The 72,089-nt window shown below is 44.4% G+C and overlaps 1 protein-coding gene across 2 annotated transcripts; it reads left to right on the top strand.

Moving 5' to 3' along the window:
• Positions 1-1,581: 1,581 nt before the first annotated feature.
• Positions 1,582-59,454, top strand: LOC124281396 (speract receptor-like). 2 transcript variants are annotated; one of them, XM_046717428.1, is made up of 13 exons: positions 1,582-1,656; positions 4,201-4,309; positions 8,377-8,550; positions 9,037-9,141; positions 9,953-10,024; positions 17,265-17,427; positions 21,919-22,068; positions 30,501-30,681; positions 33,761-33,901; positions 41,408-41,549; positions 51,772-52,108; positions 55,237-55,328; positions 58,976-59,454. In XM_046717428.1, exons 2-13 carry the CDS (start codon positions 4,277-4,279, stop codon positions 59,450-59,452), a joined length of 2,067 nt encoding a protein of 688 aa, XP_046573384.1. In that variant the 5' UTR covers positions 1,582-1,656; positions 4,201-4,276; the 3' UTR covers positions 59,453-59,454. The 2 variants fall into 2 exon arrangements, with proteins under 2 accessions (XP_046573384.1, XP_046573386.1); XM_046717430.1 differs by having other exon boundaries at positions 41,408-41,526; positions 51,767-52,108.
• The last annotated feature ends 12,635 nt before the right edge of the window (positions 59,455-72,089 follow it).

Genomic DNA, 72,089 nt, shown 5'->3' on the forward strand with positions numbered 1-72,089 from the left:
ACGATGTTGTGGTTCAATCAGTACAGTATGCCACTACAGACTTAACGATGTTGTGGTTCAATCAGTAGAGTCTGTCACAACAGACTTCACGATGTTCTGGATCAGTCAGTACAGTATGTAAACCTCTAGGGCCTGCCTCGGGCTTCCATCCCCGTCTTGTGTAGATGTGTTGCTCAAATACTGTTTATAGCGGCCATGACTAAACTCACTCACTAGACCCTGCTTCCCTGTCCTCCGCACCACGTGATTCCCCTGCATGTACCAGCGCACGAGGCTCCACGTAGGTTGGCACACGGTGTCAATATGGACTGTGGGGATATGTTATTTGTTTTTATGCATGATGCAGATTTTAAGCTATACTATTTTAGTGGAAGTGTTTTTTTGTACTCAAAGCATCAATGAATTTGAAAGTTAACGGAAAAGTCTTACTTGCCTGTGCATGTGTTTGTGACTCCTACCGCCGCTGGGGCAGGAGACGCTCAATAGTTGGTGTCATCCCTATTTGATTGTCATAAGAAATCGTGATCAGGTGATTAGGCTCGCTGACTCGGGTGATGATTAAAATATATATGTAGGTTCTCGAAACATATAATGTTCATCCCCATTAAATGGTAATTACTACCTCAAAACACACAAACTGTTTACGTGGGAAATACGTAAAATACATGTTCGTTATGACCACACTCAAGTGCACACACCATCTCGAAGCTCATCGTTAGCATTAGAGGGATATACACAGTGACGAGGTACATGCGCCTGTACACCGGACGTATGAACGCTCATGTTGACGTGTGACGAGTGCCCGGTCTGTGGTTGGCGTCAGTTCCGAGCTGTCGTGTAAGGCCTGAACACCTGACAAGTCAGCACTCAGTAGAACATCAAATAGGTTCTCAACCTGACCTCGAGATCAAGGTCAATCTGTTTACCTGTTAGTGTTTCCGTCGGTACATGGACATTTCTGGAGTTCACTGGGCTCCGACTACAAACTCAGCGAAGTACAGTGAAGGGTTGGTAGACTGAAGAATACGCCCCCACCCAACTCCATCCACTTCCACCCGACTTCACCGACATCCACCCTCCTCCACCCGACTTCACAAACATCCCTCACCTCCACCCATCCACTGCACTCCACCCACTTCCACCCATCCCCATCAGGCTCCATCGACTTCACCAACATCCACCTACCGCCACCCGTCTCCGCTCACCTAAACCCATCCACTGGACTCCACCCGCCTCAACCCTACTTCACCAACATCCACCCTACAACACCCTCATACACCCTACTTCACACATCTCCACCCGACTCCACCAACCTCCATCTATCCACCCGACTCTACCTGACTGTACCGAGGTCCTCCCATCCTTGATAAAGCCAAGGATGATCGCCACATGTTAGCGGCGTGGTATATTCCAGTTGAACTCTCGCCTTGTTTGTTTCATCAGATGGGTCAAAATCAGTAATCAGCTGGGTTTGTCATTGCAGGTGCCTATTTATAGTCATGTATTACATAGCCTTTCTGCATGCTAGTGTTTAACACAAATATTTGGACTTTTTTGAGTTTTTCTTTCTATCCTAGCTTACACACGGGAGATTCTGAGCGGAGTGGCCGGGGGCATCCTGCTGGTGGGGTCCTTGGTAGGCTACCTCATATACCGGTAAGTTACAGCCTCGTATACCAGTAGGTTACAGCCCCATATACGGTACCTTACAGCCTCGTATACCATTAGGTTACAGCCCCATATACGGTATGCTGCAGCCTCGTATACCAGTAGGTTACAGCCCCATATACGGTATGCTGCAGCCTCGTATACCAGTAGGTTACAGCCCCATATACGGTATGCTGCAGCCTCGTATACCAGTAGGTTACAGCCCCATATACGGTATGCTGCAGCCTCGTATACCAGTAGGTTACAGCCCCATATACGGTATGCTGCAGCCTCGTATAGGGGTAGGGTGTAGCCTCACACATGCGGTGGTTATCGCCTAACATACAATAAATATATAGCACCATGGCCCATAAAGAATAGCCCTCACACATGCATTTACAATTTCATCATAAAGGACAGCCTCATTTACAATTTCTCCACAAAAAACGGATCAGTCGGATATTTGAGAGCCACAATTCAAGACATCTATCGAGTCGGATCTGGCAGAGCAGGTTATAACGAATTGAATATGGACACCGAAGAACCGTGATCTGCGCTATTGTCCATTCTTATCACGACCATGGGCTATAGAATAACTTGTATGCGAGGCTATATTCATCGTATATCTCTGGCTCCAAAACACCTAATGCTTCTCAACTGAATAGAGCCCTGATGTCGTTCCCCTTCATGTACATTTTTTCTAATCTTTTAATGTGAAATGGTTATAGTGTTTTAAATATCGCCTTTCTCGTTTAATCGCATCATTACAGGCCTAAAGATCTTTTGTGGCATAGTATTGCAAGTTCTTCGCAATAATACAGTCCTAATTATCTCCAACTCATGTGGATCTAAGGCTGTTTCGATTATAAAGGTCTCTTAGTTTCGGCAGACTTGACGGCATGTGTGGAAATTGATTGTACCGTAACCCACCTCCTGCATGAACACTGAACACACGCTCTTCACCGTCAAGCAGTCATGTAGTGCAGCTTAAACTCTTATCAGAAACCCTATCAGGAGGATGTTATTCCCCGTGTAGCATGCTGAAGAAAATGAAAATGATGTAGAGGTGATCCCATGGGGCCTTCACTTTCTTCTGAAGACGGAGTCCATCAGTAGTGAGACCATTAGGGATGTAAGCGGGGCCATTGATGAGGTTAATGGGATTCATTGGCAGCACTTGTCTAAAATTCTCCGGAGTAAATAGTTCACCTTGTTCACTTATTGGACATGAAGGAGTACACGCAGGTTTACCTCAGTCACATGTTGTCTATGCCAAACCCCAAACACTTAGAAAGACAAACATGTGTCCTTATCTCATAACAAAACATTACCTGGGGCAACAAGCATGTCTACCATGTGTCTATGTTGTCATAACCAAACATTACCTGAGGCAACAAGCATGCCTATCATGTGTCTATGTTGTCATAACCAAACATTACCTGAGGCAACAAGCATGCCTATCATGTGTCTATGTTGTCATAACCAAACATTACCTGCGGCAACAAGCATGCCTATCATGTGTCTATGTTGTCATAACAAAACATTACCTGAGACGACAAGTATATCTATCATGTGTCCATATTGTCATAACAAAACATTACCTGAGGCAACAAGCATGTCTATCATGTGTCCATATTGTCATAACAAAACATTACCTGAGGCAACAAGCATGTCTATCATGTGTCCATCTTTTAATAACAAAATATTACCTGCGGCAACAAGCATGTCTATCATGTGTCCATATTGTCATAACAAAACATTACCTGAGGCAACAAGCATGCCTATTATGTGTCTATGTTGTCATAACAAAACATTACCTGAGACAACAAGTATATCTATCATGTGTCTATATTGTCAAACAAAACATTACCTGAGGCAACAAGCATGCCTACCATGTGTCTATGTTGTCATAACAAAACATTACCTGAGACAACAAGTATATCTATCATGTGTCCATATTGTCATAACAAAATATTACCTGCGGCAACAAGCATGTCTATCATGTGTCCATATTGTCATAACAAAACATTACCTGAGGCAACAAGCATGTCTATCATGTGTCTATGTTGTCATAACAAAACATTACCTGAGGCAACAAGTATGTCTATCATGTGTCCATATTGTCATAACAAAACATTGCCTGAGGCAACAAGCATGTCTATCATGTGTCTATGTTGTCATAACGAAACACTACCCGAGGCAATTAGCCAGTCAATCGTGTGTCTATGTTGCCATACCAGAATATAAACACGCGTCTGTAATTATATCTACAAACTACCTACTTGCTTTCTGTTAAGCAAATTTAAAGATATGCCCCTCTCTCATTGAAGCAACGGTATTGCGTAGCAATTAGGCTTTTTACAGGTTAATAGTGTAATGAAGTGATACTTTAATTAAAGTGTAACTTTAGACAGCTTATTAAAGTTGGTCTCTTGATGCTTCGTGGCATCATAGAAAACTTCAACACCCTCTTTGTTTCTAAATTCAGTATCATTTGATATTTGTATATTATTGAGATGACAATGCATTTGACAACTATCCCTGTGTCTACAGTAACTGGTCCTATGAACAAGAACTTGCCAGTCTGCTGTGGAAGATTGACTTCAAGGATCTACAGTTTAGCGACAACATGTACCCGTCTCATGGAGGCCAGCGGGGCAAGGTAGGTGGTCTGTACAGTACAGTGGGGCAAGGTAGGTGGTCTCTACAGTACTGCGGACAGGGTAGGTGGTCTGTACAGTACTGCGGGGAAAAGTAGGTGGTCTGTACAGTACTGCGGGGCAAGGTAGGTGGTCTGTACAGTACTGCGGGGCAAGGTAGGTGGTCTGTACAGTACTGCGGGGCAAGGTAGGTGGTCTGTACAGTACTGCGGGGCAAGGTAGGTGGTCTGTACAGTACTGCGGGGCAAAGTAGGTGTAGGTGGTCTGTACAGTACTGCGGGGCAGGGTAGGTGGTCTGTACAGTACTGCGGGGCAGGGTAGGTGGTCTGTACAGTACTGCGGGGTAAAGTAGGTGGTCTGTACAGTACTGCGGGGCACAGTTGGCGGTCTGTACAGTACTGCGGGGCAGGGTAAGTGGTCTGTACAGTACTGCGGGGCAGGGTGGGTGGTCTGTACAGGGGGGTAAGGGTGGTCTGTACAGTACTGCGGGCAAAAGTAGGTGGTCTCTGTACAGTACTACGGGGCAAGGTAGGTGGTCTGTACAGTACTGCGGGGCAAGGTTGGTGGTCTGTACAGTACTGCGGGGCAGGGTAGGTGGTCTGTACAGTACTGCGGGGCAAGGTAGGTGGTCTGTACAGTACTGCGGGGCAGGGTAGGTGGTCTGTACAGTACTGCGGGGCAGGGTAGGTGGTCTGTACAGTACTGCGGGGCAGGGTAGGTGGTCTGTACAGTACTGCGGGGCAAGGTAGGTGGTCTGTACAGTACTGCGGGGCAGGGTTGGTGGTCTGTACAGTACACACAGTGCGGGTATAGCAAGGTAGGTGGTCTGTACAGTACAGTACTGAGGGGCAGGGTAGATGGTCTGTACAGTACTGCGGGCAGGGTAGATGGGCTGCTGTACAGTACTGCGGGGCAAGGTAGGTGGTCTGTACAGTACTGCGGGGCAGGGTTGGTGGTCTCTGTACAATACTGCGGGGCAAGGGCAAGGTAGGTGGTCTGTGGTCTGTACAGTACTGAGGGTACTGCAGGGTAGATGGTCTGTACAGTGCAGGGCAAGGTAGGTGGTCTGCAGGACAGGGCAGGGTAGGTGGTCTGTACAGTACTGCGGGACAGGGTAGGTGGTCTGTATAGTACTGCAGGGCAGGGCTTGTGGTCTGTACAGTACTGCGGGGCAAGGTAGGTGGTCTGTATAGTACTGTTGGGCAGGGCTTGTGGTCTGTACAGTACTGCGGGGCAGGGTAGGTGGTCTGTATAGTACTGTTCTGCTGGGCAGGGCTTGTGGTCTGTACAGTACTGCGGGGCAGGGTAGGTGGTCTGTACAGTACTGCGGGGCAAAGTAGCAATCTCCTACCCAGAGTTCCATGCGGTCAGCCAGCATAGTACCTCTGCCACAGGCCAGAAAGATGTGACGATTGGTCACATCTTGCACCGTCCATTCAATATAATGTACATATTTCTTAACTCTTTTATTTTTGACGAGCCTAAACATCTAATTAAACAGCTTTGATAGAATGGTTTAGTTTCACTGAGAAAATATCCTAAAACATGTAACACTATTTCGATTTGCGTAGCGATCCTTTGTTTACATAGGTTGTACGGCTCCACGGGCTGTAATCGAAGCCGACAGAGAGCAAACGATGCAACCAGTTTGATGTCTAAATATGTACTTCATAAATGTTACTGTCGCAGTTGTGGAAGAATATATATGTAACAATGTAAAACATTGTAAAGAGCGCGCCGAAAAGCTTTCGTAAGGCTAGTCTCTTCTAATTATGAATATGCGCGTTTGTTTACAAACAAGAGAAAAGTCCGATCACGTGATATGCAAATTAGCCTGTGGCAGTGATGTTATGCTAAGTCATCACTGCGCCGGAGTGTGGCAAGGTAGGTGCCGGGCAGATATCGTCATTTTTCATTGTGAAAACATATCACGTGAGGGTTTTGTTGTTCTTGTCCTGGGCATTTTAACTTCGTTTTAACCAGTGGATAAAACTCTTACATTTTCTACTGAGACACATACTTCTCCCTCAGCGATGACACATACCTCTCTCTAAGCACTGACACATACTTCTCTCTAAGCACTGACACATACTACTCCCTCCACAATGACACATACTTCTCCCTATGTAACGACACATACTTCTCCCTATGTAACGACACATACTTCTCCCTATGTAACGACACATACTTCTCCCTGAGACACATTCTCCCATGTAACGACACATACTTCTCCTATCTAACGACACATACTTCTCCCTATGTAACGACACATACTTCTCCATATGTAACGACACATACTTCTCCCTATGTAATGACACATACTTCTCCATATGTAATGACACATACTTCTCCCTATGTAACGACACATACTTCTCCCTATGTAACGACACATACTTCTCCTTATGTAATGACACATACTTCTCCCTATGTAATGACACATACTTATCCATATGTAATGACACATACTTCTCCATATGTAATGACACATACTTCTCCTTCAGCAATGACACATACTTCTCCCTATGTAATGACACATACTTCTCTTTAAGCAATGACACATACTTCTCCCTATCCAATGACACATACTTCTCCCTATGTAACGACACATACTTCTCCCTATGTAATGAACACATACTTCTCCCTATGTAATGACACATACTTCTCTTTCAGCAATGACACATACTTCTCCCTGAGCAATGACACATACTTCTCCCTGAGCAATGACACATACTTCTCCCTATGTAACGACACATACTTCTCCCTATGTAACGACACATACTTCTCCCTATGTAACGACACATACTTCTCCCTATGTAACGACACATACTTCTCTATGTAACGACACATACTTCTCCCTATGTAACGACACATACTTCTCCTATGTAACGACACATACTTCTCCCTATGTAACGACACATACTTCTCCCTATGTAACGACACATACTTCTCCATATGTAATTACACATACTTCTCCCTATGTAACGACACATACTTCTCCATATGTATCGACACATACTTCTCCTTATGTAATGACACATACTTCTCCCTGAGCAATGACACATACTTCTCCCTATGTAACGACACATACTTCTCCCTATGAAACTACACATACTTCTCCCTATGTAACGACACATACTTCTCCATATGTAATGACACATACTTCTCCCTATGTAACGACACATACTTCTCCCTATGTAATGACACATACTTCTCCCTCAGCAATGACACATACTTCTCCCTATGTAACGACACATACTTCTCCATATGTAATGACACATACTTCTCCCTATGTTATGACACATACTTCTCCCTATGTAATGACACATACTTCTCATTCAGCAATGACACATACTTCTCTCTGAGCAATGACACATACTTCTCCCTATGTAACGACACATACTTCTCCCTATGTAACGACACATACTTCTCCCTATGTTACGACACATACTTCTCCCTATGTAATGACACATACTTCTCCCTATGTAATGACACATACTTCTCCCTATGTAATGACACATACTTCTCCTTCAGCAATGACACATACTTCTCCCTATCCAATGACACATACTTCTCCCTATGTAATGACACATACTTCTCTTTCAGCAATGACACATACTTCTCCCTCAGCAATGACACATACTTCTCCCTCAGCAATGACACATACTTCTCTCTTAGTAAAGCGGATACATACGTCTCTCTCAGCAATGAGACGTACTTCTCCCTCGTCAATGACACATACTTCTCCCTCGTCAATGACACATACTTCTCCCTATGTAATGACACATACTTCTTCCTCCACAATGACACATACTTCTCCCTATGTAATGACAGATACTTCTCCCTCAGCAATTACACATACTTCTCTCTCAGCAATTACACATACTTCTCCCTATGTAATGACACATACTTCTCCCTCAGCAATAACACATACCTCTTCCTCCACAATGACACATACTTCTTCGTCCACAATGACACATACTTCTTCTTCTGCAATGACATATGCCTCTCCCTCTGCAATGACACATACTTCTCCCTTCTCTCTGTGTAGACCTGTACGTCTCTGTTTCAGTGCAACCCCTTATGTAAGAGCGGCAGTCAGATATCGCTGACGTCCCAGGCCGACTTCGACACCCGGCAGCTGTTTACACACGTGGGCACATATCGAGGCACCATCGTCGCCATCAGGAAGATCAACAAAAAACACGTGGAGTTAACAAGGAATATACGGAAGGAATTAAAGATTGTGAGTAAAATGACGTGTGGGACAAGAGTGCTAGAGGAAAGAGCGAAGTGATGTGTTTGAACATTCACTTTAAACTATCTCTGCCAGTCCCAGTGACAGGTTGATGTGGTGACCATGACCGTGTATGGAGCACCCTCCTCCCTCAGTGTTGCTGTAGTGGCCGCGGCCACTGACGTCGAGACACACTATCGCACAATAGGTCATGTGTCGCCATTGTGCCCCTCAAGCCAAGATACATATTTAACACACAGACATCATTTGGCAGCCTACATATGCCAACTTATCACTGCCCTCTAGAGTGTGCTAGCAACAGATCTGTATGCAGATTCATCTGCGAAATCCTGACACTCATGATTATGACGTTATGATGGCTGGAAAGAAACTGGCCACTGGAAGACCCACCTCAAACCATACTAGTTGTCAGTTGACTGACCAGGACAAGAACACTGAAGACGTTTTCATGTGATGTTTTGATCTCGTTTATAGATTCGGGAGCTGCGACACGACAACCTGAACCCCTTCATCGGGGCCTGCATCGACTCCCCCCACATCCTCGTCATCACGGCGTATTGCGCCAGGGGGAGTTTACAAGTGAGTCCCACATGCCAGAAGTGTCTCTCACCCTCAGTTTGTGTTCTCCCAGCCTGTTGTAGTCCAAGGTTTTCATGTTATCAGATACATTGATTCACATTTCCTTCAATATTGAACCGGTACGAACATCGCCATCGGGTGAATGCTGAAAAACCCTGCTCATATCAGCTGAAACTCATCCTGAGAGCAAGCAGTTGCTGCTGCGTACATTGTTTGTTTTTTATTTCGCAAAACTCCACGTTATACAGTTATATTTAACAGAAATGTGTTTCAGTAGTTTTTGTAACGCCAATAGGGCTACTACCAAGTTCAACCTTTACTGCTAGTGCGCTGACCACCCGGTAGGTGAGAGAACACCTGGTGTCTTGCAATCTCTTCTCAGGAGTCTCTCTCACGAATCTGATTATTCTTCATGACAGATAGGAAACACTCATTATGGGAAAAGCAAAGGAGCTAGCTTGTCAAGAGCCGATATGAAGATTAGAGGAAACTGAATGCTTGATAACTGGAAGATATGCGTACATGCACATTAAACCAAACAGTTGCTAACTTCATGAAGAATAGCGCGTGGACCTTTTTGAGGGCAGTAAAGAGTTGCCCCCCGTAGCGGTACCAGAGTCCGTTGACCTTCAGTGTGAATTTCGGATTCGACCTGAAAATAGCGATTTGTTCCATGTTAGTTTAGACAAGCGTCCCCTTCAACCCTCATAATCTCTGTTATACAGCTCATGGATTTTCTTCAAAACCTAACGATCTGCCGTCGATCGCACCCAACCAAATATCGTAATAAAGTTCACTGTTACTACTTCAGGACATCCTGGAGAATGACGATATGCAGCTGGACTCTATGTTTATCGCCTCCCTCGTATTTGATGTCGTCAGGGTGAGTATCCCCCGTCTGTGTTACCTGGGTATCCCCTCTATTATCCCCTCCATTATCCCCTCCATTATCCCCTCCATTATCGTCTGGGTGATAATCTCCTCACACCACGCCTTCAAAACTCCACACACCAGAACTCAACACTGCAGATTCCACACCGTCAAACTCCACACAAAACACCTCAACACACCTGCAGATTCCACACCTTCAAAACTCCAACACACAGACACCCTCAACACAGCAGATTCCACACCTTACCCCAAAACTCCCTCAAAACTCTGCAGCATTCCACACCTTCAAAACTCCACACCACACCCCAACACTGCAGATTCCACCCACTCGCCACACCTCAACACAGGCAGATTCCACACCTCACACACCACACCTCAACACACTGCAGATTCCACACCTTCAAACTCCACACACCACACCTCAACACTACAGATTCCACACCTTCAAACTCCACACACACACCTCAACACAGCAGATTCCACACCTTCAAAACTCCACACCACACCTCAACACAGCAGGATTCCACACCTTCAAACTCCACCACAAACACCTTCAAACTCCACACACCACACCTCAACACAGCAGATACCACACCTTCAAACTCACAACTCCACACACCACACCTCAACACAGCAGATTCCATCACCTTCAAACTCCACACCCACACCTCAACACAGCAGATTCCACACCGATCCACACCTTCACTCCACACTCAACACAGCAGATACCACACCGTCAAACTCCACACACCACATATTAACACAGCAGATTCCACACCTTGAAAACTCCACACAGAACACCTCCACACTACAGATTCCACACCGTCAAACTCCACACGCCACACCTCAACACAGCAGATTCCACACCGTCAAACTCCACACACCACATATTAACACAGAAGTCATATGACCAGGTCGTTGAGGGGATTCATCGTTCGGAAAGTGGCCTGACATCTGTGCACGGCTGAAGTCTCTATACATACACTGGCACGTCTGTTCCTTCCTCTGACATCTGAAGGGTCAGAATACTGATGACATCCCCATTCGTTGATGGCAAGGGTCGATCGGCTATCACAAGGCTGAGGCGCTGATGCATCCAGGGGAGAGTTGGTAAAACTCGGATGTCAGTTATCAATGTTGGCCTTGTCAAATGATCTTCTTGTGCTCCACGATGCCAGTCAACGCGACAGTGGCAATGTCAAGATAATGTAGACACTTAGATGTACAATGTAAACCATATTTGTGTAGCACGTGTAAGCGACCGCCCTGATACTGAGGAATTACATCATGATATAATAAGTGTGTTCCACAGACCAGTATATGGGCCAACTAATCATCTGTGAATTAGACACACAGTGTGTAATGTATACAGTATATAGACTTGCATTGTACACTGCAGTGTGTTTGGTATATCGACGGAAATACAGCTCATGTGCATACAAACATTGTCATATAGCTTGGTATGATCTACCTGCACGGCAGTGTTTTATATGTTGCAGGGTATGATCTACCTGCACGGCAGTGTTTTATATGTTGCAGGGTATGATCTACCTGCACGGCAGTGTTTTATATGTTGCAGGGTATGATCTACCTGCACGGCAGTGTTTTATATGTTGCAGGGTATGATCTACCTGCACGGCAGTGTTTTATATGTTGCAGGGTATGATCTACCTGCACGGCAGTGTTTTATATGTTGCAGGGTATGATCTACCTGCACGGTAGTGTTTTATGTATTGCAGGGTATGATCTACCTGCACGGCAGTGTTTTATATGTTGCAGGGTTACGATCTACCTGCACGGCAGTGTTTTATATATTGCAGGGTATGATCTACCTGCACGGCAGTGTTTTATATCTTGCAGGGTATGATCTACCTGCACGGCAGTGTTTTATATCTTGCAGGGTATGATCTACCTGCACGGCAGTGTTTTATATGTTGCAGGGTATGATCTACCTGCACGGCAGTGTTTTATATGTTTGCAGGGTATGATCTACCTGCACGGCAGTGTTTTATATCTTGCAGGGTATGATCTACCTGCACGGCAGTGTTTTATATCTTGCAGGGTATGATCTACCTGCACGGTTTTATATCTTGCAGGGTATGATCTACCTGCACGGCAGTGTTTTTATATTGCAGGGTATGATCTACCTGCACGGTGAGTGTTTTATATATTGCAGGGTATGATCTACCTGCACGGTAGTGTTTTATGTATTGCAGGGTATGATCTACCTGCACGGCAGTGTTTTATATGTTGCAGGGTATGATCTACCTGCACGGCAGTGTTTTATATCTTGCAGGGTATGATCTACCTGCACGGCAGTGTTTTATATATTGCAGGGTATGATCTACCTGCACGGCAGTGTTTTATATATTGCAGGGTATGATCTACCTGCACGGCAGTGTTTTAGTTGTTTGCACGGCAGTGTTTATATGTTGCAGGGTATGATCTACCTGCACGGCAGTGTTTTATGTATTGCAGGGTATGATCTACCTGCACGGCAGGTGTTTATATGTTGCCTGCACGGGGTATGATCTACCTGCCTGCGACAGAATTTTATGTATTGCAGGGTATGATCTACCTGCACGGCAGTGTTTTATATCTTGCAGGGTATGATCTACCTGCACGGCAGTGTTTTATATCTTGCAGGGTATGATCTACCTGCACGGCAGTGTTTTATATGTTGCAGGGTATGATCTACCTGCACGGTAGTGTTTTATATATTGCAGGGTATGATCTACCTGCACGGTAGTGTTTTATATATTGCAGGGTATGATCTACCTGCACGGCAGTGTTTTATATCTTGCAGGGTATGATCTACCTGCACGGCAGTGTTTTATATGTTGCAGGGTATGATCTACCTGCACGGCAGTGTTTTATATATTGCAGGGTAAGATCTACCTGCACGGCAGTGTTTTATATGTTGCAGGTTATGATCTACCTGCACGACAGAATTTTATATATTGCAGGGTATGATCTACCTGCACGGCAGTGTTTTATATGTTGCAGGGTATGATCTACCTGCACGACAGAATTTTATGTATTGCAGGGTATGATCTACCTGCACGGCAGTGTTTTATATCTTGCAGGGTATGATCTACCTGCACGGCAGTGTTTTATATGTTGCAGGGTATGATCTACCTGCACGGCAGTGTTTTATATGTTGCAGGGTATGATCTACCTGCACGGCGGTGTTTTATATGTTGCAGGGGTATGATCTACCTGCGACAAGTTTTTATATATTGCAGGGTATGATCTACCTGCACGGCAGTGTTTTATATCTTGCAGGTTATGATCTACCTGCACGGCAGTGTTTTATATCTTGCAGGGTATGATCTACCTGCACGGCAGTGTTTTATATGTTGCAGGGCAGTATGATCTACCTGCACGGCAGTGTTTTATGTATTGCAGGGTATGATCTACCTGCACGGCAGTGTTTTATATCTTGCAGGGTATGATCTACCTGCACGGCAGTGTTTTATATGTTGCAGGGTATGATCTACCTGCACGGCAGTGTTTTTATATGATCTTGCAGGGTATGATCTTGCAGGGTACCTGCACGACAGTGTTTTATGTATTGCAGGGTATGATCTACCTGCACGGTAGTGTTTTATATGTTGCAGGGTATGATCTACCTGCACGACAGAATTTTATGTATTGCAGGGTATGATCTACCTGCACGACAGAATTTTATGTATTGCAGGGTATGATCTACCTGCACGGCAGTGTTTTATATGTTGCAGGGTTACGATCTACCTGCACGGCAGTGTTTTATATGTTGCAGGTTATGATCTACCTGCACGGCAGTGTTTTATATCTTGCAGGGTATGATCTACCTGCACGGCAGTGTTTTATATCTTGCAGGGTATGATCTACCTGCACGGCAGTGTTTTATATGTTGCAGGGTATGATCTACCTGCACGACAGAATTTTATGTATTGCAGGGTATGATCTACCTGCACGGCAGTGTTTTATATCTTGCAGGGTATGATCTACCTGCACGGCAGTGTTTTATATCTTGCAGGGTATGATCTACCTGCACGGCAGTGTTTTATATATTGCAGGGTATGATCTACCTGCACGGTAGTGTTTTATATATTGCAGGGTATGATCTACCTGCACGGTAGTGTTTTATGTATTGCAGGGTATGATCTACCTGCACGGCAGTGTTTTATATGTTGCAGGGTATGATCTACCTGCACGGCAGTGTTTTATATCTTGCAGGGTATGATCTACCTGCACGGCAGTGTTTTATATATTGCAGGGTATGATCTACCTGCACGGCAGTGTTTTATATATTGCAGGGTATGATCTACCTGCACGGCAGTGTTTTATATCTTGCAGGGTATGATCTACCTGCACGGAAGTGTTTTATATATTGCAGGGTATGATCTACCTGCACGGCAGTGTTTTATATATTGCAGGGTATGATCTACCTGCACGGCAGTGTTTTATATATTGCAGGGTATGATCTACCTGCACGGTAGTGTTTTATGTATTGCAGGGTATGATCTACCTGCACGGCAGTGTTTTATATGTTGCAGGGTATGATCTACCTGCACGGCAGTGTTTTATATCTTGCAGGGTATGATCTACCTGCACGGCAGTGTTTTATATATTGCAGGGTATGATCTACCTGCACGGCAGTGTTTTATATATTGCAGGGTATGATCTACCTGCACGGCAGTGTTTATATGTTGCAGGGTATGATCTACCTGCACGGCAGTGTTTTATATATTGCAGGGTATGATCTACCTGCACGGCAGTGTTTTATATCTTGCAGGGTATGATCTACCTGCACGGCAGTGTTTTATATGTTGCAGGGTATGATCTACCTGCACGGCAGAATTTTATATATATTGCAGGGTATGATCTACCTGCACGGCAGTGTTTTATATCTTGCAGGGTATGATCTACCTGCACGGCAGTGTTTTATATCTTGCAGGGTATGATCTACCTGCACGGCAGTGTTTTATATGTTGCAGGGTATGATCTACCTGCACGGCAGTGTTTTATATATTGCAGGGTATGATCTACCTGCACGGTAGTGTTTTATATCTTGCAGGGTATGATCTACCTGCACGGCAGTGTTTTATAGGTTGCAGGGTATGATCTACCTGCACGGCAGTGTTTTATATGTTGCAGGGTATGATCTACCTGCACGGCAGTGTTTTATATATTGCAGGGTATGATCTACCTGCACGACAGAATTTTATGTATTGCAGGGTATGATCTACCTGCACGGCAGTGTTTTATATCTTGCAGGGTATGATCTACCTGCACGGCAGTGTTTTATATCTTGCAGGGTATGATCTACCTGCACGGAAGTGTTTTATATGTTGCAGGGTATGATCTACCTGCACGACAGAATTTTATGTATTGCAGGGTATGATCTACCTGCACGGTAGTGTTTTATATCTTGCAGGGGTATGATCTACCTGCACGGCAGTGTTTTATATGGTTGCAGGGTATGATCTACCTGCACGGCAGTGTTTTATATGTTGCAGGGTATGATCTACCTGCACGGCAGTGTTTTATATATTGCAGGGTATGATCTACCTGCACGACAGAATTTTATATATTGCAGGGTATGATCTACCTGCACGGCAGTGTTTTATATCTTGCAGGGTATGATCTACCTGCACGGCAGTGTTTTATATGTTGCAGGGTATGATCTACCTGCACGGCAGTGTTTTATATATTGCAGGGTATGATCTACCTGCACGGCAGTGTTTTATATCTTGCAGGGTATGATCTACCTGCACGGCAGTGTTTTATATGTTGCAGGGTATGATCTACCTGCACGGCAGTGTTTTATATATTGCAGGGTATGATCTACCTGCACGGCAGTGTTTTATATGTTGCAGGGTTATGATCTACCTGCACGACAGAATTTTATGTATTGCAGGGTATGATCTATGATCTGCACGGCAGTGTTTTATATGTTGCAGGGTATGATCTACCTGCACGACAGAATTTTTTATATGTATTGCAGGGTATGATCTACCTGCACGGCAGTGTTTTATATATTGCAGGGTATGATCTACCTGCACGGCAGTGTTTTATATCTTGCAGGGTATGATCTACCTGCACGGCAGTGTTTTATATGTTGCAGGGTATGATCTACCTGCACGACAGAATTTTATGTATTGCAGGATATGATCTACCTGCACGGCAGTGTTTTATATCTTGCAGGTTATGATCTACCTGCACGGCAGTGTTTTATATCTTGCAGGGTATGATCTACCTGCACGGCAGTGTTTTATATGTTGCAGGGTATGATCTACCTGCACGACAGAATTTTATGTATTGCAGGGTATGATCTACCTGCACGGCAGTGTTTTATATCTTGCAGGGTATGATCTACCTGCACGGCAGTGTTTTATATCTTGCAGGGTATGATCTACCTGCACGGCAGTGTTTTATATGTTGCAGGGTATGATCTACCTGCACGACAGAATTTTATATATTGCAGGGTATGATCTACCTGCACGGCAGTGTTTTATATCTTGCAGGGTATGATCTACCTGCACGGCAGTGTTTTATATCTTGCAGGGTATGATCTACCTGCACGGAAGTGTTTTATATGTTGCAGGGTATGATCTACCTGCACGACAGAATTTTATGTATTGCAGGGTATGATCTACCTGCACGGTAGTGTTTTATATCTTGCAGGTTATGATCTACCTGCACGGCAGTGTTTTATATGTTGCAGGGTATGATCTACCTGCACGGCAGTGTTTTATATGTTGCAGGGTATGATCTACCTGCACGGCAGTGTTTTATATATTGCAGGGTATGATCTACCTGCACGACAGAATTTTATGTATTGCAGGGTATGATCTACCTGCACGGCAGTGTTTTATATCTTGCAGGGTATGATCTACCTGCACGGCAGTGTTTTATATGTTGCAGGGTATAATCTACCTGCACGGCAGTGTTTTATATATTACAGGGTATGATCTACCTGCACGGCAGTGTTTTATATCTTGCAGGGTATGATCTACCTGCACGGCAGTGTTTTATATGTTGCAGGGTATGATTTACCTGCACGGCAGTGTTTTATATGTTGCAGGTTATGATCTACCTGCACGACAGAGTTTTATATATTGCAGGGTATGATCTATCTGTACAACAGTGTTTTATGTATTGCAGGGTATGATCTACCTGCACGACAGTGTTTTATATGTTGCAGGGTATGATTTACCTGTACAACAGTGTTTTATATATTGCAGGGTATGATCTATCTGCACGACAGTGAGATGAAGAGCCATGGCAAGCTCAAGTCGTCCAACTGTGTAGTGGACAGCCGATGGGTCCTGAAGATCACAGACTTTGGTCTGCATGAGTTTGTGTCGGGGGCTGAGGACGACATTGGGGACTACGCCATCTACCGAAGTAAGTACATATTAAGAATGGTGTGTATTATTTTAAGGGGTTTCTTGATGTGTAAGGTGTGATGTAACCGATTGTAACAGATCTGGCGGTCACTTGGTGCATTGTTACACAAGACGTTGACAAAGTTGTTCTCTGTACCATGTTTATGATGCGGCGAAACGAAAGAACAACAGATGTCTTGCAAATTTATTATTGAAGATGTTCCTCTTGGTATTATCGTGCAGTGTGGAAACACGCGGAGAAAGATGCACAGCCCAGATTGCTATTAAACCCAGCATGGCGGTTAACCGGCAGTGTGAGGAGTACGTCACACGGGTGATTATCAGTCGAGTTATTGACAGTTAATTCCACGGCCATTATATTTTCACTATTTCAAGGCCAGTGACACGTGCACTCCAGGCTCCGGTAACAAGGAATGTGAGGTAAACACACACGGTATAAATGTTTATTGATTTCTCTGCAAATGCGAAATTCAATAGCAACCACTAGTAAAAGGGCTATACAATATTTGTTGAAATGATCTGCAGTTAATGTTTGCATGGTATTCTAATTCTGAACTGTGATCACAGTAAATGTTGAGATTCCCCGATCGGTGCACCCCATGACTCCAAAACAGGGACTGCACCAGAATACATCGCATAGCTAAAATGACTGTGGAATACAGACACCGCCGACGCATATCACATACCCAACATATATGACTGTGGAATACAGACATCGCCGACGCATATCACATACTAGACATATATGACAGTGGAATATAGACACCGCCGACGCATATCACATACACAACATATATGACAGTGGAATATAGACACCGCCGACGCATATCACATACCCAACATATATGACTGTGGAATATAGACACCGCCGACGCATATCACATACACAACATATATGACTGTGGAATACAGACATCGCCGACGCATATCACATACTAGACATATATGACTGTGGAATATAGACACCGCCGACGCATATCACATACACAACATATATGACAGTGGAATATAGACACCACCGACGCATATCACATACACAACATATATGACTGTGGAATATAGACATCGCCGACGCATATGCTGACGCATCACACATATATGACGGTGGAATATAGACACCACCGACGCATATCACATACCCAACATATATGACAGTGGAATATAGACACCGCCGACGCATATCACATACATAACATATATGACAGTGGAATATAGACACCACCGACGCATATCACATACCCAACATATATGACGGTGGAATATAGACACCGCCGACGCATATCACATACCCAACATATATGACAGTGGAATATAGACACCACCGACGCATATCACATACCCAACATATATGACAGTGGAATATAGACACCGCCGACGCATATCACATACCCAACATATATGACTGTGGAATACAGACATCGCCGACGCATATCACATACTAGACATATATATATGACAGTGGAATATAGACACCGCCGACGCATATCACATACACAACATATATGACAGTGGAATGGAATATAGACACCGCCGACGCATATCACATACCCAACATATATGACTGTGGAATATAGACACCGCCGACGCATATCACATACACAACATATATGACTGTGGAATACAGACATCGCCGACGCATATCACATACTAGACATATATGACTGTGGAATATAGACACCGCCGACGCATATCACATACACAACATATATGACAGTGGAATATAGACACCACCGACGCATATCACATACACAACACATATGACTGTGGAATATAGACATCGCCGACGCATATCACATACACAACATATATGACAGTGGAATATAGACACCACCGACGCATATCACATACCCAACATATATGACAGTGGAATATAGACACCGCCGACGCATATCACATACCCAACATACATGACAGTGGAATATAGACACCACCGACGCATATCACATACCCAACATATATGACAGTGGAATATAGACACCGCCGACGCATATCACATACCCAACATACATGACAGTGGAATATAGACACCACCGACGCATATCACATACCCAACATACATGACAGTGGAATATAGACACCACCGACGCATATCACATACCCAACATATGACAGTGGAATATAGACACCGCCGACGCATATCACATACCCAACATACATGACAGTGGAATATAGACACCACCGACGCATATCACATACCCAACATACATGACAGTGGAATATAGACACCGCCGACGCATATCACATACCCAACATACATGACAGTGGAATGTAGACACCACCGACGCATATCACATACACAACATATATGACTGTGGAATATAGACACCGCCGACGCATATCACATACCCAACATATATGACTGTGGAATACAGACACCGCCGACGCATATCACATACCCAACATATATGACTGTGGAATACAGACATCGCCGACGCATATCACATACCCAACATATATGACTGTGGAATATAGACACCGCCGACGCATGTCACATACCCAACATATGACTGTGGAATACAGACACCGCCGACGCATATCACATACCCAACATATATGACTGTGGAATACAGTGCCAACATATCTTATTACAAAACAAGATGTGTCTTACCGACGGCGGTATGTATCCAACTGCCAGCGGATGTCACACATCTTACCTAAACCCTTGTCAAAGGAAGACAGCGCCTATGGATATCACACATCGTATTACAAATGTCAAATAAAGACACCAGAAGATGATATTACAGATCTAAGCACAATTGTCACAAAAAGATAACGTAAGTGGAAATCTCACATTCTACAACTGTAGAAGAAAGATATCACACATCTTACCATAACTGTCAAAGAAAGATATCACACATCTTACCATTACTGTCAAAGAAAGATATCACACATCTTACCATAACTGTCAAAGGAAGATATCACACATCTTACCATTACTGTCCAAGAAAGATATCACACATCTTTCCATAACTGTCCAAGAAAGATATCACACATCTTACCATAACTGTCCAAGAAAGATATCACACATCTTACCATAACTGTCCAAGAAAGATATTACGCATCTTACCATAACTGTGAAAGAAAGATATCACACATCTTACCATTACTGTCAAAGAATGACGCCGCGAGATCACATCACCCATCCTACTACAAGTGTCAAAGAAAGACATCGCTAGTAAATTATACTATGAAACATGCATGTGATGGGCGATTAACAGCTGCAGACAAATGATCCAATAACAAGATTTTAGTTTGCCATCCCGTGAGATATGTATTAGGACGACCGTCCCTCGCAAGTGATTTGCACGGCTGGTAATTCAAAGATTGCAGAGGTGAGGCACGAGAAGAGGTTCTATAGTATTCAGATCAGCAGCTGATGCATAGATTGTGCAGTTCCAGGGTTATATAATTCGCTGTCTGGAGACTCGAGTCCATTATAATACGCCGCGACAAGCATACACTGACTCATAGTATACTGACGTATGTTCAATCTATTGAGGAGGCTGTACAATTAATGCATATTGCCACGTGCCAACGGGGGAATTAGATTTTCTTCCTTCATATACGATCCACTTTGAAAGTGTTACAGTACATAGTATAATGTCGTGGAGAATAAACTACATTATATTCTGTGAGAGCGTGGCGTGGCTTGGCGTTGCGTGGCGTGGCGTTGCGTTGCGTTGCGTTGCGTGGCGTGGCGTGTATACGTGTATTCCTGCTGTAGATGTGCCCAAAGTGCATGTACAGTACATATATAGAACGTCATACTAGTGCATTTGGGTGTTTTGTATTGAACTCGAAGATGTCATGGAGACGAGAAACAACGAGTCAAAGAACGAGTTGTTTCTCTGCTCCCGTGACATCTTCGAGTTCAATCAGACCATCCGAATGCACTAGTATGACGTTCTATATTTATTATATATCCTCTTATCTTGCATTAATCTGTCACTTAATGAAACAAATCATTAGCGTAGCGATGCATATTTTCACGCCGCTCGATACTTCCGCATTACGGAATCTAGGGTGCAATACGGAATTGGACCACGTCATCCGTATGGCACCCCTGTATGACTATCCTAAGTTTACATGGGTGTATAATAAACAACCTCTTCTATACGCCCAGTTGTATATCTGTCACCTGTCAGTGGACCCACACTGTACATGCCTACTGAGCATGCCTACTGTGTGTGACATCCATGTCACACCCGTGGCCTACACTACGTTGACCAGTCCGCGAGTTTCATGTAACACCGGGTTGTATGAAGTGAGTCGGCGGGCCATCATTCCGTTAAAAACCCAGGGTGCAGGAGCTGTATCAATGTGGCTTTGCTCTGCTCCCTTTAGATGCGAAAAGTCGGTATTTAATATTAACTTAAAGAGGTAAGCCAATGGCGTTCTGAACATACATTTCGTTTACACAACATTTGCATTAATCCTGAGATAAAGATGGCATTCACCTTTCCTGACATTGATCTTTGTTCTCCTGTAGATCAGCTGTGGCGAGCCCCGGAACTCCTGCGGAACAAGCGCGCCCCCTGTCGGGGGTCCCAAGAGGGGGACGTGTACTCCTTTGCCATCATAATGTTTGAGATTTTCGGCCGGAAGGGCCCCTTCGGGAACACAGACCTCTCCCCCCAAGGTACAGTCTTGTGTTCTGTTGTCTAGCTATCCCCTCAAGGTACAGCCTTGTGTTCTGTTGTCTAGCTATCCCCTCAAGGTACAGTCTTCCGTTCTGTTGTCTAGCTCTCCCCTCAAGGTACAGTCTTGTGTTCTGTTGTCTAGCTCTCCCCCCAAGGTACAGTCTTGTGTTCTGTTGTCTAGCTCTCCCCCCAAGGTACAGTCTTGTGTTCTGTTGTCTAGCTCTCCCCCCAAGGTACAGTCTTGTGTTCTGTTGTCTAGCTTTCCCCTCAAGGTACAGTCTTGTGTTCTGTTGTCTAGCTTTCCCCTCAAGGTACAGTCTTGTGTTCTGTTGTCTAGCTCTCCCCCCAAGGTACAGTCTTGTGTTCTGTTGTCTAGCTTTCCCCTCAAGGTACAGTCTTGTGTTCTGTTGTCTAGCTCTCCCCTCAAGGTACAGTCTTGTGTTCTGTTGTCTAGCTTTCCCCTCAAGGTACAGTCTTGTGTTCTGTTGTCTAGCTATCCCCTCAAGGTACAGTCTTGTGTTCTGTTGTCTAGCTCTCCCCAAGGTACAGGTAGCCCCTAGCAAGGTACAGTCTTGTGTTCTGTTGTCTAGCTTTCCCCTCAAGGTACAGTCTTGTGTTCTGTTGTCTAGCTATCCCCTCAAGGTACAGTCTTGTGTTCTGTTGTCTAGCTATCCCCCTCAAGGTACAATCTTCCGTTCTGTTGTCTTCTGTTCTTGGAGTTCTGTTGTCTAGCTCTCCCCTCAAGGTACAGTCTTGTGTTCTGTTGTCTAGCTTTCCCCTCAAGGTACAGTCTTGTGTTCTGTTGTCTAGCTTTCCCCTCAAGGTACAGTCTTGTGTTCTGTTGTCTAGCTCTCCCCTCAAGGTACAGTCTTGTGTTCTGTTGTCTAGCTCTCCCCTCAAGGTACAGTCTTCCGTTCTGTTGTCTAGCTCTCCCCTCAAGGTACAGTCTTGCGTTCTGTTGTCTAGCTTTCCCCTCAAGGTACAGTCTTGCGTTCTGTTGTCTAGCTTTCCCCTCAAGGTACAGTCTTGTGTTCTGTTGTCTAGCTATCCCCTCAAGGTACAGTCTTGCATCCTGTTATCTAGCTATCCCCTCAAGGTACAGTCTTGCATCCTGTTGTCTAGTTTTCCCCTCAAGGTACAGTCTTGCATTCTGTTATCTAGCTTTCCCCTCAAGGTACAGTCTTGGGTTCTGTTGTCTAGCTCTCCCCTCAAGGTACAGTCTTGGGTTCTGTTGTCTAGCTCTCCCCTCAAGGTACAGTCTTGTGTTCTGTTGTCTAGCTATCCCCTCAAGGTACAGTCTTGCATCCTGTTATCTAGCTATCCCCTCAAGGTACAGTCTTGCATCCTGTTGTCTAGCTTTCCCCTCAAGGTACAGTCTTGCATTCTGTTGTCTAGCTTTCCCCTCAAGGTACAGTCTTGCATTCTGTTGTCTAGCTTTCCCCTCAAGGTACAGTCTTGTGTTCTGTTGTCTAGCTTTCCCCTCAAGGTACAGTCTTGTGTTCTGTTGTCTAGCTATCCCCTCAAGGTACAGTCTTGTGTTCTGTTGTCTAGCTATCCCCTCAAGGTACAGTCTTGCGTTCTGTTGTCTAGCTATCCCCTCAAGGTACAGTCTTGAGTTCTGTTGTCTAGCTATCCCCTCAAGGTACAGTCTTGAGTTCTGTTGTCTAGCTATCCCCTCAAGGTACAGTCTTGTGTTCTGTTGTCTAGCTTTCCCCTCAAGGTACAGTCTTGTGTTCTGTTGTCTAGCTTTCCCCTCAAGGTACAGTCTTGTGTTCTGTTGTCTAGCTTTCCCCTCAAGGTACAGTCTTGCATTCTGTTGTCTAGTTTTCCCTCAAGGTACAGTCTTGTGTTCTGTTGTCTAGCTTTCCCCTCAAGGTACAGTCTTGCGTTCTGTTGTCTAGCTTTCCCCTCAAGGTACAGTCTTGTGTTCTGTTGTCTAGCTATCCCCTCAAGGTACAGTCTTGTGTTCTGTTGTCTAGCTATCCCCTCAAGGTACAGTCTTGTGTTCTGTTGTCTAGCTTTCCCCTCAAGGTACAGTCTTGAGTTCTGTTGTCTAGCTATCCCCTCAAGGTACAGTCTTGAGTTCTGTTGTCTAGCTATCCCCTCAAGGTACAGTCTTGTGTTCTGTTGTCTAGCTTTCCCCTCAAGGTACAGTCTTGTGTTCTGTTGTCTAGCTTTCCCCTCAAGGTACAGTCTTGTGTTCTGTTGTCTAGCTTTCCCCTCAAGGTACAGTCTTGCATTCTGTTGTCTAGTTTTCCCCTCAAGGTACAGTCTTGCATTCTGTTGTCTAGCTTTCCCCTCAAGGTACAGTCTTCCGTTCTGTTGTCTAGCTTTCCCTTCAAGGTACAGTCTTGCGTTCTGTTGTCTAGCTTTCCCCTCAAGGTACAGTCTTGTGTTCTGTTGTCTAGCTATCCCCTCAAGGTACAGTCTTCCGTTCTGTTGTCTAGCTATCCCCTCAAGGTACAGTCTTGCGTTCTGTTGTCTAGCTTTCCCCTCAAGGTACAGTCTTGCATTCTGTTGTCTAGTTTTCCCCTCAAGGTACACTCTTGCATTCTGTTGTCTAGCTTTCCCCTCAAGGTACAGTCTTGAGTTCTGTTGTCTAGCTTTCCCCTCAAGGTACAGTCTTGCATTCTGTTGTCTAGTTTTCCCCTCAAGGTACAGTCTTGCGTTCTGTTGTCTAGCTATCTCCTCAAGGTACAGTCTTGAGTTCTGTTGTCTATCTATCCCCTCAAGGTACAGTCTTGAGTTCTGTTGTCTAGCTATCCCCTCAAGGTACAGTCTTGCGTTCTGTTGTCTAGCTTTCCCCTCAAGGTACAGTCTTGCATTCTGTTGTCTAGCTTTCCCCTCAAGGTACAGTCTTGAGTTCTGTTGTCTAGCTTTCCCCTCAAGGTACAGTCTTGCATTCTGTTGTCTAGTTTTCCCCTCAAGGTACAGTCTTGCGTTCTGTTGTCTAGCTATCCCCTCAAGGTACAGTCTTGAGTTCTGTTGTCTAGCTATCCCCTCAAGGTACAGTCTTGCGTTCTGTTGTCTAGCTTACAGTCTTGTTTCTGTTGTCTAGTTGTCTAGCTTTCCCCTCAAGGTACAGTCTTGCGTTCTGTTGTCTAGCTTTCCCCTCAAGGTACAGTCTTGTGTTCTGTTGTCTAGCTTTCCCCTCAAGGTACAGTCTTGCGTTCTGTTGTCTAGCTTTCCCCTCAAGGTACAGTCTTGTGTTCTGTTGTCTAGCTTTCCCCTCAAGGGACAGTCTTGCATTCTGTTGTCTAGCTTTCCCCTCAAGGTACAGTCTTCCGTTCTGTTGTCTAGCTTTCCCCTCAAGGTACAGTCTTGCATCCTGTTGTCTAGCTTTCCCCTCAAGGTACAGTCTTGAGTTCTGTTGTCTAGCTATCCCCTCAAGGTACAGTCTTGTGTTCGTTCTGTTGTCTAGCTTTCCCCTCAAGGTACAGTCTTGCATTCTGTTGTCTAGCTTTCCCCTCAAGGTACAGTCTTGTTCTGTTGTCTAGCTTTCCCCTCAAGGTACAGTCTTGTGTTCTGTTGTCTAGCTTTCCCTCAAGGTACAGTCTTGAGTTCTAGCTGTTGTCTAGCTTTCCCCTCAAGGTACAGTCTTGAGTTCTGTTGTCTAGTTTTCCCCTCAAGGTACAGTCTTGCGTTCTGTTGTCTAGCTATCCCCTCAAGGTACAGTCTTGAGTTCTGTTGTCTAGCTATCCCCTCAAGGTACAGTCTTGCGTTCTGTTGTCTAGCTTTCCCCTCAAGGTACAGTCTTGTGTTCTGTTGTCTAGCTTTCCCCTCAAGGTACAGTCTTGTGTTCTGTTGTCTAGCTTTCCCTCAAGGTACAGTCTTGCTTCTGTTGTCTAGCTTTCCCCTCAAGGTACAGTCTTGTGTTCTGTTGTCTAGCTTTCCCCTCAAGGGACAGTCTTGCATTCTGTTGTCTAGCTTTCCCCTCAAGGTACAGTCTTGTGTTCTGTTCTGTTCTGTTGTCTAGCTTTCCCCTCAAGGTACAGTCTTGCATCCTGTTATCTAGCTTTCCCCTCAAGGTACAGTCTTGAGTTCTGTTGTCTAGCTATCCCCTCAAGGTACAGTCTTCCGTTTTGTTGTCTAGCTATCCTCTCAAGGTACAGTCTTGCGTTCTGTTGTCTAGCTTTCCCCTCAAGGTACAGTCTTGCATTCTGTTGTCTAGCTTTCCCCTCAAGGTACAGTCTTGCATTCTGTTGTCTAGCTTTCCCCTCAAGGTACAGTCTTGCATTCTGTTGTCTAGCTTTCCCCTCAAGGTACAGTCTTGCGTTCTGTTGTCTAGCTTTCCCCTCAAGGTACAGTCTTGCGTTCTGTTGTCTAGCTTTCCCCTCAAGGTACAGTCTTGCATCCTGTTATCTAGCTTTCCCCTCAAGGTACAGTCTTGAGTTCTGTTGTCTAGCTATCCCCTCAAGGTACAGTCTTCCGTTCTGTTGTCTAGCTTTCCCCACAAGGTACAGTCTTGAGTTCTGTTGTCTGGCTATCCCCCAAGGTAAGTCTTGCATCCTCAAGGTACAGTCTTCCGTTCTGTTGTCTAGCTTTCCCCTCAAGGTACAGTCTTCCATTCTGTTGTCTAGCTATCCCCTCAAGGTACAGTCTTGAGTTCTGTTGTCTAGCTATCCCCTCAAGGTACAGTCTTGAGTTCTGTTGTCTGGCTATCCCCTCAAGGTACAGTCTTGCATCCTGTTATCTAGCTTTCCCCTCAAGGTACAGTCTTGAGTTCTGTTGTCTAGCTATCCCCTCAAGGTACAGTCTTCCGTTCTGTTGTCTAGTTTTCCCCTCAAGGTACAGTCTTGCATTCTGTTGTCTAGCTATCCCCTCAAGGTACAGTCTTCCGTTCTGTTGTCTAGCTATCCCCTCAAGGTACAGTCTTGCATCCTGTTATCTAGCTTTCCCCTCAAGGTACAGTCTTGCATCCTGTTATCTAGCTTTCCCCTCAAGGTACAGTCTTGAGTTCTGTTGTCTAGCTATCCCCTCAAGGTACAGTCTTCCGTTCTGTTGTCTAGCTTTCCCCTCAAGGTACAGTCTTGCATCCTGTTATCTAGCTTTCCCCTCAAGGTACAGTCTTGAGTTCTGTTGTCTAGCTATCCCCTCAAGGTACAGTCTTGCGTTCTGTTGTCTAGCTTTCCCCTCAAGGTACAGTCTTGCATTCTGTTGTCTAGTTTTCCCCTCAAGGTACAGTCTTGCATTCTGTTGTCTAGCTTTCCCCTCAAGGTACAGTCTTGAGTTCTGTTGTCTAGCTTTCCCCTCGAGGTACAGTCTTGCATTCTGTTGTCTAGTTTTCCCCTCAAGGTACAGTCTTGCGTTCTGTTGTCTAGCTATCCCCTCAAGGTACAGTCTTGAGTTCTGTTGTCTAGCTATCCCCTCAAGGTACAGTCTTGAGTTCTGTTGTCTAGCTATCCCCTCAAGGTACAGTCTTGCGTTCTGTTGTCTAGCTTTCCCCTCAAGGTACAGTCTTGCATTCTGTTGTCTAGCTTTCCCCTCAAGGTACAGTCTTGTGTTCTGTTGTCTAGCTTTCCCCTCAAGGTACAGTCTTGCATTCTGTTGTCTAGTTTTCCCCTCAAGGTACAGTCTTGCGTTCTGTTGTCTAGCTATCCCCTCAAGGTACAGTCTTGAGTTCTGTTGTCTAGCTATCCCCTCAAGGTACAGTCTTGCGTTCTGTTGTCTAGCTTTCCCCTCAAGGTACAGGCTTGCGTTCTGTTGTCTAGTTTTCCCCTCAAGGTACAGTCTTGTGTTCTGTTGTCTAGCTTTCCCCTCAAGGTACAGTCTTGCGTTCTGTTGTCTAGCTTTCCCCTCAAGGTACAGTCTTGTGTTCTGTTGTCTAGCTTTCCCCTCAAGGGACAGTCTTGCATTCTGTTGTCTAGCTTTCCCCTCAAGGTACAGTCTTCCGTTCTGTTGTCTAGCTTTCCCCTCAAGGTACAGTCTTGCATCCTGTTATCTAGCTATCCCCTCAAGGTACAGTCTTGAGTTCTGTTGTCTAGCTATCCCCTCAAGGTACAGTCTTCCGTTCTGTTGTCTAGCTATCCTTACTCAAGGTACAGTCTTCCGTTCTGTTGTCTAGCTTTCCCCTCAAGGTACAGTCTTGCATTCTGTTGTCTAGCTTTCCCCTCAAGGTACAGTCTTGCATTCTGTTGTCTAGCTTTCCCCTCAAGGTACAGTCTTGCATTCTGTTGTCTAGCTTTCCCCTCAAGGTACAGTCTTGCGTTCTGTTGTCTAGCTTTCCCCTCAAGGTACAGTCTTCCGTTCTGTTGTCTAGCTTTCCCCTCAAGGTACAGTCTTGCATCCTGTTGTCTAGCTTTCCCCTCAAGGTACAGTCTTGTGTTCTGTTGTCTAGCTATCCCCTCAAGGTACAGTCTTCCGTTCTGTTGTCTAGCTTTCCCCTCAAGGTACAGTCTTGAGTTCTGTTGTCTGGCTATCCCCTCAAGGTACAGTCTTCCGTTCTGTTGTCTAGCTTTCCCCTCAAGGTACAGTCTTCCATTCTGTTGTCTAGCTATCCCCTCAAGGTACAGTCTTGAGTTCTGTTGTCTAGCTATCCCCTCAAGGTACAGTCTTGAGTTCTGTTGTCTGGCTATCCCCTCAAGGTACAGTCTTGCATCCTGTTATCTAGCTTTCCCCTCAAGGTACAGTCTTGAGTTCTGTTGTCTGGCTATCCCCTCAAGGTACAGTCTTCCGTTCTGTTGTCTAGTTTTCCCCTCAAGGTACAGTCTTGCATTCTGTTGTCTAGCTATCCCCTCAAGGTACAGTCTTCCGTTCTGTTGTCTAGCTATCCCCTCAAGGTACAGTCTTGCATCCTGTTATCTAGCTTTCCCCTCAAGGTACAGTCTTGCATCCTGTTATCTAGCTTTCCCCTCAAGGTACAGTCTTGAGTTCTGTTGTCTAGCTATCCCCTCAAGGTACAGTCTTCCGTTCTGTTGTCTAGCTTTCCCCTCAAGGTACAGTCTTGCATCCTGTTATCTAGCTTTCCCCTCAAGGTACAGTCTTGAGTTCTGTTGTCTAGCTATCCCCTCAAGGTACAGTCTTGCGTCTTGCGTTCTGTTGTCTAGCTTTCCCTCAAGGTACAGTCTTGAGTTCTGTTGTCTAGCTATCCCCTCAAGGTACAGTCTTCCGTTCTGTTGTCTAGCTTTCCCCTCAAGGTACAGTCTTGCATTCTGTTGTCTAGCTTTCCCCTCAAGGTACAGTCTTGCATTCTGTTGTCTAGCTTTCCCCTCAAGGTACAGTCTTGAGTTGTTGTCTCTAGCTTGGTACAGTCTTGCATCCTGTTATCTAGCTTTCCCCTCAAGGTACAGTCTTGAGTTCTGTTGTCTAGCTTTCCCCTCAAGGTACAGTCTTCCGTTCTGTTGTCTAGCTTTCCCTCAAGTACAGTCTTGCATTCTGTTGTCTAGCTTTCCCCTCAAGGTACAGTCTTGCATTCTGTTGTCTAGCTTTCCCCTCAAGGTACAGTCTTGCATCCTGTTATCTAGCTTTCCCCTCAAGGTACAGTCTTGAGTTCTGTTGTCTAGCTATCCCCTCAAGGTACAGTCTTGCGTTCTGTTGTCTAGCTTTCCCCTCAAGGTACAGTCTTGCATTCTGTTGTCTAGCTTTCCCCTCAAGGTACAGTCTTGCATTCTGTTGTCTAGCTTTCCCCTCAAGGTACAGTCTTGCATTCTGTTGTCTAGCTTTCCCCTCAAGGTACAGTCTTGCGTTCTGTTGTCTAGCTTTCCGCTTCTTAGTATTCCCGTTCAACACTTAAAGCAACGGATGTTTTCTTCATAGATACAAAGTAAGTATCTTTCATGTAGAGAATCACTTTCAACGTCTTGCATTGTATCACGTACACGACGCCATATGATTGTATCCTGCTTGATCAGAACTATCAGACGGCAGTCTGGCTTGTTGGGACGTCTAATAATGTCACGGCGATGTCACGGCGAATGCAGCATATAGTGTTTGATCAGTACATCGGACAGCATCTGAATGTAATGTATTGGTTTAGTATGTTACAATAGGATGGTAGTTAACATACTAATATGACATGGTATTAGGTGTATCCGTGGATCGCCACGCAGTGCTGGAATGACAGGTTCCGTTTTGTTCCCCGTCTCACCAAGGTCGTTGTGTAATCGATATAACGCCTCGGAAGTCGTTAAACTATATTTAAATGGTTTGTTCATCCAAGTAATCCCGGTGATATGAGATGGCTTCAAGACGCACTTCACTAGACAGTTGCACAATGAAACACAATTACAGACAACACTTAAATATATCGAGAGACTGCTCTGTGAAGAATTGAACGAAAAAGGAAAATTCGTTGTCCTTTTTGATTACACCGAGTAAACAAGTGAACGATCGATCTCTCGTTGTCGGCGTTTATCGTGTAATTATTGTGTCCTCCTCATACACTGCCGCCCCCACAAACTCACGTGTTTGGGTATATGCGTTCTCTTTGCAGAAATTGTTGAGAGGATTAAGTTTACTTACAATGGAGTTCCCTTCCGACCCCACCTGTCCCAGCTGGGCCACACCCACAAGTTCATCACGGATCTGATCAAGGAGTGCTGGGACGAAGACCCCTTCAAACGCCCGGACTTCAAGGAGATCCGGTCCAAACTAAAGCCCATGCAGAAAGGGATGTACGTATTAGTTTTAGGGGTCCATTATATCCGTATCTTTTGGGGTCCCATTGCAGGCATATATTTCTTTGAGGGGCAGATTTAATTAATTTTAGGGTTATTTTGTGTATGGAGATTTTAGGGTACATGTTAGGGTACATGTCAGGGGACATGTTAGGGTACATGTTAAAGTCATAGAGAGAGTGTGTTTGTCTGTCTGTCCATCTGTCTGTCTGGGGACATGTTAGGGTACATGTTAAAGTCATAGAGAGAGTGTGTTTGTCTGTCTGTCCATCTGTCTGTCTGAGTGTGTATGGAGATTTTAGGGTACATGTTAGGGTACATGTTAAAGTCATAGAGAGAGTGTGTTTGTCTGTCTGTCCATCTGTCTGTCTGAGTGTGTATGGAGATTTTAGGGTACATGTTAGGGTACATGTTAAAGTCATAGAGAGAGTGTGTTTGTCTGTCTGTCCATCTGTCTGTCTGAGTGTGTATGGAGATTTTAGGGTACATGTTAGGGTACATGTTAAAGTCATAGAGAGAGTGTGTTTGTCTGTCTGTCCATCTGTCTGTCTGAGTGTGTATGGAGGGGACATGTTAGGGTACACATGTTAGGAGTACATGTTAGGGTACATGTTAAAGTCATAGAGAGAGTGTGTTTGTCTGTCTGTCCATCTGTCTGTCTGAGTGTGTATGGAGATTTTAGGGTACATGTTAGGGTACATGTTAAAGTCATAGAGAGAGTGTGTTTGTCTGTCTGTCCATCTGTCTGTCTGAGTGTGTATGGAGATTTTTGGGGACATGTAAGGGTACATGTAAGGGTACATGTTAGGGCATACATGTTAGGGTACATGTTAGTCCATCATGTCTAGTGTAGATGTTAGGGGTTAGGGGTATGTTAGGGTACATGTTAGGGGGTACATGTGTGGGTCTGTCTGACATGTAGGGACATGTTAGGGGACATGTTAGGGGACATGTTAGGGGGACATGTTAGGGGTTTGTCATGTTAGTGGGTCATAGAGACATGTTAGGGGACATGTTAGGTACATGTTAGGGTACATGTTAGGGGACATGTTAGGGTACATGTTAGGGTCTGTCTGAGGGTACATGTTAGGGGACATGTTAGGTGTTTGGTCTGTACATGTCTGGGGACATGGAGATTTTAAAGTCAGGGGACATGTTAGGGGTTATGTTAGGGTAGGAGTGTACATGTTAGGGGACATGTTAGGGGACATGTTAGGTGGACATGTTTTAGGGTTACATGTTAGGGTTAGGGGACATGTTAGGGTACATGCTAGGGGACATGTTAGGGTAGGGGATGTCAGGGGACATGTTAGGGGGGGTACATGTTTAGAGAGAGTGGGTACAGGGGACATGTTATGTTAGGGGACATGTTAGGGGACATGTTAGGGGACATGTTAGGGTACATGTTAGGGGACATGTTAGGGTACATGTCAGGGGACATGTTAGGGTACATGTTAAAGTCATAGAGAGAGTGTGTTTGTCTGTCTGTCCATCTGTCTGTCTGAGTGTGTATGGAGATTTTAGGGGACATGTTAGGGTACATGTTAAAGTCATAGAGAGAGTGTGTTTGTCTGTCCACCCATCTGTCTGCCTGTGTGGGTCGGTCTGCCTTAGTGTGTCTGTCTGTGTGTCTATCCATCTGTCTGCCTGTACGGGTTGGTGTGTGTGTGTCTGTGTGTGCGTCTGTCCATCAGTCTGCCTGAGTGTGTATGTGTGTGTCTGTCTGTGTGTCTATGTGTGTGTGTGTGTGTCTCTGTTTGTGTCTCTGTGTGTGTCTATCTATCTACCTATCTGCCTGTGCGGGTTGATGTGTGTGTGTGTGTGTGTGTGTGTGTGTGTGTGTGTCTGTCTGTCTGTCTATCTATCTATCCATCTGTCTGCCTATGCGGGTTGGTGTGTATGTGTATGTCTGTGTGGGTGTCTGTGTGTGTGTCTGTCCATCTGTCTCTGTGTGTCTGTGTGTGTGTGTGTCTGTCTATCTATCCATCTGTCTGCCTGTGCGGGTTGGTGTGTCTGTGTATCTGGGTGTGTCTCTGTGTGTGTGTGTGTGTCTGTCTATCTATCTATGTGTCTGTGTGTGTGTGTGTGTGTGTGTGTGTCTGTGTGTCTCTGTGTGTCTGTCTATGTCTATCCATCTGTCTGCCTGTGCGGGTTGGTGTGTATGTGTGTGTCTGTGTGTCTCTGTGTGTGTCTGTCTGTCCATCTGTCTGCCTGTGCGGGTTGGTGTGTATGTGTGTCTGTGTGTCTCTGTGTGTGTCTGTCTGTACATCTGTCTGCCTGTGCGGGTTGGTGTGTATGTGTGTGTGTGTATGTGTATGCGCCAGTGTATCTGCATGTGTATACGTGTGAGTGACACGCTTGCGAATATGTGTGTCTGTGGTATGTATTTGTGTGTGTCTCTCTGTTGTGTGTGTATCTGTGTGTGTCCTTCTATGTAATAGTGTCGCCATCTCCGTCTTCACAAAGCTGATCCCAGCAAGCAATACGCCCAACACCTCCCAAACCGCGAAACACTTTGTAAGTGTCATATTTACTTTAACACATGTTGGAACATTTTCTTTAGGTCTATCTGTGGTTCGTCCGAGTGTGTGGAAGTGTTGGCTGTCTGGTGTGAAGTCGTCACCTATCTATACTGTCTGTAGCTGCTAATGTAATGCAATTTAACATAGCAAATACCTTTTAGCTAAACACAAAGCACCATCACTGCTTTCACACAACTCGCTCAATGGGTATTGTAAACTGTAAACCTGTCGAGGAATTCATATCATTAGAACTGATCGATTCTGTTCTTCGTTTTGGCATTTAATAGTGTGACTTCCCATTAGGCCTTTCCGCATGCTACTGAATCTACAGGGACAACTGCGTCGGCTTCCAACGTGAACATGTCCATAACTCAGTTAGTTTCAAAAAATATAGTGCGGCAGAAATCAGATTGTAATGACGTCAGGTGGTGCCATGTTGCCCCTGCTGGGAGCACCTGCTTCAAGCAATTTCCTGACGTCTCAAATAAGAGGGTTCATGAAACACGAGCGCCAAATTGTTGGTTTCACATCTAATTGCTTTGTGTAAATTTCAGGAAATCCAATATCTTCGACAACATGCTTGCAATTATGGAGAAATATGCAGATAACCTTGAGGCTCTTGTAGAGGAGCGGACTGACCAGCTGATAGAAGAGAAGAAGAAGACAGAAGAGCTGCTTCATCAGATGCTGCCAAGGTAGACATATACGTCATCATATATACCTGTCAAGGTGCACATATACGTCATCATATATACCTGTCAAGGTGCACATATACGTCATCATATATACCTGTCAAGGTACACATATACGTCATCATATATACCTGTCAAGGTACACATATACGTCATCATATATACCTGTCAAGGTGCACATATACGTCATCATATATACCTGTCAAGGTGCACATATACGTCATCATATATACCTGTCAAGGTACACATATACGTCATCATATATACCTGTCAAGGTGCACATATACGTCATCATATATACCTGTCAAGGTACACATATACGTCATCATATATACCTGTCAAGGTACACATATACGTCATCATATATACCTGTCAAAGTGCACATATACGTCATCATATATACCTGTCAAGGTACACATATACGTCATCATATATACCTGTCAAGGTACACATATACGTCAGCATATATACCTGTCAAGGTACACATATACGTCATCATATATACCTGTCAAGGCAGACATACACGTCATCATATAAACCTGTCAGGTACACATATACGTCATCATATATACCTGTCAAGGTACACATATACGTCATCATATATACCTGTCAGGTACACATATACGTCATCATATATACCTGTCAAGGTTTACATATACGTCATCATATATACCTGTCAATGAAGACTTATACACCATCATGATTTATGTAAATGTAAAATTCTCCATTTTGATATGGCCATCCTCCGTCTTGATATAGCCGTACTCCGTCTTGAAATGGCCGTCTCCATCTTGATACAGCCGTCCTCTATCTTGATATGGCCGTCATCCATCTTGATATAGCCGTCCTCTATCTTGATATAGCCGTCCCCCATCTTGATATAGCCGTCTTCCATCTTGATATAACCGTACCTTGTCTTGAAATGTCCGTCTCCATCTTGATATGGCCGTCCTCTATTTTGAGATAGCCGTCCCCCATCTTGTATAGCCGACCTCCATCTTGAAATGGCCGTTCTCCATTTTGATATTTTGATATGGCCGTACTCCATTTTGATATGGCCGTCCTCCAGCTTGATATAGCCGTCCTCCCTCTTGATATGGCCGTCCTCCATCTTGATATAGCCGTCCTCAATCTTGATATGGCCGTCCTCTGTCTTGATATAGCCGTCCTCCCTCTTGATATGGCCGTCCTCCATCTTGATATAGCCGTCCTCCCTCTTGATATAGCCGTCCTCCCTCTTGATATGGCCGTCCTCCGTCTTGATATAGCCGTCCTCCATCTTGATATAGCCGTCCTCCATCTTGATATGGCCGTTCTCTGTCCGGACGTTGCCGTACTTTACGTGATGGCTGCCTCACGACTGTTTGAAACTGCAGATATCTTATTACTGCGAGATACTTACAGCTTCATTTGGAAGTATAGTTCCACCTTTCTGGAAATGCCTTTTGAGAAACAGTGGATATGGGTGTATTAGCTCCCGAGTGAAGTGGTAAACAGAGTATTAGTGAGCCTACAGGAAGGCCGGGGATTGGTGTTAAGTAGCCAGGTTCAAAGCGCCTGAATGTACAACCTGTAATCCCCCCATGCATACGTTGAGAGGCTGGCGGACCCAGCGTAGTCTGTCAGGATGGAAGGTGCGGCTCTGGCTAGAAGAAAGTGATACATTGTGCTGGCATCATGCACTCACCACGCCTTGTCTTGCCGTGCCGATAGTAACGGTATCATCCTGTCACATGATGTCAGCAGTGATCCTGTGCAATGATGTCATTCTACAGTTACTAGTCTTGGTCACTGTAAGGGGGATCAAGCGGGATTCTGCTTTGGTAGTTACTTTCCGTCACATTTTGACAGGATATTAAGTCACTGGGTCAGGTAGCTTTCATACAGTCTGACCCGTGTGTCAGTTACATCATGGTGTGTCAGTTATATCATGGTGTGTCAGTTATATAACAGTGTGTCAGTTATGTCACAGTGTGTCAGTTATAACACAGCGTGTCAGTTATATCACAGTGTGTCAGTTATATCACAGTGTGTCAGTTATATCATTGTGTGTCAGTTATAACACAGTGTGTCAGTTATATCATGGTGTGTCAGTTATATAACAGTGTGTCAGTTATGTCACAGCGTGTCAGTTATATCACAGTGTGTCAGTTATGTCACAGTGTGTCAGTTATATCATTGTGTGTCAGTTATAACACAGTGTGTCAGCTATATCACAGTGTGTCAGTTATATCATGGTGTGTCAGTTATATCATGGTGTGTCAGTTATATCACAGCGTGTCAGTTATATCACAGTGTGTCAGTTATGTCACAGTGTGTCAGTTATGTCACAGTGTGTCAGTTATATCACAGCGTGTCAGTTATATCACAGTGTGTCAGTTATGTCACAGTGTGTCAGTTATATCATGGTGTGTCAGTTATATCACGGTGTGTCAGTTATATCATGGTATGTCAGTTATATCACGGCGTGTCAGGTATATAGGTGTGTCAGTTATATAACAATGTGTCAGTTATGTCACAGTGTCAGTTATATCTCAGTGTGTCAGTTATATCATCGTGTGTCAGTTATGTCACAGTGTGTCAGTTATATCACAGTGTGTCACTTACATCATAGTGTGTCAGTTATATAACAATGTGTCAGTTATGTCACAGTATGTCAGTTATATCATGGTGTGTCCGTTATATCATGGTATGTCAGTTATATCACGGCGTGTCAGGTATATAGGTGTGTCAGTTATATAACAATGTGTCAGTTATGTCAGTGTCAGTTATATCACAGTGTGTCAGTTATATCATGGTGTGTCAGTTATGTCACAGTGTGTCAGTTATATCACAGTGTATCAGTTATATCACAGCGTGTCAGTTATATCACAGTGTGTCAGTTATGTCGCAGTGTCAGTTATGTCACAGTGAATCAGTTAAATCGCAGCGTGTCAGTTATATCACAGCGTGTCAGTTATATAACAGTGTGTCAGTTATGTCACAGTGTGTCAGTTATGTCACAGTGTGTCAGTTATATCACAGTGTGTCAGTTATGTCACAGTGTGTCAGTTATATTATTGTTTGTCAGTTATAACACAGTGTGTCAGTTATATCATGGTGTGTCAGTTATATCATGGTGTGTCCGTTATATAACAGTGTGTCAGTTATATTACAGTTATCAGTTATGTCACAGCGTGTCAACATCACGGTGTGTCAGTTATATCATGGTATGTCAGTTATATCATGCGTATATCACAGCGTGTCAGTTATATTACAGTGTGTCAGTTATATCACAGTGTGTCAGTTATATCACAGTGTGTCAGTTATATCACAGTGTGTCAGTTATATCACAGTGTGTCAGTTATGTCACAGTGTGTCAGTTATATCACAGTGTGTCAGTTTTAACACAGTGTGTCAGTTTTAACACAGTGTGTCAGTTATATCACAGTGTGTCAGTGTTAACACAGTGTGTCAGTTATATCATGGTGTGTCAGTTATATCACAGTGTGTCAGTTATATCATGGTGTGTCATTTATATCACGGCTTGTCAAGTTTATGTGGAAGGACAGTCTCAAACGTTGGCCACCTTGGAGAAACCCACCAGTGGGAGGACAGTCAAGGGTGATTGTCTGACGTTTGTCTCAAACGTTGACCACCTTTGTGAAGGCTACGAGAACGGCGCTGGCAAACACAGATCCAGTCTCTGTGAATCGGGCAAGCGAGCCCACTAACACAGCGTTCTTGACCGCTACGAAGACGCGACTCACCAACTTCGGCCACCTGACGTCTCCGTGACGTTGTCAGAAACATGGTCAAGCCGCACGTTGCACAAACGACCCACCATCTGCTAGCCATCACCGTCCCCACTACCACCATCCCGCCCAACTCCCACATACACTGGCGGATAATTAGCCCAATCTGAGTGTTCTTGTCGTAATTGGAATCCATATCAATATTTGTCAGTCAAGGGAGAGGACATTAAAGTGTAATTCTGTTGTCGTTGTTTATGTAGATTAGTGCCACATAATAGGCAGCTAAAGTATCTACCGCGCTACTGGCAGCCATTCTTGTTGTGATCGGAATGCATGTCTCGGTGTTTGTCAATACTCCGACTGACTGAGTGTTCTGCCTCTCGAGGCCCTAATTGGCTGCAAAAACAATGTGAACATTACCAGGATGGATTACTTCATTATATGTGCTTTTAGAATCCTTCACCAGCACACATGAAGGAAAGACAGGCCAGTTTAGTCTCACTTTATGGACTGCAGAGATATACTGCTCGTTGTTATTAGGAGCCGCATATACATATACCCGCTGGATTGGAACTAAAGCTTTGTTGTCAGTTCAGTGTAAACACGACACACCTTCACGGTGTAGGTTTCCATGTACATTTTAAGAACGCCGTGCAACCTTACTCTACAAACATGGGGAAGGGTTTCACAGTCACCCATCATGCAATACGTCTGTCTGGAAGATGTGTTCTCTAACACACTGAGGTGGTGATCTACAGTTGCCATCAACGTCAACACTGAAATGTACCGAGCTTAGCAACAATTACCATCAACATCAACACTGAAATGTACCGAGTTCAGCAAGAATTACAATCAACAGCAACACTGAAATGTACCGAGCTCAGCAACAATTACCATCAACAGCAACACTGAAATGTACCGAGCTCAGCAAGAATTACAATCAACAGCAACGCTGAAATGTACCGAGCTCAGCAACAATTACAATCAACATCAACACTGAAATGTACCGAGCTCAGCAAGAATTACAATCAACAGCAACGCTGAAATGTACCGAGCTCAGCAACAATAACCACCAACATCAACACTGAAATGTACCGAGCTCAGCAACAATTACAATCAACAGCAACATTGAAATGTACCGAGCTCAGCAACAATTACAATCAACAGCAACACTGAAATGTACCGAGCTCAGCAAGAATTACACATTAAGCAGTGGAAATTATTTGACACGTTTGCGTTGAAGAACTCCCTTTGATATGCGAGTCCAGAGACTCAACTGGCATCATTACCGGCCTATTAAAGCGAGTCTACTTCAATTTGGCAAAGTATACCTATAAATAGGCAGAAGTTACCCAATATGAGCCAGTTACAATGGACAGTACAAATGGTTGACTGATCAGGGGAAGAGATCGTGATGTGATATGGTTGAAGGGACAAGTGATTAAAGCCTCCCAGTGTCGCCAGCAACTGCGACGTCTCCTGCCACGGCCTGAGTTACGTCGGAGGCTGCAGTCGACAGGCTTTACATAGAAGTTTTATATTGATTTCATCTAAAAGCAGAATAAAAGACTTTTACGTTGTTTGCGTGTTATTATGGACGAAGAAGTACATTGAATTAACTTATTGACTAATAGCCCTTTTAAGTATAAAGCGGCAAGTAAAAAGCTCCCAGAGCTGAGCTCCGACTGCCTGCTGGAAATCGCTATCTTCATGACTGACAAAGTTCAAGTTTATAACCTTTGATTCCCTGGAAATCGATCATCTGTGGTTATCAAAGGATTACAGAAGAACTGGCGAACATGGCTCATATCTGGTGCACTATATTACATGCCGCATTACACTGAATCCTCTTGTCCGCCATAGCCACGGGCATATGCAGGGAAGTATGTAGAGTTGATGTAACACGATAACAAACGTTCGTGACAATACGCTATTATACGACGTGACATTCATTAGGATCAGATTAACATCCGTGACAGTCCCATCACAAGGATTCGTGGGCTACCTGGTCCCCATCTACACACATCGATCTAGGAGATACACAGCGTCTGTGGATGTATGACGTGGGCTACCTGGTCCCCATCTACACACATCGATCCAAGAGATACACAGCGTCTGTGGATGTATGACGGGCGCTGGGTCCATGTCTCAATATACATGGGATTGTTTTGTCAAAAACAGTCGCCTGCTGTATAATGGAATATGTCGGATTACCAGCTCTGTTTGTGCATAACGGATTACCAGCTCTGTTTATTTATTAGCGTAATAAACACCGCCACTAGAAGGAATTAGTGCATGCTCTTTCTTAAAAGGTGATCGGGGTTAGCTGACATTTTATGTGAATTTCTTAAAACATTCTGTTCATAACAAATAGCTAAACTACGTCTTACACCATCATGGTTTCGAACACAGTTAGAGCACGACGTGTCAGATTGATGAAGGTGGAAAACCCGAAATGACGCAGGCTCTAAACCTTTTCTACGAGTACAGAGCTGGTGCTGCCAAAGCTGGAAACCGAGTCGGGGCGAATCATATAGTTCCTCCCACAGTCCTGGGTCTCTACTGTACCCTGGGGACATTCCAGTGTCCCTGCAGACCCGGCACCTTATACATCAGTAGAATATCCATCACCTATGTCCAAGACTCCACCTGTGCCTCGTCAATGGGTTGTGGTGTACATCATGGCGTCTTCCGCGGGTCTCTGTCAGACCTGCAGATCGGCAGATCATTTATCACGTAAAGAAAACGTGGGTGTGCCTGACCCACTTCTGTCGAGGTCAGATCTAAATGTTGTAGAGAGAAACTGGTCAAAATTAGTTTCATCATCTTCAAGTACATGCTGTGAAGGTGACATTTTACTACTTAACTCCCAACTAAAGCAATGCTTGAATTACATGACATTACATGCGTATCACATAATGTTACATTGTTTTACAGAAATAATACATGTACTACAAATGTTACACATGATAATTTATATTACAGAAAGCTACATTTATCTTACAGAAAGCTACATTTATCTTACGGAACGTTACATTTACCTTACAGAAAGTTACATTTATCTTACAGAACGTTTCATTTATCTTACAGAAAGCTACATTTATCTTACAGAAAGCTACATTTATCTTACAGAACGTTACATTTATCTTACAGAACGTTACATTTATCTTACAGAAAGTTACATTTATCTTACAGAAAGTTACATTTATCTTACAGAAAGTTACATTTATCTTACAGAAAGTTACATTTATCTTACAGAAAGTTACATTTATCTTACAGAACGTTACGTTTATCTTACAGAAAGTTGAACGTTACATTTATCTTACTTACAGAACGTTACATTTATCTTACAGAAAGTTACATTTATCTTACATTTATCTTTTACAGGAAAGTTACATTTATTACATTTGACAGAACGTTACATTTATCTTACAGAACGTTACATTTATCTTACAGAAAGTTACATTTATCTTACAGAACGTTACATTTATCTTACAGAACGTTACATTTAACGTTACATTTATCTTACAGAACGTTACATTTATCTTATCTTACATTTATCTTACAGAAAGTTACATTTATCTTACAGAACGTTACATTTATCTTACAGAACGTTACATTTATCTTACAGAACGTTACATTTATCTTACAGAACGTTACATTTATCTTACAGGACGTTACATTTATCTTACAGAAAGTTACATTTATTTTACACAATGATGCATGTGCTGCAGCATGTAGCTTGTGTTTACTGAAGGATACACGTGTGTTACAGAATGGTAGCTGACCAGCTCATGAGGGGCAAGCAGGTGGAGGCGGAGGCCTTTGACAACGTCACCATCTACTTCAGTGACATCTGCGGCTTTACACAACTGTCATCTGAGAGTACACCTTCATCTGAGAGTACACCTTTGCAGGTAAACACCATGTGTGACTTTACACAACTGTCATGTGAGAGTACACCTTTGCAGGTAAACACCATGTGTGACTGTACACAACTGTCATGTGAGAGTACACCTTTGCAGGTAAACACCATGTGTGACTGTACACAACTGTCATGTGAGAGTACACCTTTGCAGGTAAATACCATGTGTGACTTTACACAACTGTCATCTGAGAGTGAGTCTAACGGAGTCTCATTTTGGAAGTAAAGTCATTATTCAGGGAGTTCAAGGTATACTATGGGTTGGAGCCATGGAGCCACGGAGCATTGTTCTGGTGGAGGGGCCACCTTGGCTCAGCTTCCATGTTTCTTTGCCTCAAAAATGCAGCATGATAAGACAATCCACCATGATGTCATCCCAGTTAACGGGACAGACTTTGTCGTCTGTGGTGGAGGTGGTGATATCAATGCTTCCACTGTTTCAACAGATGTTGTGCTTATATTGGAGGTGGTGAACCCAGGGTTCAGCCAAAGTCGCACATTGTTGGAAGAACCTGACTAGATCAGCATCAAACAGAGCTAAATAACCATGCGTTGGTTGAGGCGTCTTCCTGTCCCCTCCACAAAGTGAGGGATATACATTGCTGGTGATGGAGCAGACGTCAGCGTCGGCACTCTCGTCCTGATCCGACACATAACAAAAACATCAGTCAGCTGTCTTCAGCGAAATTGTCCAGCAGCCGAACTAGTGTCCTTGGTTATTTTACATTGTTTCTAATGTATATATTTACTGTTTACGTTGGAAACAGTTTGGAGTAAGTGTCAGACTCTACTTCGTTTCCCAGACATTATCCTCAAACTAGTTACTCTCAAACTAGTTACTCTCAAACTAGTTACTCTCAAACTAGTTACTCTCAAACTAGTTACTCTCAAACTAGTTACTCTCAAACTAGTTACTCTCAAACTAGTTACTCTCAAACTAATCAATAATTTGTAAGAAGCATGCGCAAAAACCATTCCCGTTTTTTTATTTATAAGATATTTGTACTTTCTTTTGTTTCTATGGAAACAATTTGGGCTTAATTTGACATGTAGCGTTCCTTGCCCGCCGGAATAGTACAGTTCATGAATACTTCTGCATCCAACCATGATCTTACTAGGCTGAACATTTCTATTGGTTATTTTCTGATTTGCAATAACGTGTATAGTAATAACTGTGAATAACGCTAATAAAGAGGGAGGGGCGATATATATGTTGGATAAGTTAAAGAAAGTCCAGATGATGAGATGTCAGAAGCTGTGGAAGCCCAACGAGCTGCTTCTCTTGGCATCCCAGAGATTTCAGTGCTACTGGAATGTACGCTCCTGGTATATCCCAGCCAGTCAAAACCGTGCCGTCCACATCATCAACATCTCCTTCCATGGCGGGGTCATCTTCAACGCTGTCCCTGCTACACTCTGTTGTCAGCACAGGAATGTCCTCTACGTTATGAATGGCGGCAATTAACAGTTGTTGTGTTCAAGTGGATATACGGCTATGAGTGAGTGAGTGAGTTTAGTTTTACGCCGCGATTAGAAATATTCCAGCTACATGGCGGCGGTCTGTAAATAATCGAGTCTGGACCAAAGAATCTAGTGATCAACAACATGAGCATCGATCTACGCAACTGGGAACCGATGACATGTGTCAACCAAGTCAGCGAGCCTGACCACCCCATCCCGTTAGTCGCCTCTTACAACAAGCATGGGTTACTGAAGATCAATATTCTAACCCGGATCTTCACGGGTATGACATTATGTAATGTCCACAGCAAACGTTTCACTGTGACCCTGTTCCTTATTATAAGAAGATGTCAGTCACTCATTCAATATTATGTGGCTGCCTCCACTCTCTCAGTGCGTGAGTGAGCGAGTCAAGATTGGCAATATTCCAGCCATTTCGTAATAGGACAGTAAAATAACTAGATTATCACAGATAGAGAATTAAAATAGCATCTAACTGTAAAATGTTCTGGACAATACAATATAACCACTGGCCCAGACTGATGCCGGGTGTACAGTGCTGACCGACTGAGACACATGTACTCTCTGGTCAATACACTATGTACTATCTGTGTGCCACGGTTTGTTGTAGATAACCAGCTAAAAATACTGAACTTCACGCCAACCTGGCCAGGGGTTCCCCTCAGGACGGGTATCTGCTGGCACCACGTGTTAATGTGTGCTGGTATGACACAGTGGGGGACTGAACCACGGACCTTCAGGTCTCCAGTCAGACACTCCACCCACAACACCAGAGAGGGGGTATATCTGGACTGTCGAGTACATGAATTACTGTGTGGCACTGAAGCCTCATGTGCCCCTACTCCCATTGTGCGCTGTTCCGTCTGTCTGGGGACACTACATCTCTCAGATGTCGCCGTAACGAGCTCCCATAAACGGCCTCTTGGGAAACCTACAAGGGGTTTTACATTCATCTGGCATATTCAAAGTGACAAACATCTTGACACTGAAATATGCGATTTGGAAATAATTGTGAAGTTTTCAGAAAACACGCCATCTGCGCTGAGCATTTGTGCTGATTGATCACAGCCTTTTTTCTGTTAGCCAGAGTTTCTTCAAATTGCTTCCTATTCTTTATACCTGAACTCCTTGTTGGTCTTCCTCTACTGCAATTAAACATGAACTGACAGACATACGTGTGTGGTTGGTGGCAGCTGCCTCCCAGTTGAATACCTGTAGTTAGTGACTCTGTGTGTGTGTGGTTAGTGACCCAGTTGACTACCTGTAGTTAGTGACTCTATGTGTGTGTGTGTGTGTGTGTGTGTGGTTACTGACCCAGTTGACTACCTGTAGTTAGTGACTCTATGTGTGTGTGACCTGTAGTTAGTGACTCTACTATGTGTGTCTGTGTGTGTATTGTGGTTGCTGACACAGTTATGTGGTTAGTGACTGACTACCTGTAGTAGTTAGTGTCTATGTGTGTGTGGTTAGTGACACAGTTGACTACCTGTAGTTAGTGACTCTATGTGTGTGTGTGTGTGTTAGTGACACAGTTGACTACCTGTAGTTAGTGACTCTATGTGTGTGTGTGTGTGGTTACTGACACAGTTGACTACCTGTAGTTAGTGACTCTATGTGTGTGTGTGTGTGTGGTTAGTGACACAGTTGACTACCTGTAGTTAGTGACTATGTGTGTGTGTGTGTGTGTGTTACTGACACAGTTGACTACCTGTAGTTAGTGACTCTATGTGTGTGTGTGTGTGTGTTACTGACACAGTTGACTACCTGTAGTTAGTGACTCTATGTGTGTGTGTGTGTGTGGTTACTGACACAGTTGACTACCTGTAGTTAGTGACTCTATGTGTGTGTGTGTGTGTGTGTGTGGTTACTGACACAGTTGACTACCTGTAGTTAGTGACTCTATGTGTGTGTGTGTGTGTGGTTTAGTGAGAGAGTTACTGACACAGTTGACTACCTGTAGTTAGTGACTCTATGTGTGTGTGTGTGTGGTTAGTGACACAGTTGACTACCTGTAGTTAGTGACTCTATGTGTGTGTGTGTGTGTTACTGACACAGTGGACTACCTGTAGTTAGTGACTCTATGTGTGTGTGTGGTTACTGACACAGTTGACTACCTGTAGTTAGTGACTCTATGTGTGTGTGTGTGTGTGGTTAGTGACACAGTTGACTACCTGTAGTTAGTGACTCTATGTGTGTGTGTGTGGTGTACTGACACAGTTGACTACCTGTAGTTAGTGACTCTATGTGTGTGTGTGTGTGTTACTGACACAGTTGACTACCTGTAGTTAGTGACTCTATGTGTGTGTGTGTGTGTTACTGACACAGTTGACTACCTGTAGTTAGTGACTCTATGTGTGTGTGTGTGTGTGTGTATGTGTGTGAGTGTGTGTGTGTGTGGTTACTGACACAGTTGACTACCTGTAGTTAGTGACTCTATGTGTGTGTGTGTGTGTGTTGTGTGTGTGTGTGTGTGTGGTTACTGACACAGTTGACTACCTGTAGTTAGTGACTCTATGTGTGTGTGTGTGTGGTTAGTGACACAGTTGACTACCTCAGTGTAGTTGTGTGACTGTGTGTGTGTGTGTGTGTGGTTACTGACCCAGTTGACTACCTGTAGTTAGTGACTCTATGTGTGTGTGTGTGTGTGTTACTGACACAGTTGACTACCTGTAGTTAGTGACTCTATGTGTGTGTGTGTGTGTGGTTACTGACACAGTTGACTACCTGTAGTTAGTGACTCTATGTGTGTTAGTGTGTGTGTGTATGGTTACACAGTGTTATGTGTGTGTGTGTGTGTGTGGTTACTGACACAGTTGACTACCTGTAGTAAGTGACTCTATGTGTGTGTGTGTGTGTGGTTAGTGACACAGTTGACTACCTGTAGTTAGTGACTCTATGTGTGTGTGTGGTTACTGACACAGTTGACTACCTGTAGTTAGTGACTCTATGTTTGTGTTTGTGGTAACTGTCACATCAGACTAACTGTGCCCTGACACATTGTAATTATTGAGTGTGTTACAGGTACAATGAGTAGACAGTATAGTGTGTTACAGGTACAATGAGTAGACAGTACATTGTGTTACAGGTACAATGAGTAGACAGTACTGTATGTTACAGGTACAATGAGTTACAGTACATTGTGTTACAGGTACAATGAGTAGACAGTATGTGTGTGTGTTACAGGTACACAGGTATGAGTACAGACAGGGTACAATGAGTAGACAGTTACATGTGTTACAGGTACAATGAGTAGACAGTACATTGTGTTACAGGTACAATGAGTAGACAGTACAGTGTGTTACAGGTACAATGAGTAGACAGTACAGTGTGTTACAGGTACAATGAGTAGACAGTACAGTGTGTTACAGGTACAATGAGTAGACAGTACAGTGTGTTACAGGTACAATGAGTAGACAGTACAGTGTGTTACAGGTACAATGAGTAGACAGTTACAGGTGTACAGTGTTACAGGTACAATGAGTAGACAGTACAGTGTGTTACAGGTACAATGAGTAGACAGTACAGTGTGTTACAGGTACAATGAGGTAGACAGTACAGTGTGTTACAGGTACAATGAGGTAGACAGAGTAGACAGTACAGTGTGTTACAGGTACAATGAGTAGACAGTACAGTGTGTTACAGGTACAATGAGGTACAATGAGACAGTACAGTGTGTTACAGGTACAATGAGTAGACAGTACAGTGTGTTACAGGTACAATGAGTAGACAGTACAGTGTGTTACAGGTACAATGAGTAGACAGTACAGTGTGTTACAGGTACAATGAGTAGACAGTACATTGTGTTACAGGTACAATGGTAGACAGTGGACAGTACATTGTGTTACAGGTACAATGCGTAGACAGTACATTGTGTTACAGGTACAATGAGTAGACAGTATTGTGTGTTATAAGGTACAATGAGTAGACTGTATTGTGTTACAGGTACAATGAGTAGACAGTACATTGTGTTAAAGGTACAATGAGTTGACAGTATTGTGTGTTATAAGGTACGATGAATAGACAGTATTGTGTGTTATAAGGTACGATGAATAGACAGTATTGTGTGTTATAAGGTACAATGAGTAGACAGTACAGTGTGTTACAGGTACAATGAGTAGACAGTACATTGTGTTACAGGTAGAATGAGTAGAGAGGGCAGTGTGTTACAGGTACAATGAGTAGACAGTATTGTGTGTTATAAGGTACGATGAGTAGACAAAAGTGTGTGTTACAGGCACATTGAGTAGACAGTACAGTGTGTTACAGGTACAATGAGTAGACAGTATTGTGTGTTATAAGCTACGATGAGTAGACAGAATTGTGTGTTACAGGCACATTGAGTAGACAGTACAGTGTGGTACAAGTACGATGAGTAGATAATACAGTGTGTGGCCTGTTTATTTACTAGATGGTTAAGACTTAAAGTACTGTCGGAAATAGATGAAAAACTGTTTTTTCACATTGATATCTACACTTTATGTAGTTAATATGTGTAAGTGTGAAATATCTGTTAAACTAAGTTCGGCCTAACTACAGTCTCAGTGGTAGGGAGATAGGAAACGTAGAAAAAGGACTTTGCTGAGGAGTGATTAGTGCAGAAATGAGAAATGCGGTTTTTCGAAGTCCAAAGCGACTTATTTGGAACAGACCATGGCTTTATGCAAATTAGTGTGCGATGATATTATATTACAAAGGACAATTTTTAAATGTCCATTTTGACATTAAACTTATCTTCATTATAAACGATAGCTGACGTAAAAAATATTTTAAAAAATAATAATAATATAGTTCATTTATAAAGCGCATATTTCCATGCACAATGCATGCTAAAGCGCTGATGTCAGGACGAAAAGGCTTTTTGGAAAAGGTGGGTCTTTAGCGATGTTCGAAAGGTTGAAAGTTCTGTCATTTCTCTCAAATGGTGTGGGAGATGATTCCACTCTGAGGCTGCAGCATAAGAGAAAGTTCTTTGAACAATTCTAACTGTTCTGACTTTAGGAATACACAGAAGATTATGTTTCTCGGAGCGGAATGGGATCTTGTTGGTTTGTATGGAGAAAGGAGGTCGGACAGATATTGAGGTGCACTTCCAGAGAGACATCTGAAGGCGAGAATGCAGAGTTTAAAAGTGATGCGCTGTGGAATGGGAAACCAATGGAGGTCCTTCAACACAGGGGTGATGTGAGATGACTTGGGTGAGAGAGTGACTATTCTTGGTGCTGTGTTCTGGACCCGTTGCAGTCTACCAATCTGGGATATTGTTGCGCCAGCAAAGAGGCTGTTGCAATAATCTAGTCTAGGCATCACCAATGAGAGGACAAGGATAATAGCTGACACCTTTGTGAGAAGCTGTCCAATGTTTCTGAGGAGTAGGAAGCATGTCCTGCACAAGATGGTAATGTGCTGGTCCAATGACAGCTCTGGATCAACAGTCACGCCAAGGTCCTGAACACTGTTAGATAGTGGAACAGTGGTTTCGCCAAAGTGAAACGACTTGATGTTGGCCTGTTCTCGGCGAGGTGTAGTCCCTACCAGAAGACACTCCGTCTTGTCCTCATTGAGCTTCGGCTTGTTGGTGAACATCCATGACTTGATCTGGTCACAACACTCTGCCATGTGGTCTGTTGCAGAATGCACGTAAGTTGGATTTGGTTTGAAGCTGTTATGAAGCTGGGTGTCATCTGCATACAACTGTCGCGAGACTTGAAACTGGTCAATGAGAGTCCCGAGATCCTTTTTTGTGTATAGTGTGAAAAGGACCGGTCCTAGTACAGATCCCTGAGGAACACCACATTGGAGATGAACGTTGTCAGAAGAGCAACCATCAATGAATACAGCCTGGTGACGATTTGTAAAATACGATGTGAACCAATCCAGCACTATCCCATCAATACCAAAGTTATTCCTGAGACGAAACAGAAGCCTGCTATGATCAATGGTTTCGAATGCGGCGCTGAGGTCGAGGAGGACCAATAAAGATGTCATGTTATTGTAAACACTGAGTCTCAAGTCATTAAACACACGGACAAGAGCTGTCTCAGTACTGTGGTTCTTACGGTAAGCCGGCTGATATGGCTCGTAGAGGTCATGATGCAACAGATGCTGAGATAACCTGTCTCCCACTGCTCTCTCTATCACCTTGGACATGAAGGTAAGGTTGGATACAGGACGATAATTCTTGAGTTCATCTGGATCCAGATTTGATTTCTTCAGAAGAGGTTTCACTATCGCTGATTTAAATGGAGTGGGCATGATGCCAAGTCTGAGGCTAGTGTTAAAATAATAACTTTAATACTGAAACTATGAAGGATGTAGCTACCATGGAGTCTCACAATCACTATAAAAAGAAACAGGTAGGAGGGGTCGTCTTGAAAGCAAATCCAGGACGGGTGTAGCAGACGGTGGTTGGGGTCGGGATGAGATAAGATAATCATTTAGGGGAATTAAACTGGGAAGCAAACGGCATGTCATAACAATTTACAAATAATATCCAGTCCTGTCGATCTTAAGGTTGTCATGTCATCTATTTATTTTGAGACATTTAATACGATGGTTGATTTAAGCTTCTCCATGGGTATCATACCCTTTTACGTATCTCAACACAAACTTTATGATCTATAGATGAGACATATTCAACACACACGAAAAGGCATAAAATATCTTTGAGATGACCCCTTGTGCTTGTAGGCAGCACATGCTTTTCATGCCAGGTGAGTCGACGGTCCGTCGTCATACCTGGCTGAGCAACCTAATTGACATCTATAGCCTGATCTATTGTTTTGAGCAGCTATTCGTATTTTTTCTAAGTTTTGCCCGATTTTACGAGTAAACATGTTTCTGGATATACTATTACGCATCCCACTGAATGCCCAGTTAGGCCGATGTGGGTTATTTCGATATATGCCATTTGTAAATTTGTAAATTTTAGGAATACAGAGTAACAGCCTAAAAACAGGGTGTGTTTCTATTTGCGACAGTACTTTAGTGTATATCGTGTACTATGGCAAGAACTGTACTTACTTAACTTGCTACTGGCCGATGGAATTGTAACATACACCATTTATTGTCATACAAAAAGTAGAAAATAAACATTGCCATTCATCATTCGTAATTCCCTATCGCACGAATTGACGTAGGTTGCTATTATTGAGCTGGCAGTGATTTGATATAAGTCGTCTGTGCGATGGTGCGTCACGTCACTAAGTTAAGCTCTTTGTTCCCTCAGAAGTCGATCAAGCTCCTAGATGTAATCAAATTAGCAATGGAGTTATCAATTTCATTTCATGAAGCACGTTGCATCCGAGTCACCATCTGCACCGACACAAAGCACCCGTGTTGCTAGATAGACACATGGTGCTCCGTGAACTGTGTAAAAGGCGACACTAGGCGACTCTCACCTTAACTGTCGCATCAAACATCTGTGTGACTACTGGTGACCAAGGTGCAGATGTCGTGTTGTGTTGAGTGCCCTGGTTTTGGAGTTTAGGATGTCGTGTTAGGTTCAAGGCGGACGTCATACACACGCAGGCTTGAGGGTGATGTAGGTCTGAGTTGATGGTACGAAGTGATTAGCGCACGTAAACATTGCATTTATCAATGCAGACACACACTTGTAATACGCCCATTGAAGCGCTTTGATGTTCGTTCAGATGACATCAGGGAATTGTTCATTACAAATTGATTGAATTAGTTGCGATAGCTTTGACCTGTCGTTGTTCCAGGGGTAATTTGAACATTTCCATTGATTGCTCTTAATTTGCCGTAGACACATAGCACACATCGATATATCCTAGATATCTTCCGCACAGTAGGTCAGAAATATCTATCGCTACAAAACCACAAAATGGCCCCCAGATATGTACTGCGACACTTTACAGAATTGTAACCTTCGTGACATAACCTGTTTGTAAGTAGTTAGCTTCTGTCGGAACATTCTTATTGTAACGCGGTTTTTATGATTCTAGCTAAAATCCTAACATTAATGAAATTATTTCCAGCTTCCGATAATTCCGACTCCGAGTTCACAGAGTTGTAAAAAATGCCAGCTTCTCGTTTGGCGGCGTGTTCGCTATCTTAATGGCATTACTCTCCACAGGAGGCCGGCGAGGTTGAGTTTAACTGAACGCATGTCACGCTGTTTTTCTACACATCGGCTTCCAGCATTGTAGCGCAGTGTTTTTCTTCTGAAGTCACCTACATAGTTATGACAAACATCAGTTACCATAGGGCAACTGGATTGAATGGCGACATGGTACTCGGGTACTCACAGCAGCGCTCGGTCGCTCTAAGATTGGGGCACAACCATTGAAGCCAATTGAGGTACCCGAGCCGTGAATAGCTGGGATATTGCTGACATTACCAAACTCACTCACACTCAGTCTGTCTTTCTGATCTGTTCCTCAAAGACTATCTTTTCCCCTTTCGTCATACTGTGTTGGTAGTTGAACAATTTCGAAGTCATTATCATGTTATTTCTTCATCTGTCAAGTGGTTGTAACAGGCTGTGGCGAGTCCAGGTGTCTTACCAATACGTTGAAGATACGTCTGTGATGTGAATATGATAATTTCATACGTTATGCGGTATAATGGAGATAATCCATTTCATAGTTGATAAGTTAATTCAGTTCTATTTAAACATTTATAATATGACACACAATTCCAACACAGCGACATTGTGTATGTCGGTGTGGATATGTCATGTGGATATGTCATGTAAGCTGTCATCTCTCCAGGTCATCGACCTCCTCAACGACCTGTACACGTTGTTTGATGCCACCATTGAATACTACGACGTGTACAAGGTGGAAACTATCGGGGACGCCTACATGGTGGTGAGTGGGCTGCCGAACAGGAACGACAGTCACGCCGGAGAGATTGCCTCTATGTCGCTCCATCTTCTCGAGGCCATTAAGAAGTTCCGAATGAAGCACCGGCCGGACACCCTAAAGCTGAGGATCGGGCTTCACTCCGGCCCCTGTGTGGCGGGGGTGGTGGGCCTGAAGATGCCTCGCTACTGTCTGTTCGGGGACACTGTCAACACTGCCTCCAGAATGGAGTCCAACGGAGAACGTGAGTGTTTGCCATTAATTATTTCATCTTCATCTCAAGCCTGCTAATCAATAACCGTATTGGTAGAGATGAACATATCTGCATATGAATTTTGCTTAGATTGGGTCAAAGGAGCGGATGTTTAAAGTTCTGTGTGCTATTAATCAGATGAATATTGATGCCAACTTGTCTGTATCCCTTTGTCCCATACCTAGTTAGAGCCCAGTACACCCATGTATGTCCCCCGACATGCGGCCCGGTAACTTGTGCACAAGGCAGACCCTGGATGTTCATCGACGGAACATTGACTGCTGTACTAGTAAACATTATGTGGGATACATTAAAGATAATTATAAAGAGAAGGATTTCCCCTTCCCCTTCCTCCTTCATCTCTTACTATCCGTTTCCTTCTTCCTCTCATACTACGCGTCACCCCCTCTCTCTCTAACTATCCGTTTGCTTCCTCTCTAACTACAAGTCTTCTCCTTCCTGTCTTACTACCCGTCTCCTCCTGCCTCTCGTACTATCCATCTTCTCCTTCGTCTCTTACTATCCGCCTCCTGCCTCTCTCATTACCCGTCTCCTCCTGCCTCTCTTACTATCTGTTCCCTCCTCCCTCTTTTACTACCCGTCTCCTCCTGCCTCTCTTACTATCCGTGTTCTCCTTCCTCTCTTACTATCTGTCTCCTGTTTCCTGTCTTACTATCCGTTCCCTCCTCCCTCTCTTACTATCTGTCTCCTCCTGCCTCTTTCTATCCGTGTTCTCCTTCCTCTCTTACCATCCGTCAAATCCTCCCTCTCTTGCTATCCGTATCCTCCTACCTCTCATGCTATCCGTCTACTGTTTCCTGTCTTAAAATCCGTCTCCTCCTGCCTCTCTTACTAGCCTTCTCCTCCTTCCTCTCTTACTATCTGTCTCCTCCTGCCTCTCTTACTATCTTTCTCCTCTTTCCTCTCCTACTATCCGACTCCTCCTTCCTCTCTTACTATCCGTCCCTCCTTCCTCTCTACGTCTCTCCTCCTGCACCTCTCTTACTATCTGTCTCCTCCTTCATCTTACTTTCCGTCAAAACCTTCCTCTCTTACTATCCGTCTCCTCCTGTCTCTCTTACTATCGTCTCCTGCCTTTCTTACTATCCGTCTGCTCCTTCTCTTACTGTCCGTCAAATCATTCCTCTTACTATCCGTCTCCTCCTGCCTCTCTATCCGTCTTCTCCTTCCTCTTACTATCCGTCTCCATGCCTTTCTTACTATCCGTCTCCTCCCTGCCTCATACTCATCCGTCTTCTTCTTCCTCTCTTCCCTATCCGTCTCCACCTTCCTCTCTTACTATCCGTCTCCTCCTGCTCTTACTATCCGTCTCCCCTGCCTTTCTTACTTCATCCTCTCCTTCCTGCCTCTCATACTCCGTCTCTTCTTCCTCTCTTCCTATCCGTCCCTCCTTCCTCTCTTACTATCCGTCTCCTCCTGCCTCTCTTACTATCCGTCTTCTCCTTCCTCTCTTACTATCCGTCTCCTCCTTCCTCTCTTACTATCCGTCTCCTCCTCTCTCTTACTATACGTGTCCCTGCCTCCTTACTATCCGTCTGCTCTTCCTCTCTTTTACCATCCGTCATATGTATCCGTCCTCCTGCCTCTTATCCTTCTCCTATTTCCCTCCTACTATCCGACTCCTCCTTCCTGTCTTACTATCCGTTCCCTCCTCCCTCTCTTACTATCTGTCTCCTCCTGCCTCTTTCTATCCGTGTTCTCCTTCCTCTCTTACCATCCGTCAAATCCTCCCTCTCTTGCTATCCGTATCCTCCTACCTCTCATGCTATCCGTCTACTGTTTCCTGTCTTAAAATCCGTCTCCTCCTGCCTCTCTTACTATCCTTCTCCTCCTTCCTCTCTTACTATCTGTCTCCTCCTGCCTCTCTTACTATCTTTCTCCTCTTTCCTCTCCTACTATCCGACTCCTCCTTCCTCTCTTACTATCCGTCTCCTCCTTCCTCTCTTACTATCCGTCTCCTCCTGCCTCTCTTACTATCTGTCTCCTCCTTCATCTTACTATCCGTCAAAACCTTCCTCTCTTACTATCCGTCTCCTCCTGTCTCTCTTACTATACGTCTCCTCCTGCCTTTCTTACTATCCGTCTGCTCCTTCCTCTCTTACTATCCGTCAAATCATTCCTCTTACTATCCGTCTCCTCCTGCCTCTCTTACTATCCGTCTTCTCCTTCCTCTCTTACTATCCGTCTCCTCCTGCCTTTCTTACTATCCGTCTCCTCCTGCCTCATACTATCCGTCTTCTTCTTCCTCTCTTCCTATCCGTCTCCACCTTCCTCTCTTACTATCCGTCTCCTCCTGCTCTTACTATCCGTCTCCTCCTGCCTTTCTTACTATCCCTCTCCTCCTGCCTCTCATACTATCCGTCTTCTTCTTCCTCTCTTCCTATCCGTCCCCTCCTTCCTCTCTTACTATCCGTCTCCTCCTGCCTCTCATACTATCCGTCTTTTTCTTCCTTTCTTCCTATCCGTCTCCTCCTTCCTCTCTTACTATCCGTCTCCTCCTTCCTCTCTTCCTGTATTTCTCCTTCCTCTCTTACTATCCGTCTCCTCCTTCGTCTCTTACTATCCCTTTCCTCCTTCCTCTCTTCCTGTATTTCTCCTTCCTCTCTTACTATCCGTCTCCTCCTTCGTCTCTTCCTATCCGTCACCTCCTTCGTATCTTACTACCCGTCACCCCCTCCCTCTCTTACTATCCCTCTCCTCCTTCCTCTCTTGCTGTATTTCTCCTGCTCTCCTTTTTCCATTATCTTCCCCTCCTGACTCCATTGCCATGTCTTGTCATTGCCTAACCCTGGTCTGTGAACGGACCTGTATTACCTCCACGGAGGAACCTTTATTGTCTACAGACAAACAGTGCATACACTGTCCCCACTTCAACGTTCACTTGACCGCAGCCGTGCCATCGTGACCCGCCACATCTCCCCCTCTAGATCAGTGACAGACACATAAGGGGCATATTACAAACTCATATTCCCTGTGGTGGCTAATTGAGTGAAACCCTAGATCCGGGCATATACTTGTTTAAACGGGAGATAGCACACAAACACCCCATTTACATGTTGGAAATGATAGCCTGGTCTGATGTTTACTTTATGTTACAGCACTAAAGATCCACTGCTCACGTCAGTGTGCCGAGCTCCTCCACAAAATAGGTGGCTACATCATCGAGGACAGAGGCTTTATCACGCTGAAGGTGACTACTTTACATCAAGTCATTTTTTTATTCAAGAAATACCAAGCAGACATAATATTTATCCTCCAGTTTCAGAGCAGTAAAAGAGAATTAGCAGCGGAATAATTCATGTCCCTTGTAGTGTTCGCATATAACGTCCACGTCCACCCTCCTCCACATACACCGCCTAATTCATGTGACTTGGGTGTGTTTCTGCCGTCACAGGTTATGTTTTTAATTATTTTGTTTTTGCGATTTGATTTGATTTTTTCATAGAACGCCAGTAGATATACTTCAGCTGGTTAAAGTGCGACACTTGAAAGCAGTTCAAGATATGCCACGTACAGATGTTTTGAGTGTTTAATTGAACAGAATTGTGTTAAAATGTTCAAGATCCCAGATGGGTTATCTGAAATATTGGACGACAGCTTACTATCCTGAAATCCATCTGGCATAGAGGATGAACTTCAAATACTGTTTTCTCCAGTATACGTTGATTCAAGGGGATGCCACAGACATACCTACGTTTAAAAATCTCTGTCAAACTACAAGGATGATCAAACACCTGCCAGGCCAGTGCTATTTGTTCATCTGGAGCTTCATGGGAGTAAAAACCTCATAGCATCGTATATATACATGACCAGGACATTGTGATGTGGCTGGCAAATACCATGACATACATGACAAGGAGGCTGTGATGTGGCTGGCAAATACCATGACATACATGACAAGGACATTGTGATGTGGCTGGCAAATACCATGACATACATGACAAGGAAGCTGTGATGTGGCTGGCAAATACCATGACATACATGACAAGGACATTGTGATGTGGCTGGCAAATACCATGACAAGGACAAGAGCACATTGTGATGTGGCTGGCAAATACCATGACATACATGACAAGGAAGCTGTGATGTGACTGGCAAATGCAAATACCATGACATACATGACAAGGAAGCTGTGATGTGGCTGGCAAATACCATGACATACATGACCAGGACATTGTGATGTGGCTGGCAAATACCATGACATACATGACAAGGAAGCTGTGATGTGGCTGGCAAATACCATGACATACATGACCAGGACATTGTGATGTGGCTGGCAAATACCATGACATACATGACCAGGACATTGTGATGTGGCTGGCAAATACCATGACATACATGACAAGGAAGCTGTGATGTGGCTGGCAAATACCATGACATACATGACCAGGACATTGTGATGTGGCTGGCAAATACCATGACATACATGACCAGGACATTGTGATGTGGCTGGCAAATACCATGACATACATGACAAGGAAGCTGTGATGTGGCTGGCAAATACCATGACATACATGACCAGGACATTGTGATGTGGCTGGCAAATACCATGACATACATGACAAGGAAGCTGTGATGTGGCTGGCAAATACCATGACATACATGACAAGGAAGCTGTGATGTGGCTGGCAAATACCATGACATACATGACCAGGACATTGTGATGTGGCTGGCAAATACCATGACATACATGACCAGGACATTGTGATGTGGCTGGCAAATACCATGACATACATGACAAGGAAGCTGTGATGTGGCTGGCAAATACCATGACATACATGACCAGGACATTGTGATGTGGCTGGCAAATACCATGACATACATGACAAGGAAGCTGTGATTTGGCTGGCAAATACCATGACATACATGACCAGGACATTGTGATGTGGCTGGCAAATACCATGACATACATGACCAGGACATTGTGATGTGGCTGGCAAATACCATGACATACATGACAAGGAAGCTATGATGTGGCTGGCAAATGTCATGACATACATGACCAGGACATTGTGATGTGGCTGGCAAATACCATGACATACATGACAAGGAAGCTGTGATGTGGCTGGCAAATACCATGACATACATGACATGGAAGCTGTGATGTGACTGGCAAATACCATGACATACATGACAAGGAAGCTGTGATGTGGCTGGCAAATACCATGACATACATGACAAGGAAGCTGTGGTGTGGCTGGCAAATACCATGACATACATGACAAGGAAGCTGTGATGTGGCTGGCAAATACCATGACATACATGACAAGGAAGCTGTAATGTGGCTGGCAAATACCATGACATACATGACAAGGAAGCTGTGATGTGACTGGCAAATACCATGACATACATGACCAGGACATTGTGATGTGACTGGCAAATACCATGACATACATGACAAGGACATTGTGATGTGACTGGCAAATACCATGACATACATGACCAGGACATTGTGATGTGGCTGGCAAATACCATGACATACATGACAAGGTGATGTGGCTGGCAAATACCATGACATACATGACCAGGACATTGTGATGTGGCTGGCAAATACCATGACATACATGACAAGGAAGCTGTGATGTGGCTGGCAAATACCATGACATACATGACAAGGAAGCTGTGATGTGGCTGGCAAATACCATGACATACATGACAAGGAAGCTGTGATGTGGCTGGCAAATACCATGACATACATGACAAGGAAGCTGTGATGTGGCTCATGCTACTGCAGTGGACGCCACCTTCATCCAGATCACCTACAATCTTTGCATCTGTTTGATGAAACACACCGAGCCACCCCACAGCAGATATCTCGTTACAATCCCAGTGCCAGAGATACGATCTCTGCAACAAAGCTCCATCACGATCATCAAGATTAAACGCTAAATAGAATGATATCGTCCTAGCGTGACTGAATCACAATGCCAGGTGACAGATGTGGGTTTTCCATCAATGATTCAAACATAACAACTTAAAGCTTGTGTTTTGTGGTGCCGGAACCGGCTGTCCAGAGCTGCTTCCCTTTGGCGTGTCTGAAACATGGCGTCGTAGTCGGAAACCTGGGTTCTCCTGTTCACGTTACTGATGTTGTCAGAGTCACAATACCAAACCGATTGCTCATGCGATCAACGTCTAAATGACAGTTATCAAACCCTTCTCGTGTTCGTAGGAAATCGTTGCTAAAAGCTCAGTCGAGTTACAATTCTGACTTCATAAGCATGTGTTTATGAGTCCATGTTTAGAGAAAGTAACTATGCTGCTTCATGTTTAGAATATTCAACATACTGTTGCATTCCATGTCTTCTGTTCTTGCCATTTGGTAAGGTCATTTACAAAGTGAGGCTCTCAGTTTGATCAAATTACAATATGGCATTCATAATATGCTCCAGTATTCTGAATATTTAACACAGCCCACGCTTAATGAAGTTATATTATTCGGGCAGCTCTGAGCTGACGTTGAAGATTAAGATTAAATCGAAAGGGAATATATCTTTGTTCCAGATAGCTATATGCCCAATCTGTTTAAAAGTCGTTCAAGTGTTTCCACAAACCGTAAGTGATGTCACCCAAAAGTGCCCTTACTTTCATGATATAGCAGCTGGTCAGATGGCGCTATAGTTTTTGATATGTACTGCATGAACCAGCGTCACGAATCACAGATGACTATGGATAGGGGATCTATTACCCGGGTTGGGGAAATCTAAATGGGTTCATTATACACGTTCCTGGTGAGAAAGCTTTCAGACAGTGGCTTTGTTTTCTGGTTGTATGTAATGGACACCTACTTACTCGTCCACTCGACCTCTGCCCTCAGTGTATTGACCATTGTTTCAGGGCAAGGGCGAGATGAGGACGTTCTGGCTGACAGGGGAGGATGAAGAGAAGCGCATAACTCGGTTCAAGCAGCTCGTTCCTCTTGACACGACACCGCTGTCATCAGCTGGGTCCTACCGGCGTCTGGTGGGGGTCCACTACAAGGAGCCCAACAGCCCCTTTCGAGAGCAGGGCTCCCCGGGGGCACCAGAAAAGGCAACACTGCCAAATGGCACCACTGTAAATAATCAGATTCCCTCCTTCCTTCACCCACATGGGCTGTTCTCAGGGCCCAGCAGTGCAGAGTTGCTGCGCAGATCCTCGTCCCGGCGACGGAGGCTCAAGTTTACTGTGGGTTCTGAAGATGAGGAGATAAAAGAAAACCAGATGGAGTACCAAAAGTCAAATGCAACAGTTGAAACGACACCACTCATACTGAGGAAAACTGACACTGGGGAGGAAAATATGTTATTTTCCAGATGCACAAGTAGACTGTAGCAGCAATCTGCAGTGTAAGAGTACTGTGTTGGCGTATATCCTGATACTGAAGACCAATAGGTATTCTTGGAAACTGTGGGTGAACTGTGTTTGCGTATTCCTGGAAACTGTGGGTTAACTGTGTTTGCGTATTCCTGGAAACTGTGGGTGAACTGTGTTGGCGTATTCCTGGAAACTGTGGGTGAGCTGTGTTGGCGTATTCCTGGAAACTGTGGGTGATCTATGTTGACGTATTCCTGGAAACTGTGGGTGATCTGTATTGGAGTATTCCTGGAAACTGTGGGTAAACTGTGTTGGCGTATTCCTGGAAACTGTGGGTGAACTGTGTTGGCGTATTCCTGGAAACTGTAGATGGACTGTGTTGGCGTATTCTATAAACTGTTACGGAGCTGTGGCGGCGTATTCCGGGAAACTGTGGGTGAACTGTGTTGATTTATTCCTGGAAACTGGATCAAGTCTGTTGGCGTATTCTTGGAAACCGTCAGTGACAAGCTTTGATGTGCTCCTGTGGTTTCTGCCATGTGCCATGTGAAAAGTCCACACAATGGGAAGCTCCAGATCTTGCAAGTGTTCCCTGTGGTACCTGGTATTTATCGAGTCGGTTAATAACCCATCAGATGGAAGCCATTAGTGTGTGCGCCAATGACAGGAATATGGAGAAACGTCCTCAGGGATGAATTCTGGGCTCAGAACTCAGATATACATTTTTCATTTGTGATGGATACATTCATCAGCAATGCAATGTTCAAACACATCTTCGGGTTTGACGAATGTGAGAGAAGAGAAGAGCGTAAGTGAGTTGTACCAATAGCTCCTCAAAATGAACACTACGGGCTTTACAGCCGAAGTGAAGCTGTGTTTCACATGTGAGTACTACAACACAGGTGGTGGGACGCTGTGTCTGCCTGTGTGTGGACTACAACAAAGGTGACGGGAGGGTGTGTCTGCCTGTGTGTGGACTACAGCACAGGTGGTGGGAGGCTGTGTCTGCCTGTGTGTGGACTACAGCACAGGTGGTGGGAGACTGTGTCTAACTGTGTGTGGACTACAACACAGGTGGTGGGAGACTGTGTCTGCCTGTGTGTGGACTACAACACAGGTGGTGGGAGGCTGTGTCTGCCTGTGTGTGGACGACAGCACAGGTGGTGGGAGACTGTGTCTACCTGTGTGTGGACTACAACACAGGTGGTGGGAGGCTGTGTCTGCCTGTGTGTGGACGACAACACAGGTGGTGGGAGACTGCGTCTACCTGTGTGTGGACTACAGCACAGGTGGTGGAAGGCTGTGTCTATCTCTGTGTGGACTACAACACAGGTGGTGGGAGACTGTGTCTACCTGTGTGTGGACTACAGCACAGGTGGTGGAAGGCTGTGTCTACCTGTGTGTGGACGACAACACAGGTGGTGGGAGACTGTGTCTGCCTGTGTGTGGACTATAACACAGGCGGCGGGAGGCTGTGTCTACCTGTGTGTGGACTATAACACAGGCAGCGGGAGGCTGTGTCTGTGTGTGTGACTACTACTACACAGGTGGTAGGAGGCTGTGTCTACCTGTGTTTGGACTACAACACAGGTGGTGGGAGGCTGTGTCTACCTGTGAGTGGACTACAACACAGGTGGTGGGTGGCTGTGTCTGTGTGTGGATTACAACAAAGAGTGGTACAATGCTATTTATGCATGTGTGGACTACAGCACAGGCAGTGAGACCTGCAACACAGGTGATGGAAAGATGTGTCTGCCTGTGTGTGAACTGAAACAAAACTGATAGAATGCTCGAGGCATTAACAACCATCAACCTTACCAAACCTTTCTACGCCACTACGCGTCAATGTGTTTTTTTCACTAGAATTTTGTCACAGGTCTATATGACTGAGATTGTATGCTACCATCTCTAGGATCGAGTCCAGATCAATAACTATTACTAAGACACATGTTATCAGATATCACCAGGACACTGTGCAGATGGTTGTCATCACTAGAACTGTCTGCACACAGTTACCATACAGATGGTTGCCATCACTAGGACTGTCTGCACACAGTTACCCTACTGATGGTTGCCATCACTAGGACTGTCTCCACACAGTTACCATACAGATGGCTGTCATCACTAGGACTGTCTGCACACAGTTACCATACAGATGGTTGCCATCACTGGGACTGTCTGCACACAGTTACCATACAGATGGTTGTCATCACTAGGACTGTCTGCACACAGTTACGATACAGATGGTTGTCATCACTAGGACTGTCTGCACACAGTTACCATACAGATGGTTGTCATCACTAGGACTGTCTCCACACAGTTACCATACAGATGGTTGCCATCACTAGGACTGTCTGCACACAGTTACCATACAGATGGTTGCCATCACTGGGACTGTCTGCACACAGTTACCAAACAGATGGTGACCATCACTAGGACTGTCTGCACACAGTTACCATACAGATGGCTGCCATCACTAGGACTGTCTGCACACAGTTACCATACAGATGGCTGTCATCACTAGGACTGTCTGCACACAGTTACCATACAGATGGTTGCCATCACTGGGACTGTCTGCACACAGTTACCATACAGATGGTTGTCATCACTAGGACTGTCTGCACACAGTTACCATACAGATGGTTGTCATCACTAGGACTGTCTGCACACAGTTACCATACAAATGGTTGCCATCACTAGGACTGTCTGCACACAGTCACCATACAGATGGTTGCCATCACTAGGACTGTCTGCACACAGTTACCATACAGATGGTTGCCATCACTAGGACTGTCTGCGCACAGTTACCATACAGATGGTTGCCATCACTGGGACTGTCTACACACAGTTACCATACAGATGGTTGTCATCACTGGGACTGTCTGCACACAGTTACCATACAGATGGTTGCCATCACTGGGACTGTCTGCACACAGTTACCATACAGATGGTTGCCATCACTGGGACTGTCTGCACACACACAGTTACCATACAGATGGTTGCCATCACTGGGACTGTCTGCACACAGTTACCATACAGATGGTTGCCATCACTGGGACTGTCTGCACACAATTACCATACAGATGGTTGCCATCACTGAGACTGTCTACACACAGTTACCATACAGATGGTTGTCATCACTAGGACTGTCTGCACACAGATACCATACAGATGGCTGCCATCACTAGAACTCTCTGCACACAGTTACCATACAGATGGTTGCCATCACTAGGACTGTCTGCACACAGTTACCATACAGATGGTTGCCATCACTAGGACTGTCTGCACACAGTTACCATACAGATGGTTGCCATCACTAGAGCTGTCTACACACAGATACAATACAGATGGTTGCCATCACTAGGACTGTCTACACACAGTTACCATACAGATGGTTGCCATCACTGGAACTGTCTGCACACAGATACCATACAGAGGGTTGCCATCACTAGAGCTGTCTGCACACAGATACCATACAGATGGCTGCCATCACTGGAACTGTCTGCACACAGATACCATACAGATGGTTGCCATCACTAGAACTGTCTGCACACAGTTACCATACAGATGGTTGCCATCACTGGAACTGTCTCCACACAGATACCATACAGATGGCTGCCATTACTGGAACTGTCTGCACACAGATACCATACAAATGACTGCCATCACTAGGACTGTCTGCAGACAGATACCATACAGATGGTTGCCTTCACTGGAGCTGTATGCACACAGATACCATACAGATGGCTGCCATCACTAGGACTGTCTGCACACAGATACCATACAGATGGTTGCCATCACTAGGACTGTCTGCACACAGTTACCATACAGATGGTTGCCATCACTAGGACTGTCTGCACACAGATACCATACAGATGACTTCCATCACTAGGACTGTCTGCAGACAGATACCATACAGATGGTTGCCATCACTGGAACTGTATGCACACAGATACCATACAGATGGTTGCCATCACTAGGACTGTCTGCACACAGGACTGTCTGCACACAGATACCCTACAGATGGTTGCAATCACTGGAGGACTGTCTGCACACAGATACCATACAGATGGTTGCCATCACTAGGACTGTCTGCACACAGTTACCCTACTGATGGTTGCAATCACTAGGACTGTCTCCACACAGATACCATACAGATGGTTGCCATCACTAGGACTGTCTGCACACAGATACCATACAGATGGCTGCCATCACTAGGACTGTCTGCACTCCGTTACCCTACAGATGGTTGCCATCACTAGGACTGTCTGCACACAGATACCATACAGATGGCTGCCATCACTAGGACTGTCTGCACTCCGTTACCCTACAGATGGTTGCCATCACTTTGAGTGTCTGCACACAGATACCATACAGATGGTTGCCATCACTGGGACTGTCTGCACACAGATACCATACAGATGGTTGCCATCACTAGGACTGTCTGCACACAGATACCATACAGATGGTTGCCATCACTAGGACTGTCTGCACACAGTTACCCTACTGATGGTTCCCATCACTAGGACTGTCTGCACACAGATACCATACAGATGGCTGCCATCACTAGGACTGTCTGCACACAGATACCATACAGATGGCTGCCATCACTAGGACTGTCTGCACATAGTTACCATACAGATGGTTGCCATCACTAGGACTGTCTGCACACAGATACCATACAGATGGCTGCCATCACTGGGACTGTCTGCACTCCGTTACCCTACAGATGGTTGCCATCACTTTGACTGTCTGCACACAGATACCATACAGATGGTTGCCATCACTGGGACTGTCTGCACACAGATACCATACAGATGGTTGCCATCACTAGGACTGTCTGCACACAGATACCATACAGATGGTTGCCATCACTAGGACTGTCTGCACACAGTTACCCTACTGATGGTTCCCATCACTAGGACTGTCTGCACACAGATACCATACAGATGGCTGCCATCACTGGGGCTGTCTGCACACAGTTACCATACAGATGGCTGCCAACACTGAGATTGTATACATATGGATATTATAATTAATCGTGTTGACATACAGACTGGAACAATATCTGTATGTTGGAACTGTACACATGGATGCATTGTAGTGATATGTTTACATACTAATCTGTATATATGGCAGCATATAATCGCTGTATAAATATAAAATATAAACTGTAAATATGAAGCGTGTTAGCGCTGTGTTACACTGTGTTCAGTATACCTATGAATGTGTTTTATTTCAACATTGTGTGTAGACGCGAGTTTGCGTCATCTGTGCCAGATACCTCATGGCGCCCAACACACAAATCTGAGAAAGAACAAATTATTATCTCCGTCTTCCGAATTTATTGAACAACAAGAATTTGGACTGACTGTTATGTTTCAGGTTTTCCCGAACCGCCGCCTGTGGTGATGACTGTAGCTGCGAGGCTTTCAGTCGTCCATCTGACCACAGGTCAGTCTGTAAGCAGGTGTCTTGATAAGTTAGCTCTGAGGGCACTGGGACGGATCCTCGACATTTGGTTTTCTATTTCTGATGTGTGGTTATCTTACAAGCAGGTTTATAAGGCTTTTGTACATATTTATCAGCAACTCACACTACACTAAATGCCAATTACATTTGTGTCAAATGTCAGGGCCACGGCGGTCGTAGTCGTTGTACCGTACAACGCCCTGGACATGACGCAGATATAGAGTAGAGTACATCCTACCACGGACATTGGTACATGTCATGAGCGCGTCGAAAACAAAATCTCACTAAATCTTTGTAATTACAATCTTAAAGAATAATACCGATCGCATCAATCCTCAGAAAGGGATTGCTCGAACCTGGCCACGGTCAGCATGCAGGTTTTTGTAATGCATGGTTCCATGATTGTCCGTGGTCAACTCTACAACAACGAAGTCTGCTAATTGCATTTCTAACGTGACATGTGATTGCTTGGCGGCGGTCAAAGTTCACGGTGATCTGTGAAATCGTCTTGAAACGACATGTTTTCATGCATTGTCACTTGCGATTATCGTACAGTGTTGAGACATGGTAATCGTTGCACCATAAGAAGTTAACATCAGTACCCTGACGATCTGGATGTTTGTGTTTAGACCGGCAGTGCCTGGAGGTAATTCAACATTCGGGGAGCTTCTGCTTGTGTAGATACACAACTCGTCAAAAGTATCGCACCTCCAGTTTTGTAGATAATCCGAAAAGAGATTGGTATGTTGAAATTGAAAAGCGAAACAAAAGCTATCAAACGTGTTTGTAAATGTCAAATAAACTGGTTATTGTAAGAAGATTTGGACAAATGAGCAATAGCAAAGAAGGAAACGCAATGTTATTCTCGACTACTGGGCTACATAGACACAGTGAACTTGTGTTATCGTCTGAAATTATGCGGACAAAGTCTTTGGAACGCTGTCATGTCACAATGGACTGAACAACAGTGTGAGTCGTTATCTAACACAGGAATCAGATCCACGAGACTTCTTTCATGACATCGGACAACTAGGGGATGTGTTGGCATCCCTCTTGCGATGCTTGGGTGAGGACTTGGAGATTCTGTACTGGAGGGTGCCTGGCTACCCTACGTACAAATAGATAGGATCAATTTTCGATTGGATTTTTGCTTCGTGAAGCCCAAAGCAGTCTCAAGGGCGTTGATAGTCCCAGTTCGTGGCGTCGGACAACGGCGTCCATTAGGAAAGATATGAAAATGAAAATTTAAATGAAAAACGATAGCATGCAATATGGTATTTTGGTTCCTTTTTCCACTTAATGCCCCCAGAACCATGACTAAAATTAAGTTTGTAATCAAAGGTGAAACATGTTTAATACATCACTGAGTTCTCACCACATACCACAGTCCCTGGATGCTGATAATAATATGAGCCTCTCTGCCACCAGACACGGGTCCTAAAGTAAGCCCAGAAATCCTTGGAAAATGCTTTTTGGCTTCGATTTCAAAATGACGAATTTCACACAAGATAGAAGCACACATATGATACATGTACGACTCTACCTAGTTGGATGTTAAAGCTCAGATGAAAAAATGCACTTGAGGGGTGACTCCACAGGAGGACATTTTGACGTTTTAACAACATTTGTAAACTGTAAACAGTACAAACTGTAGTTTTGAAATACTGACTATAAATATTCATATAGCCTCAACTAATTAAATTACATAAATGATTGTAAAAAGTTTTGTTTTTTTGAACATCTATATGTGAAAAAGATGGAACTCTTGTAGTAGTTATATTCAAAATAATTACGTAAAAAAAGTCTGTATTCAAATCGCATAGATAATCTTGTTCACCCATAGAAGTTTCACTTTGTGTATGAGCAATAAAACTGGCCACATGCGACTTGATATCTCTGCAGAACAATTAATTTCACATTTATACCAGTATTTTATACTGGAGAAACAAAGGGAGAAACCTCTCGTCAGCTATGACAGGATTTACTATAGAATGTGTAAAGCCCTTAATTTGACATATAGTCAGGTTTACAAAGTTGTACCTCAGGGGTCGTGTCAAAATCAAAACCAGGTAGGAAACACAAACTAGATGGCTTTGATGAGGGTGTCATACGCCGTGCAGTTTATGAACTGTATGAACGCAAAATCCCATCGACGTGTGCTAAAAGACAAGATGAGATCAAAGATATTACAATAAATGCCTCGAAAACAACACTTACTGTAGCTCCGGGGTTCAGGTACACCAAAAGGGGAGATGACAGAGCTGTGTTTAGAGAAAAGTATCTCAGAACAGTTGAAGAATACTGCAATTTGAAATTCTTCAAAGGCATTTAGAAGTTGGTGTAGTAATACAAGACAAATCTTATGGATAACAACTTCTTGGTTTATATTTCACAACGTTTCTGGACTAGTTCTTGCCCCTTCTTCAGGCTAGTTCTTGCCCCTTCTTCAGGCTAGTTCTTGCCCCTTCTTCAGGCTAGTTCTTGCCTCTTCTTCAGGCTAGTTCTTGCCCCTTCTTCAGGCTAGTTCTTGCCCCTTCTTCAGGCTAGTTCTTGCCCCTTCTTCAGGCTAGTTCTTGCCCCTTCTTCAGGCTTGCCCCTCTTCAGGCTAGTTCTTGCCTCTTCTTCAGGCTAGTTCTTGCCCCTTCTTCAGGCTAGTTCTTGCCCCTTCTTCAGGCTAGTTCTTGCCCCTTCTTCAGGCTAGTTCTTGCCCCTTCTTCAGGCTAGTTCTTGCCCCTTCTTCAGGCTAGTTCTTGCCCCTTCTTCTAGTTCTTGCCCCTTCTTCAGGCTAGTTCTTGCCCCTTCTTCAGGCTAGTTCTTGCCCCTTCTTCAGGCTAGTTCTTGCCTCTTCTTCAGGCAAGTTCTTGCCCCTTCTTCAGGCTAGTTCTTGCCCCTTCTTCAGGCTAGTTCTTGCCCCTTCTTCAGGCTAGTTCTTGCCCCTTCTTCAGGCTAGTTCTTGCCCCTTCTTCAGGCTAGTTCTTGCCCCTTCTTCAGGCTAGTTCTTGCCCCTTCTTCAGGCTAGTTCTTGCCCCTTCTTCAGGCTAGTTCTTGCCCCTTCTTCAGGTGAATAATGGGACTCGAGTTCTGAAGACATTTCTTTGTGGAGGTGATGTAATATAACTACACTTTCATCGTCAGTCGCCGATCCTAAAATAGAAAAGAAAACAACAATAACACACCCATATATGTCCCTTACAGTATTCCATACATATATATGCAGAAAAAACATTCATGCACAGAATCAAAACCAGTTCAGCAAGTCCCGAAGGAGACGCTGAAGCAGATCCTGCATCAGACCATTTCAGCAGATCCTGGAGCAGACCTGAAACAGATCGACCGGGACTGTTGTGGCCGGATCAGTCCGACTGTCCCACTGAGGAGTGAATACTAGGAAACTTGTAGTACGAATGACACTTTCCTTTTTTTGCATTGTGAGATTGAGATCAGAAGGGTCTGTTTCGTCAGTGTGTGCATGACGTATGTGTGTGCACATGACGTATGTCTGTGCATGACGTATGTGAGTGCATAATGAGCGACACGTTTTGTGATATTTGACGAAGATCAACGTTGGGAGGAGGCCGTCTTCTGTATTGACTGACGGAGATAACTTCCAGTTTGTGGGCGATAAAGAGTGAGTGAGTGAGTATGGCTTTACGCCGCTTTTAACAATATTCCAGCAATATCCCGGCAGGGTACACCAGAAATGGGCTTCACACATTGTACCTGCGGGCGATAAGGTGTTGATTGCAGAGATGTAGATGATTTGTGTTTTGGTTATTTGTTTCGTTTTGTATTATTCTTAGAGTTATGTTAGATGTGCAGATTTACTGAATACTGGCTTCGGCATTATGGGCTCAATGAAATGAATATCATCAACACGTTCAGGCGGCACAAACAACACTGACAATCAGCCTCCATCAGCGACGTTATGACGTGTAGACTTTATTGGTCTGTTTACAGTTCCTTGTGTCAGATTTGGTCACGTCATATTTGCGATTGTGCCTTTATAGGTACAACCAAATCATTTCGTAAAAACTGAATTGATAAAAAGACAGAAATTTAGCAAAATCCAATTTAGTCAGTAATAGCTAAGTTTCCTCCCTGAGAGCTCGCCCAGAAACACCCTGGAGTTATCAAACCGGAGTTCTTCCTCATACAAAAACAAGCAATGCCCTTTGGCAATCTAACAGCAATTACTCCCATAAAAAGGGGCAGATCTCTGAACTCACGAAGTGAACCATGAAAAACGATTACCTCCCCTGAAACCAGCAATTACCGCGTGGAGATGCTTGGCAGTGTATTTCAGTGAGCTGGTAGGGAGAGCCTTCTCATAAGGAGAAGTAAATACAACACTTAAACCGCAGCTCGGAAGAACGAAGGTGGGAATTGACATCTAAAATAGAGTAGAGAACATGAATAGTCATAGAGGAACTGTGTCACGCATGGAGATGCCAATCTCCTGACACAGAAGCCAATCTCAGTTTACTGGATTTGGATGGAAAGAACATTGTTGTCGCCATATTTGATCGTACGTGATTCTTAAGTGTAACAAACGTATGAATGTCCTTTGGTTTTTACAGTAGGTAGTGTGTTTATCGATGTGGTGTGATCTCTGGTGAAAGTATCTGTCCCTACCAGCATACGTCGTATGATGGTGTAGATCGGAGACTTGACTAAACGTCAGTGTACCTTGACGGGACCCTTTTCAAATCACTGGTTTGCCTGGACCAGATTCGACCATGCTGTGTATTGGATTCGACCTGTATCTGAACGCCTGTATACCATTATTACTCCCCGAGAATACGTCACAAGACCGGGCAGTTGGTGGCCATGTGTTCAATGTCGTACGCGTACAGTTAAAGAAGCAGCCTCTGACTTTTCCCCATGGCTCAGTACACTTGAGTACTACCAGTATAGGAAGGCAGTTACCTATCATCTAAATCCTGACCCACGCCTTGCGGTTATACTTCAGGTCACACTTACAACCTTCCTCACTGACAAGGAGAAGATCCGGGTTAGAATTGGTCTTCAGCAATCAAAGCTTGTCGTAAGAGGCGACTAAAGGGATCTTATGGTCAGGCTCGATGCATGTCATCGTATCCCAGTTGCGTGGATCAATGTTCATGATGCTGATCACTAGATTGTCTGGTCCAGACTCGATTATTTACAGACCGACACCACATAGCTAGAATATTGCTGAGTGCGGCGTTAAACAACAAACAAACACAATCACTGTCGCGGAGGTATTGCAAGTTGTCGGTCAGGGATCCGTTTCACAAAGTTATCTTTTCTCGAAGGTGATCGTAACTATCATACTTCTACATGACCTAACTGCCCTACGATCGCTTTGTGGAAGGAGCCCGTCGATGCTTTATATTACCTCTTCATGATAATACGATATGGGTCCTCCGAGGATCGAACTGTCCTAAATGACCTCAATAAATGATGGCCGAACATTTGAGACGAGGTCAATAGCCTTCATTAACACGCTGGCCTTGCGTACGTCCGAGTGAAATCCGGGGATTCACTTTCATCATACTTGCCTGCAGCCTCGTGTGAAACATGGAGCTAGCCACGGGCATGGGTCTCACCATAGCTTAAGGGTGTGATGCTCGGCATACCAGGGGGATCACATACGGAGATCCCCCTTAACTCTGCTCCTCATCAACTGTCCTGCTTGCAGTCTACAGTGACAGGAGCCCATCGCGCCTTTATCTGACAATAATTGGACAAGTCCCACCAAGCAACTGTGGTATCAGCCAAGTGTTCGTCAAGGAACCTTATTATAACCGAATTACTTTAGTTCTCATAGCTACAACAAAGCTGGGGGAATGAAAACATCCTATAATGCGGTCTGTTTCACGAGGTAATTCCATCTTGTATATCCGGGCTACTGAGGCAATGGGGTATTGATTGGGGGGATGCTGTAGAGGTGATATGACACGACCACCGGGGTCTGCCACCGCCCGTCACATCAAGCCTCACATCATGCTGTGATCAACGCGGACAACCAGTACACAGTGATGTTAACAACTGGACATGCAAGGAACTGTAGGCAGTGTTCACAACCCTACATATAGACTAATGCTTAGTCTCTGAATATATATAATTTTGATAGTAACAAACAAACCCATTTAAAGCGAAAGGGAGCCCTTGGTAGACCGGAGATTCAGAACCTGAGGAAATCTAGACTTAGACTTATTTAGGGCTTTAGCACTGCAGAGAGGGCTTGGCAGTAGGGAAAATAATGTGGTTCAGGGACTGTGAGACAAACTACCGTACATACAATAACCACTGGTCAGTGTTCACATCCCTACATACAATAACCACTGGTCAGTGTTCACATCCCTACATACAATAACCACTGGTCAGTGTTCACATCCCTACATACAATAACCACTAGTCAGTGTTCACATCCCTACATACAATAACCACTGGTCAGTGTTCACATCCCTACATACAATAACCACTGGTCAGTGTTCACATCCCTACATACAATAACCACTGGTCAGTGTTCACATCCCTACATACAATAACACCTGGTCAGTGTTCACATCCCTACATACAATAACACCTGGTCAGTGTTCACATCCCTACGTACAATAACCACTGGTCAGTGTTCACATCCCTACATACAATAACCACTGGTCAGTGTTCACATCCCTACATACAATAACCACTGGTCAGTGTTCACATCCCTACATACAATAACCACTGGTCAGTGTTCACATCCCTACATACAATACAACCACTGGTCAGTGTTCACATCCCTACGTACAATAACCACTGGTCAGTGTTCACATCCCTACATACAATAACCACTGGTCTGTGTTCACATCCCTACATACAATAACCACTGGTCAGTGTTCACATCCCTACGTACAATAACCACTGGTCTGTGTTCACATCCCTACGTACAATAACCACTGGTCTGTGTTCACATCCCTACATACAATAACCACTGGTCAGTGTTCACATCCCTACGTACAATAACCACAGCTAGGGCAGTGTTCACATCCCTACATACAATAACCACTGGTCAGTGTTCACATCCCTACATACAATAACCACAGCTAGGGCAGTGTTCACATCCCTACATACAACAACCACTGGTCAGTGTTCACATCCCTACGTACAATAACATAGAGCAGTGTTCACATCTCGACTTACATTTCTGTCACAATGC

Source organism: Haliotis rubra, unplaced genomic scaffold, assembly GCF_003918875.1.
Source record: "Haliotis rubra isolate DU_JTF1 unplaced genomic scaffold, ASM391887v1 Scf284, whole genome shotgun sequence".
Taxonomy (NCBI): domain Eukaryota; kingdom Metazoa; phylum Mollusca; class Gastropoda; order Lepetellida; family Haliotidae; genus Haliotis; species Haliotis rubra.

Coding starts and splice junctions, on each gene's coding strand:
- LOC124281396 (XM_046717428.1), top strand. CDS start 4,277: ATGTACCCGTCTCATGGAGGCCAGCGGGGCAAG. Junction 10,025..17,264: donor TCGTATTTGATGTCGTCAGG/GTGAGTATCCCC, acceptor TATATATTGCAG/GGTATGATCTATCTGCACGA. Junction 52,109..55,236: donor AATGGAGTCCAACGGAGAAC/GTGAGTGTTTGC, acceptor TTTATGTTACAG/CACTAAAGATCCACTGCTCA.